General features: G+C 40.8%; 1 protein-coding gene across 1 annotated transcript; it reads right to left on the reverse strand.

Annotated features, from left to right (window-relative positions):
* Positions 1-10,930: 10,930 nt before the first annotated feature.
* LOC308243015 (protein EURL homolog) lies at positions 10,931-49,559 on the reverse strand. Its single transcript, XM_080658014.1, has 5 exons — positions 49,497-49,559; positions 48,431-48,564; positions 15,996-16,535; positions 14,904-14,966; positions 10,931-13,004 (listed from the first exon to the last, which is right to left on the reverse strand). Exons 2-5 carry the CDS (start codon positions 48,555-48,557, stop codon positions 12,847-12,849), a joined length of 888 nt encoding a protein of 295 aa, XP_080514140.1. The 5' UTR covers positions 48,558-48,564; positions 49,497-49,559; the 3' UTR covers positions 10,931-12,846.
* Positions 49,560-72,089: the final 22,530 nt, after the last annotated feature.

The raw sequence follows: 72,089 nt of genomic DNA on the forward strand, positions 1-72,089 counted from the left end.
ATTCCATCCATACGTGGATGAAAAGCAGTGCAGCCTGGGAGGAAGTAGATGTCTATTGGCCCATTGGCTTGTACTTTTTCACACAGGTAACGTGGCTTTGCAGGTCATTAGCTCAACTCCCCCTGCATGTTCTCCTCTGTTCAGTGGGGGATGCTCCCCCAATCTCTCGGCAGGGCAGCAGCATTGTGCAGGGTTCCGCATTTTCCTGGTGCTTTTGGGAGAAACAGTGTGGCAGCAACAGGAGAGAAACTTAGCAGGGGGCACAGATGCTGCCTTGTCTAGTCCCAGTTATTTACCCAGTAGTCATTGCAGGGTGGGGGGCCTCTCAAGCTCTTTCACCTCCCAGGACTGTGCAAATTTGTTTCAGGAATGTGTGCTTTGGGCATGTGGCGCTTGAGATTGAGTGGTATCTTCCTGTGATCAGAAATAACTCTCTGGAGACTTATTTGTGGGGTGGAGGTGGGAGAGAGCAAGGAGAACCAGAGAGGTACAAACCAAACACGCAATATTCTAACAACCTTCCATAATTTATCTAAAATTATTGGGTTTCGAATCTAATAGGGGTTCCGCATACTTTTTGTATAAAGCTCAGTCTTCAAATAATTTAAGACCTACGTCAGATTAAGAGAAAAAAAGGATAATTAGGTGACTGTCTTTGTCACACAATGGATTATTTTTAAAATATAATGGACAGGTGTTCTTTGTCCTCTTAGAACGTAGGGAAAAACTCAGAATAGTGTAAGAGCCTCCTGACGGCATGTCCTTCTCTGGAGATCATGAAGAGCTGAGCTGAGGGGCTTGGGGAGTGCAGCCTCGAGGCAGCTGTCTGGATAAGGCATCGCCAGATCCATGGCGTCCAGATGCACCCAGTTCATGGAGTATTAAAAGAAAATGAAAAGCCGAGATCAACTGTGCTGGTTAATTTTATGTGTCAGCTGGGCTAGGCTCTGGTGCTCCGTGGTTTGGTCAAACACCAGTCTAGGTGTTGCTGTGAAAGTATTTTTTTTTAGATGTAATTAACATTTCAATCAGTAAATTTTAATAAAACATATTACCGGCCATAACATGGGTGGGCCTCACCCAATCAGTTGAAGGCCTTAAGAGAAAAGACAAAGGCTCCCTGACGAGGAGGGGATTCTGCCTCCAGACTGCTTTTGGAATCAAGACTACAACATCAACTCCCGCCAGGATTTCCAGCCTGCAGCCTGCTCTGCACATGTGAGACTTGCCAGTCCCCACAATTGCGTGAGCCAATTTCCTAAAATAACAAACCAACCAATCTCTCTCTCTCTCTCTCTCTCTCTCTCCCCCCCCTCCCCCACACACACCCTATTGGTTTTGTTTCTTGGTTTCTCTGGAGAACCATGAGGCACCAACATAAATCATAACATTGTTCTAATTTTTACCAACTAAGGCCTCAAAACTGAACAAAAAAGGAAAGCTATCACCTACTGTAAAGGAGAATATATATATTCTGTGGGCGCACTGACCAAATAAATATAAATTATATATTTATCCAATATATAATCTTTATTGTTGAAAGCATTACATATGTCCCCCTTTTTCTACCATCGAGGGTCAGTTATATTGATTAAATAAATTATGTCCTGCTAAATAGCTTACCACACTGCCCTTCCATTTTCCATTTCCCATGCACAGTTGGAAATGTCTGACCAGTCTTGAGGAGTTGTGCTGTAGTTGACCCAACTTCTGATTATTGTTCCTAAGAGAACAGTCCCCCCCTCTTCCCCCCACCAAAAAAAAATATTGTCTCTTGCTATAAGAATGTGGGAGAGCAAAAAAGGACTATAAGCCTTGAATTGTCCTTGTTTTCCTTTCTGCAATCAGTACATAAAGAATTGCATCTCTGTTTATGAGCCAGGCTGATTCTTTTTTCTTTTGTCACCGATGATCATAGAAACAGCTTGCTGTAAAAGCACCTCACAGTTTCTTCTTAAATGAAACCACACTTCCTTTATGTCCTTTGCTCAGCTCAGCTGTTCATGCAGGGGCTGGGGAGATTTTTCCATCGCAGGTTTCTTAGAATTCATTATCCTTGTAGAGTGTTAGAGCTGGAATTCCCCTAAAGATCATCAAGTTCTATTCCACTTGTTACAAATGATAAAAGTGAGGCTGAGAGAGGTGAAACAGTGCTCAGTCGTGAAGGGGAGAGTTAGAACTCAACTTCCCAAATGTCAGTTTAGCAATCGCCTTGCTCATCATAACTTCCTCTTCTGCCCTCATCACTTGCAGTTCAGTTGCCACTTTCCCCTAGAAGAGCCCTTTTCATTTTACATCGCCCTTTCCTAGCTTTGAAGATTCATACCCAAACTCTGTGTAGCTATGCCTTTGCTTTCTTCCATATTCTATATATTGACTAGCCTCTCTTAACCTCCTTTTATCTAGGTTAGACACTTCCCCACATCGCTCTGCTAATCTGTAAGGGCTTGACCTTCAAAACAGTCTTAGTCCACTCGTGCCTGCGGAGCCTGAGAGGATGGATAAAAATACTTGCTTGAAATTATTGCCTATGTTAAAGGTACAGAATTCATTTTTCCCCATACAGTATTTTTTTTGAAGAGTCTTTGAATTTTTAATTTAATTAATTTTTTTTTTTTTAGAAAGAGAGAGAGAAGAAAGAGGGAGAAAGAGATAGAAACATCAATGAGCGAGAAACATCATCACATCATCCATCGGCTGCCTCCTGCACGCCCCCTACTGGAGATCGAGCCCGCAACCCAGGAATCACACCTGTGACCTCTTGGTGCATGGGTCGACGCTCAACCACTAGGACCCGTACAGTAGCGTTACATACTTCTCATTTTTCTGACACTTGACATTTCATCTTTTGGGTAAAAGGTGTGGCCAGTTTTCTTCTGGAGCCACAAATTTATCCAAGTTTCAGATTCTCATCTGTTTTCAGTTGTGCTCTCAGTTGAGTTTTCTCCAGTTGCTAAAATGGTCCTTCTCTGTATCTACTCACAGAAACAAAATCCAAACGCAAATTGAGAGCATCTCAACCAACAGTGAGTCATGGACCTCAGCTTCCACCTCTTCTCAACAGTCCAGCAACCCTTCCTGTTGTAGCCAAGACAACTCTCATTTCTCAGGAAGCAGCTCTTCACCGCTTCCCTTGTGCCTCTCACCCCGTCATCTTTTTCTTCTCACGCATACAAAATAGAAGCAGCCAGACAGGGACCTTCTCATGCTACTCTACAATGACTCTCCCTCAAGTATATTCATCTGCAGTTTTTTTAAAAATTTACTTTATTGTTTAAAGTGTTACAAATAGTAGTACATATGTCTCCTTTTTTCCATCTGCAATTTAACCTACCCTCAGATAGAGTCAAAGCCTGAGGTGATCCTAACCCCCTTGACAGATGCTATTCTGTGTGCTATTCTGTTCCATCTCTTCAGTACTTTACTCCTTTTATTATTGCTACATCTCCATCTTCAACCTTTCTACTAGATCAGTCCTCTCAGCATTTATTCACTTTCAAGTACTTCCCAATTTAGAAAAAAAAGAACAGTAACAACCTTCGACACATCCTGTCTTCAACTTCACTTTATGACCAAACTTCTTAGAGATCATGCCCCAAATCCACTATCTTACTTCCCCATCCACACTTTGCATCCACACTTTGAATCCATTGTGAACAGTTTTTGCTCCCAAAGGTCCATTAAAACTGTTCTCATTTAATTCCTGGTTGCTAAATCCAATGGACATTTTTCAATCCTTATTTATTTGATCTCTTGGCAGAATCCTTTTCAGTTGACCAACGGTCTTGAAGGCTTTTAACTCTGACCCAAAGCCTACAGGGCTTGTTAGAGTTCCTGGCACAAAACAAGTCTCAATATGATGAAATAATTAAAATGGAAAATAGGGAGGAGCCAAATGGTGAAGGCTTTTACCTCTGAGCGGTGAGGATTTTTACTCTCTAGGCAATAGTAATCTAGAAAAGTCTTTGCGAAGGGAGTAGCATTGCCACATCGTTGGGGAAGTAAACTCTGGGGCAATGAATGGTTTGGAGCAGTGGTATGGATGTGCGTTTTACATCACCAGGGAATTTGTGAGATGAAGATTCTTGGGTCCCACCCCTGACTATTAATTCTGAAACTCTGGAGGTGTGGCCCACTGATGTATGGTCCATAAAAGTCAAAATCAGAGAACCACTGGTTTGGAGGAGAAATGGAGACAGAACAAATGAAAGTTAGCAAAAGCCTGCAATGGTCGTGAAGGTGGGTGAATGGCATATGTGGAGACAATGTGTAGTTTTCAGTCACTGGATGAAGGCCTTAGGCATTTTATTGAGTAGCTACTGACTTTTGTTTAGAGGCAGTCCTGAGGTTGCCTCAGAATTCTCTCATTCTCGCAGCAGGTCCTTATTGGGCTGGGAGTCATTTAATACGAATGGGGAGAACACAGGCCAAGCCCAGAACCAAAGTTATGACCATCACTGTTTCTATTAGACCAGTGGTCGGCAAACTGTGGCTTGCAAGCCACATGCGGCTCTTTGGCCCCTTAAAGGTGGCTCTTCCACAAAATACCATGTGTGGGTACGCACGTACAGTGCGATTGAAACTTCGTGGCCCATGCGTAGAAGTTGGTTTTCGTCTCTCAAAAGAAATTTCAATCATTGTATTGTTGATATTTGGCTCTGTTGACTAATGAATTTGCCGACCACTGTATTAGACCACCTCTTCCAAGATCCTGGTAGATACACACTGTGAGCCCTTTTAGTAATTAGTGGTGGACAGTGGGAAGCTCTCCAAAGTCACCCCACCTGTGAACAATGAACACTTTTAACAGGAAAACTGACATTTGCATAACCAATAGGTTTACTCTTTCCAGGACCTTCCCTTCAGTTTCAGCGGGCCCAACAGGCAGTCCATGTGGTCCTGAGGGACAGTTTAGGTGTATGGTGGCTCTCAACAGTTCACTTTTAGAAACCAATTTTCTAAGATCTCAAAGTAGGAGGGCATTGGACATGGACATGGTCCAGTGGATGAAGTTAGGTGTGACGGAGTTTCAGTTGCAAGCTAGAGAAAACAACTAGTTGACTTAGGCTAAAAGGGAATTTATTTAATAGACAGAGCACCAAGGAGGCTTGGAACCTGGCAGGAACAAATGTGAATCAACTAGTTACTAGTAGGTTCATGGCCAGACTTACACAGAGCAATGGCTACTCAATACCAGGAGCCCGCACTGGACATAGGATACCAAGTGTTGCCTCTATTGATAGTCAGACACAGCTGCTCTTAACATGTCCTTTCCTACCCAGTTTCTTTGTGTCAATAGTCAAGGGAGGAGTACAGGGTACACCCCAAATTAAAGAGAGGTAGCGGTTGTAGTTTTTTGCTTCCAGAGGTGACAGTGGTCTGTGCCACTTGGGATGGGCCTCTGATGCAGAGAACCAAAAGCAAACAAGAAAACCCTACTGATATAATTGCAAGTCATGTGGAGTTTTCAAGATAAAGGGATCTAAGACATTATCTAGTTCAGATCCCCAAAGTCAAACCTTTGAAAAGCTCTTTATGAAGAGAGTGCAAATATATAAATTATAATAGGGGCCCAGTGCATGAATTCATGCACCTTCAAAGGAACTGGTGGGCTGCCAGGCTGCGGTAGGCACAGGGGCGGGTCCTCGGCACCCCTGCCTGGCCCCTCCCACCGCGGCTCCCTGTCTGCTGGCAGCCCCTGCTCCCCCTGCTGCTGCTCCCACGTGCTGATGGCTCAGAGCTATTGGGGCCGGCACCAGCAGTGGGTGCGAGCGGGGCCAGTGCCATCAGCGCGTGCGAGTGGCAGCTGCTGCCCTGATCGCCCCTCAGGAATAGGGGGAGGTTGAGAAGCCCTCAGGGGCAATTGGGGCTGGCGCCGGCAGCAGGTGCAAGTGCCAGGCGGGACCAAGGCATGCGGGAGCAAAGAATTTTCAGTAACCACCAGAGGCTCGCCCCGATGACAGCAACCGGCGTCCCGCCTTGGTCTGGCGCTCCTGCTCGCTTGCTCCACCATCCCACTGTGGCTGATGCCTCCATGTTCTGTGCTCTGCCGCCTGCTGCCGATGCCCACCATGTTCTGTACGTGCCCCCTGGTGGTCGGTGCACGTCATAGCAACCGATTGTTAGACTGTTCCGCTGTTCGGTCTATTTGCATAGTAGGGTTTTTTATATATAGACTAGAGGCCCGGTGCACGAAATTTGTGCATGGGGGTGGGTCCCCTCAGCCCAGCCTGCACCCTCTCCAATCTTGGACCCCTCAGGGGATGTCCGGCTGCCAGTTTAAGCCTGATCCTAGGATCTGGCCTAAACCGGCAGTCGGACATCCCTCTCACAATCCAGGACCACTGGCTCCTAACTGCTCACCTGCCTGCCTGCCTGATTGCCCCTGTCCCCCCTGCCAGCCTAGTTGCCCCCAACTGCCCCCCCCTCGCCAGCCTGGTCGCCCCTAACTGCCCCCCCACTGGCCTGGTCACCCCTTACTGCCTCCCCCCCCACCGCTGGCCTGGTTGCCCCAACTGTCCCCCTGCTGGCCTGGTTGCCCCTCACTGCCCCCCCCTCCGCCAGCCTGGTCACCCCATGCAGCCTGCTGCTCGGTTGTTTGGTCACCCCTCACTGACCCCCCCTGCTGGCCTGGTCGCCCCATGCAGCCTGTTTGGTTGTCTGTTCAGTTGTGACGGTCACTTAGGCTTTTATATAGATAGATAAAAGGGTGTCTGCCTGCAGCTCCTCCACCCTCACCCCAAACACACTCACAACTTTCAGTCTCTAAGATACCTGCAAAGGATTCAAGGCCTTACAATGACACTGAAAAGTGAGGGAGAGCAAATAATTTTAGAAATAGTTTGAGAATTCTCAAGAAGGCTTGGAAGCTGGGCAAGAACAAAGGCAAGAAAGTAGTTGGCAGGCTTATATTTTACCAATTGTTTGGTTGGTCTAGCTGAGTCAATTCAGGCTTAGAAAAGTGACAAATTTCACTTGAAAGTACTTAAAACTAAATAGAACAACTTCTTTTGTGGTTCCTTGTCTCCATTGTCTCTTCTGGAAAACAAAGCCGTGTGACTCAGACTGTTAAGCTTGTGAAGAGACTTCATCGACAGTGAAGATTCTCTCAGCACCTCATTAAGTGTTTCGGTTCTCAAACATCCCTTATTTTGTATTCTGCCTCTGATCTTTTGTACAATCTCTTTGTTTCCTAGTTTTAAATTTCAGTACTACAAAATTATTTACTTTAAAAGTTATTCCTGGAAAAACGATGATTTAATATTCAGATTCATAATGCTAATCATAAGGGACCTTCAATATTTGTTACATTTACAAATTCCTTTAAAAACCAATTAAATTCATAACAGCTTCATTCCTTTTAGCCCCAAAGTAGAAACAACTCAAATGTCCAGTAACAAATTATAATATATTCAGACAATAATTACTATTCAGCTAAAAAGGGGAATGCACTTCTGATTCTTGCATTAATATGAATTTAATACATCCTATTGAGTGAAAAAGCCAGATGCAAATAAGCACATACTGTATGATAGCATTTATGTAAAGTTCTAGAGCAGGCAGATGCAAATTACAGTGACAGAGATAAGAACAGTGGGTGGAAGGGATTGGGGAGTAAGGAGATGGAAAGGGATTGTCCTTTATAGCAAGGACCATCAGGTGACAGTTATGCAGTTGTAATGCATTTGTTAAAACTCAAGTACGCTTAAAATCTGTGTACTTATTGTTATGTAAAGCACAATCCAATTAAAAAAGTTACATAGACATCCACTAAGTGACAAGAATTTATTACCCGTGTTTGGACTCTTGGGACAGAGAGAATGTTCATTTAAGTCTCAAAAAGAGATTCTCATAAGAAATTAAGATAAGAAACTTAAGTGTAGAATTCTTAAGCCTGCAAAACACCTCCCTCCCCACATAGGCCAACCATTAAAAAAAAAATGTTCTCATAAAAATATTCACTGAAACAGATAACAAAATATTGGTTTTATTGTTTAAAATAAAAAATGGTAGACAAGCGTAAGTAGTTACAGTTCCAAAGTAGAGCAATAGAAAAATGTAAATTATTGCAGTTTTAAAAGAAAAGTGTAACAGCCAAGTATTGTCTAAACTTTTTTGAAACCAAGTTGGTTCTCATCATTGCAGTTGAATTTTCTTTTTCCAAATGTCTTAGCACAATTTTGTGAAATAAATGTCTAACACCACAGAGATTAAGTTCAATGACCATAGTGTAAGCTACTCAGACTTAAAGCAAGGTTAACACACACACCATATTGTCAAAGTAGGAATGGCTTTAAAACAGAAGTTGTTACTGAACATTTCCTAAACGGCCTCTTTTCACGGTAGTCGAATGGAAATAAGCATTCTACATGTTTGAAAGAAATAAGAAACATGTATTTACTAAAATTCCCTTTGCCTTGTGTGTAGGTGAGGGAAGTTCAACTAACACTTTCTGGGGGGTAAGAGGGTGGACAATACTCATTGCCATGATTTTGTTTCACTCCAGTATGGCTAACTGCAGTCATAATCTGGACTCTCATAAACGAAAAAGAATAGAAAAAGTATGTTACAAACTAGATGCTAAAAGAAATCTTAATGCTAGAGACTTGCTGTGACGTGGTTCACAGCAACATGACCAAATTGCTTAATACACTGGACCACTTTATAGCAAGGACAATTAGGAAAGGACAAAGGGAATGAAAATACTGAGACGCAAGACAAAACCTTGTTATTCCACACACAGTATTATATCCCTTGTCCAAGACACCTGTACTTGTGCCAGAGCCCGATTACCTCTGTATTCAGGTAAGTCAGCCCGCTCTCATCCCATCCCCAAAAGACTTAACTTGGCAAGAATAACCTGCTGAGTTCTGTCTCTTACTGCTTTTTGCCACAAATTTTATCAAATAACTATTCCCACCAACCTAACGTGAAAAATGCAATTAAACACTGAAATGAAATCAATTATCTTTGTTTTTCAGCCACATCTGAATATATTTAAGGAAATTTTTAAGAGTACTAAACTTCTTATTAAGTACTTGAAAATACTCAAATATCTTACCTTAGCATAATCCATACCATCTGTCAGTAAACTTACCGGCACAAATCAGAAAAATAACACTACAAAAACTTTACACTATACCCTTTAAAAATTTTCATGTCATGTAACCTAATTTTATGGTCACTAACCTAAACCTCCTATTAAGCTACACAAATTATTTATCCTTTAAAAGTTCCTAATTAACTTTAGAGCACATACATTTTGTATTTTACAATAATGCAAGAAAATTTAAAAAATCAAAATAAAACCCAAAATGGCAAACATACACAAATATATCCAAAAACAGACTTAAATGTAAACTCCAAAGTAAAAGATACATAAACAAAACAAGCAAGCACTTTAAACCATCTTCAGTGGTAAAGAATATAGTAAAATGAATGTCAAGATGCCAACAAAATAGAATATATTGACTGTATCTCTGAAACTACTTTCCAACATGAACTTATTTTAAAAATAATCCTCAAATATATATAAAAATGGGCACTTTGTGGTGAGTTGAGCATATAATTTGAAAAAATAAGAGCATTTCTTTGCTCCAACATTATACATAAGAAACTAAAAAATATTATTCTGCTGACTGCATCATCTATTACTGGGGTCTTAAGTGCGTGACTTTTTTTAAAAAAAATAAGACGAATTAGTATATTATATATACTAAGACCAAAGGATGACAAAAGGCTGAACAGATTTGAAAATTTTAATCAAGAGAACAATCTTGGATAGTCACAATCACTTTGACTTCAGACTGGTTTTTTAAAAACTCAATTAAACTTGTCTAATAATTGCCAGAGGCCCGGTGCACATTTCGTACACTGGGGGTGGCCTGCGCCCTCTCACAGTCAGACATCCCTGAGGGTCTGCCGTGGAGGGGAGAGAGGCTCCCGCCACCGATGCTGCTCACCAGCGAGAGCCCCGGCTGCTGGCTGAGTGGCTCTTCCCCTCCCGGTGGGAATGCACTGACCACCAGGAGGCAGCTTCTGCATTGAGTGTCTGGCCCCTGGTGGTTAGTGCGCGTCAGTGACCACTTGTTCTGCTGTTCACTCGATTTGCATACTAGCCTTTTATTATATAGGATAACATAAAAAAATCAGTCTTAATTCATTCCCCTTAACCATATAAGCTCTGAAATTAATAACAGATAACTTGCCTCTCTTTTGCCATTTTTGAAACTGAAAGTATAGGTAAGATTTTCTCCTAAACTCCCTCAGAAAGTACCACCAACTGTACAGAATAGCCAAGTATGGTAACCAATATTTGTGGTATTTCATAGTCTCTCAAGGTTAGTATCCCTTAGCCTTATTTTAAAATATACAGGAATTTCATATTCAACCAAGAAAACTAACATTAGAATATAAAATAAGTTTATCTAATATTTGGAAAAACTGCTGTGCAAAATAACATTTTTTACTAGAATATTTTTTCCATATAAAGTACTAGTGTGAGTACCAGCACCACAGACGTTTTTAAAGAGCACCTTTCCCTTGAAGACCTTAAGTAGAAATATCTAAGTGGAATAAATCAGAGTCCCTAACTAAGACCTTGGCACATGCATAATCCCATCTAATTGTCCTAACTCATTAGTAAACCTGCACATTTGCCAGAAATTCTTTAAGAAGCAAGCACATACTTTCTTTGGATAGCACTGTTGTGTTCAGGGCTGCACCATATGGCTCCCATTCCGGAAATATGCGACTACCATCAAATGCAACACATCCCAGACTTTCATGGCTGTCCCAAAGTGATCTAAATAGAAACACAAATATGTGCAAGCACACTGGCTGGTAACAACCATAATGAATTCTGCCAAAAGAGAGTCAAGTCTAATTTGAAAATGTGACCAAAACAACTCAGCACTGAGATACCTACTGGCATCATCCGGAAAAGGTTTTATTTAATTTGTAAATTTATGGATTTTGATATTGCACATATTCAATTTAAAGCTTATCAAACTCTAAGGCAACATGTCCCTACTCCTGGATTTTAAATTCATTTCGGATAACTCAAAGAATTGAGAGAAACTGAAAGCATCTTTCAAAACCTCCCTCCAAAAAAGCAGTTATGTCATACTTCAAAGAAAAAAAAACAAAAATGAATGAGATTGTCAAACAATACTCTTGGGCAAATTTAACACAGTCTAGCATCATAAAAAGTTGTTTCTACTAGTTTGAGGTGTTCCTTTGCTTTAGTCAAATAGCGTTTCTGTTCGACTAAAATCTGACCCAAGTCAGGGCAGGCTGCCAAATTTAAGGCAGAAGTCATTTATATCTTTGTATGCATGGCGCTACCAAATTATGGGCTTTCCTGAAGATTCTTTCAAGCAAAGGATCTTACCTTATAAACACATTCTAAACACCAGGTGAAAACGAACTTAGAGCCCATTTTAATTCTACGTTGGCTGAGGCATTTACTATAATAAATTAAAAACTTATCTAGCTGTTTGAGACAAGCCATTAGGTTCAGAGCTCTTTGGAAATGTAGGCAACATATAAAATCCTTTTAAAAATGAACTTCTTAGCCCTGGCCGGGTATCTCAGTGGTTAGAGCATCATCCCAATATGCCAAGGTTGTGGGTTTGATCCCCAAGAATCAACCAATGAATGCATAAATAAGTGGAAAAACAAACTGATGTTTGTTTCTCTGAAATGAAAAAAAAAATGGGCTTCTTTTTTTTGAATTAGAGTTTTGTTTTTCTGGGTCAAGCAATCTTCTCTTTTCCTTTAGATTCCAAAGTTTAGAAAAATGCCCTAGAATGCTTTCTTTGGGCACTAATTTCAGTGATACAGAATTTGGACAGTTCAAGGATTCTTGAACTTTGATCCCAAGTGGCACACAAAATAATTTTAATTTTTTTCAAAGATAGGGCAATAATTTAATAGTACATTCAATATTAAGATAATCTATTTGACTTACAAGTGAGGCTTGACTTACTCTGTCCAAATTCTAATACATCAAAGTCAGTAGAATGAAAATAATAATGAAACAGAAGAGGCTCTAACTTCTATGTGGACTTATTGACATACAAAAGCTAGATTAGCATTTTCTTCCTGAACAAACTCAGAACTGCTTTTGTTAGAAAAAATTATATATTTTATTTTCTTGAATATTTGCTTTAAAAAGGTATTAATTCCTCTTTATAAGAGTTATTGGAAGTCAAACAATTCAACTAGATTTCTACTCTAAAATACATTTATCTTTGGAAAACAAGGTAACAGTTGTAAAAGCAGTGTATTAAGAGAATAAAATGCAGTAAGATCTGAAACATGGGTAAGATATTCACACATGAAAGTGTAAATATAATACACAGAGCCATTCAAATACACATTTATAAAGAGAATGGAAAGGTACCTAAAATAGCATTTTTATATATAAAATTTTCATATTAAAATATTGTTCATAATAAATAAGAGGTGATATTATGAATTTAACTTCCCTCTTAAAATTTTTCTTTAGTAGTTCAGTCTAATCTAAGGTGTTTGTTAACCTTCTATTGTTTTGAGAGGTGAATTACATTAAACTATGTTTCATAAAATCACACTGTAACAGTATATTTAAATAGTCACATGTGGTATAAGTTAGGGAGGGCCACTTAGTAATTATGGGGGAAAAAATTCCCCAAATAAACCGAAATGATTAACCCTAGAAGACTAGAGTGTGACGATCCGCTTTATCTAACAAAGATGTTCAATACTGCCTTTAAGTTCTGCAAACTTAATGACCACATTGCAAGCCTGCCAGACCAGGAAGTGGTAGGGCATAGGAAGTGAGTGTAAGTTTAGTTTCGTTGCTTATGTCAGGTGGGACTTCATTCCCGTTCGCCCCACTTGCAGACATGGTAACTTGGAATAGTTCTTGAGAAGCTGTTCGATGGCGACGTGGCGGACATGGAGTTCTGAGGCCAGAGAATCTTTTTCTTGCACTTGGCGTGTTAACTCTTCAAAAACTTCTGTAAGGATTTAAAAAGAAGTTCCATTTTAGTACACAGAAAGCTAATCCTATGATTTATACTTCAAGTACTTTAACACGCATTGGGTGAATGTTTGCAATCAAAGTGATTTGATACCACCCTGGCCGGGTGGCTCAGTTGATTGGAACATCATTCTGTACACCAAGGGTTGTGGGTTCAAGTCCCAGTCAGGGCACATATCTAGGTGTTCAATCCCTGTTGGGGCGCATATGGGAGGCAATTGATCGATGTTTCTCTCTCTCTTCCCCTCTTCCTTTCTCTCTAAAAATCAACAGACATACCCTTGGGCGAGGATAAAGGAAGGGAAAAAAAGTGAATTGACAGGATGGAAACAGTTTGATCATTCTAGGGTGTTGCATACTTTGCATAGTCAGCTGGAATAGGGTATTCCTCCTCTCCATCAAGTGAAACCTAAGCGTCATAGCAATGACTATATAGATGCGTAACAGGAATGGTAGTCACCATTATCTGAGACACTTTTCTCAATTTGAAAGAGAAACAGGTTCAGTCAGTACCTAACATGACTTAAGGGAAATAAGTGCACATTAATGCCTAGGTCTGGAAACCCCTCTAAGAGGCTTTGGGATCAGACTGCCTGGGATATTTAATCCTTGTTCCTACTCTCAAAAGTCTCAGGCAACTAACTTGTAAGCTATGTTTTCATTTTCCCTTATGTATCAACTCGATGAGAGTAGGACCTTCATAGGGTTACTGTGAGGATTCAATAGGTCATACTTGGAAAGCACTTACCACAGAATAAGTATTTGACAAATGTAAGTTGCTATTACTATTATTATTTTATTATTTTACTAGAGGCCCAATGCAGAAAAATTCATGCCAAGAGTAGGCCTTCCTTCCCCCGGCTGCCGGCACCAGCTTCACGCTGGCATCTGGGCCCCGGGCTGGCTTCCCTCCGGCTCCGGCTTCATCAGGAAGGACGCCCAGAATGATGTCTGGTCTAATTAGCATATTACCCTTTTATTATTATAGATTATTCTGAGAGGATGTGCGGTCAAGAAGTACCACTTAGCTTTGGGGTTATAAAGACAGGAGTTAGAATCTGATACTGAATGAATGCATGATTTCTGTAAGCAACTCAACTGTCTCTGAAATGTAGTTTACTCACCAAAATGGGAATAAATTGCAAAAACAAGAAAAGAGACAATTGGGGACTCTGAACACTAACTATTAAACCATTTGTGTTAGCATCGTATTTCATGATGTTAAAGAATCACTAGCTGCGCTAGCTGGTTTGGCTCAGTGGATAGGTCATCGGCCCGCAGACTGAACGGTCCCAGGCTCAATTCTGGTCCAGGGCATGCACCTCAATTGCAGGCTTGATCCCCTGGGCTGCTGTGGGAGGCAACCAAATGACATGTCTCTCTCACATCGATGTTTCTGTCTTCCCCCATCCCTTCCACTCTCTCTAAAAATCAATAGAAAAATATCCTCGGGTGAGGAGTAACAACAACAACAACAAATATATATATTTGAAAAAAAAAATAATCCATGCTGGGGGTGGGATAAGGGGAATGGGTGAAAGTAGAGAGGAAGGAAAATTTAGCTATGCTTTTTGTAATAGTTGAAGCTGATGAAGATGGGTCAAGGGGTTCACTAGGCTATTCTTAATATTTTTGTGTTTGCAATTGTTCAAAGCCAGGGCTAATACCTTAAAGACCTGTTACGGAGTTCACTTGCATAGTAAAGTATTAGTAAGAAGGTAGAGATTAAAGTTGTAGTCTCCATTTTCACTTCCACTCTAACAGGTTCTAATCCATTTTCAAATTTAATTGCAGATGAAGCTAATGTACCCTGTTGTAGGGGATTTTCTGTATCAAAATTTTCACAGGCAAAAAAACACTGACATTGATTCTTTACCCTGTATTCGCTGTTGGAGCTTTGCATTCAGTTGCTTTACCTCACCAGAAGTCATCGAATTCACTGAAACATGAAAATATATTCATCATTATTACAACAATTTGGGAAATTAAGCTGCCTACATCACTAACACAATATCCTATTTTTTAAAAATTTGTAGTTTAAAAAAAAATAAAAATTTGTACTTATCTGCCAACATAATGTTCAGCAGTATCCTAGGATTCATTCATTAACCCCTGCAGTGAGGAGTTTTTGAATCCTAACCTCAACCCACAGGAAGAAACACCTTTTATATCATTCCCAGTACATCCCCCCTGCAACAAAAGTTTCACTGAAAAGCACTTAGGTCCACTGGATTCTGATATATCCCATTTTGTTTCAATTTTCACAAAGTGCCAGTCACTAACCATCAAGTCAATTTTGCTAAAACACTACATAGTTCATGATCCCCAGTTAGAAACTTTGGAAACAGTCTGAAAGATGAAGTTATCTATCTAGTTATGTAATCTTAGATATGTAGAGTCAAGAAGTTTTATAAAAATATACTCATGGTCCCTTCTTGCTCTAAAATAATTTGATTTTAAGTCAACTAAAATTATCTCAGCTTCTGTGAGTTTCTGTAGATGCAGGCTGAATGAGTCACTTTTCCCCTTTAAACTAACACATTACCTTTGGCCTTCAGTAAAATGTCATATTTTTGCTTTTGAAATGCCACTCCCAGTCCATTAGTCTTTACAGGGATTAGCAATGTGACAATGTGTGTGAGCCAATTGTTGAGGCTTTATTTCTAAACTATAGGAAGCCTGAACTTTCTAATTCAGTTTGTTGACTCCATTTATTTAATCATTTAAATGGCAAAACAAATCATGGTACTGCAGAGTTCCAATGCATAGGACATACCAAGGAGTATTCCAGAGAGCTGATGGAGAGTTTTAACTCACCTCATTTTTTTATGGGGTGAACTTATTATCATTTAAATACTTTACCAAATCTATGAGTCTACAGCAACATTCCTGAAACATCCCATGTGTAAATATGTAAAAAAACCACCCAATGAAACGCCAACCCCCACCTTTCTCCCACTTTACTTACATTCCTCCCTGCTGTAATGTGGATGCTGGGTCTGGACACCAGCCTCTGGGTTAGAGATGGTCTCTTCTTTCTTCTGTGCCTGGCTGTGACCAGAAGGCCACAATACACTATTGTGGCACAAAGTGGCACCTGACCCTTGTAACACAGCAAGCCCAAAGTCTGGGTTTTCCCTCTGCTGCAGTATTCTTTGTGTACAGTCTGAGAGGCCACCCGTACTTCCATCTAGCCATTTTGCAGAATACTTTGGTACTTGGGAGTCAAACTGGGGGAGTAGCTTTTTATCTGGCTTATGCCTGAAATTAAACAAGTGATGCTGGGGAGGTTTAGAACATTCCGAATCCGAATCCACATCCTTATTTTGTGCGTACTGTACAATCCAGTTTATCTTCTTACTCAAAATGGCTTTAACGTCTTCATAATAAGTATTTTTTGAAAGCTTAGATCGAGGACAATCCTGGTTTGCAATCAAATGGTATTTTTCAAAGCAGTCTTTATGGCCCCTTAATGATGTGGTGTGCAAGAGATTAGATTTTGGTATTCCTATAAAAAAAACAAGATGAGAAAATTTCATTTTCTAAATTGCATTACAAATTTTAGTAAAATACTGAGTCACTGATAGTTTATAAATGAGGAAAAATTCCAGAGACGATTGGTATTAATAACATGAAATATGGTCTAATAATTCTGCTTCAATTTAACTATATATTTAGTAATGTTAAATTCCTATGAATAGCAAAGCCTTTTTAAAAACTTGAAAGATTCAATTTTAACGTTAGTCTAGAGCAGTGATCGGCAAACTGCGGCTCTCGAGCCACATGCGACTCGCGAGCTGCGGTTTGCTGCTCTGTTGACCAATGAGTTTGCCAACTACTGGTCTAGAGGTATGTTATTGTATACAATATAAAAAAAAATAATAAGGAACCAGCAATTTACATTTACACTCTTGGCCTTTACATTACAGGTAGCTCTATTCTGCTACTTGATTCTAATCCTTACAACTCAGGATACACAGCGGGTAGATAGAGAGAACTTGAAACCGCCTACTTTTCTATCTTCAGAAAATTTCTTAAAGAGCTTCCTCAAGCTCTATAAACTCTGTTAGGTGTTGTTGCCAAAAGATGACTGGCCAGTCCCCTGCCCAAACAGTAAATGGTCTCATTCTCATTCCATTGCCACAACTCTAATCCATGTAGCAATGATTTAGTTGGATCTAAACAGTAAATGACAAAAGTCTCCTTCAAGTCAATATAAGAAGAAATTCTTTAGCATATAAAAAGGGTTCTAGGTTCTAAATTAGGCTACACAAAGTAATTTTGCTGTTAAATTTTAAAAATTTATCTAGAAACTTCAGAAATAGTATTAAAAATTATATAAAACAATAAATTTCCCAATGTACCCCAGAGCTTTAACAACAGGTCAATGTAACAGGTGTGTACTAAAAAAAAAAGAAAAAAAAGAAAAAGAAAATAAAAAATAATATGGGCTTTTAAAAGTTAAGGCTTTTTTTTTTATTCCAGATTATTTCTTAGTAAATCATGTAATATAACTTTCTTTCTCCATAAATAATTTTTTTTCTCCATAAATAATTTTTCTTTTAACTTTTGCTTAAATCCCTAAGTGAATGCTAGGAACCCAGCTAACTACATAATAATGTGCACATAAGTAATCTGTTGAGATGAACAGCAAATCAGAGAACCAACTTATTCAATTTACTGTGAAAATATATACTAGTATATGTGACTAATAGTTCAGATTCTTTCAGAAATTCAGGAGAAAAAGCCCCTAAAAAAGACATGGGAAAAAAAGTGTCATGGCAAGAGTTCTGATACAGTGTCCACTTCCACTTAGATGTCCTGTGATCTTCTCAAACTCACCCTGCTTAATAAACTCTTCCTTCCTTCTCACTGCCCAATCCCCAAACCCGGATCCTCTTCCTGAGCCTGGTATCACCAGCCACTGAAGGAAGAAACCTGGCATCCTCCTTGGCAGCTCCTCACCTCTTCCCCTACCTTCTGAGATGGTGTGCTGCCCATCTTAATAGACTTTGCCCCATAAAATCCAGCAATACAACAATTCAAATCCTGCTTCACTCCATTACCACTCCCAGTACACTGTCTGGATCATCTCCTGTCTAGTTCTCATTGCCTCTAAGAAACCCTTTCTGACCAATACATCAGTTTAATACTAGATTCTCCAATTGCCTCTTCACCTGCCTTTAGTTCCTGTAATACGTTCTGTGAGAAAGGGTCACTATCTATTTTACATGCATCCTCAATATCACAGTGCCTGGCACACAGTGAGTACTCCAGAAAAAGTAGTTAAATGAATAAAGGAAAATTAAAATCATATAAAAAAACAAACAACCTAAAACTTATTGCCCATTATCATTCAAGGTCTACTGCAATGATATTTTTTGCCCATCCTAGCCAGGGAACCAGGAGGGCAGTGCTGCCAGGCTGCTCAGAGGTTAACAGAGACATCTTCCAGTGAACTTGCTCCTACGTTTAGTCTAATGGGCCATTAGTCTGAAGAACCGATGAGTTGCACTGATACAGAGATGCCATTCCTGTGGCATCATTCAACCTGCCAAGCAAAATCAGGAACTTCTACTCAATTACGTACTTCCAACAGAAATTTATATATACCGAGTATTTTAAAAGGTTGCTTTATGTAAACTGCAGCTTGTTCATCCAGATCTGTACCTCTTCTTTTAACTCACTAAAAATTTAAAACTTGACTGAGTTTTGAAGTTCATTTTGAAAATATCTGCTATATAAACATAGTTTAAAACATCCCATGCAGTAGCAAAGGACACAAAAAGTTAAAAAAATATAATGCATTGACTACTTCAGATACTTGAACAAATTACTTTTTAATCTAGAAAATGGAAGTAGCCCACTTAATTTGTATCCAATATACATGCCATTTTATAAACTCTTGAAGTGATTTTGTGTTTTTTTCCACCTCATCAGTTTGAATTAATATAAGAGAAAAAACAATTGCTTTTTTCAGAGATTCTAGAAGTTCCTAACTGACTCTACAATTTCAATTGCATTTACAAATATAAACAGCTCTGAGCACTAGTTTCCTCAGCAGCTTTTGATAGGGAACGAATCTAAACACAATGGACTGAGTTGATTGATACTTTTGAGGAGCTGAGTTATAAGGAACTTCTAAACCAGTTCAACAAAAACGGCACTACAACTTGCTTACTAATAAAAATTTTGAAGGCCAATGTAATAGACATCCTAACTATTATAACTTCTTTAAAAAACACTTCAATGATGTCCATGTGACTTTGTTTTTCTCATAAGGTCATTATTTTTAGAGAACCAAGACCTTAATTAGCAATCATAATTGCTAATTTTTAAAAAGTACTAGTTTTAGATAGAGGCTTTTAGAAATTTACATAGGCAGTGTATTTCCATATGAACAGTGGCATTTTAGAAAAGTTAATCTGTCTCTATTCAATAGTCCTCCCTCCCTCCCTCCCACCTTCCCTCCCTCCCTCCCTCCCTCCCTCCCTCCCTTCCTTCCTTCCTTCATTCCTTCCTTCCGATTTTGTTATTCTACTCTCACATCCTTTGAGAACCCTCCCACTAACCCATCTGGCATGCTATCACCATTTCTATTCTTTAAGTTCCCCTTGAAGATGAATTCACTTTAAGAAAACTTGGTTAAACCCACAGAAGAGCAAAAGCCACTCAAATGTTTTCCTACTACTGTTATCCTTTTAAAAGGACATTTCCATGCTTATATTTAATCTATCATAGTGACATAATAAGATAATACTCCAAATGGCACTACAAAATAGCCCCCAGAACACTTACGTTCTATCACACGTCCCATTATCCTCGTCTTTTCCACCTAGCATCTTGGAGACCCTTACTTATGATTTGGTTGCAATGAGCAAAGCTAAGCAATCTTTTCTTTTTTAAAAAAATATTTTTATTTTTATTATTTCAGAGAGGAAGGTAGAGGGAGAGATGTAGAAACATCAATGATGAGAGAGAATCATTGATCGGCTGCCTCCTGCATGCCCCCTACTGGGGATCAAGCCCACAACCCAGGCATGTGTCCTTGACCAGAATCGAACCCAGGACTCTTCAGTCCGCAGGCCGACGCTCCATCCACTGAGCCAAACCAGCCGGGGCTAAGCATGCAATCCTTCCTTGATGGTTCCCCAGCTGATCTGTTACACAGCACCGTCTCCCAGCTGACCACACTCATACTCCATGGCTCTGCAGTTCACACTCTTGAATGGTATCATCTGACTCTCAGACTTCACTTTGAACTTGATCACTACATTCATTTCCCAGTCAAAGGCATGGCTTAACGTAATGTGGTATTCCACAGGTAGACCAAATAGAATACAACCAGCAGTTGGAGGTAAAGCTGTAATACATGGTAGCAAGCACTTCAACTGCAACTTCAGACTTAAAACAGAATTAGAAAATTGGCAGTATTGGTTTTCCAAATGGTGGTTTTTGTGTTCTTCCTTAATATTTAAATGAGACAAGAAAATTTAGTTACGATTTAAGTTCTAGGTTGTTAACATGCTGTGAAGAAATTTTAGACATATTGCCTTCAAACATGACCAACAATTTGTGTGGTGCTGCTTCAAAATCTTTTTTTTTATGAAGGCTCACATTCTGCCCAGCTTAAAGAATTTTCCAAAAGTAAGGTGTTTTTCTTTTTACGATGACCCTATTTTGGTTGCTGAGAGAACAAGCACCTGCGTGCTGATGTGCTACCCATATCAAGAATCCAGAGCTTCTTTAAGTAAGTGCTAATTGCAAAAATGGGGAGATAGCCCTAGCTGGTTTGGCTCAGTGGATAGAGCGTCGGCCTGCGGACTGAAGGGTCCCGGGTTTGGTTCCTGGTCAAGGGCACATGCTCAGGTTGCAGGCTCGGTCCCCAGTGTGGGGTGTGTGCGAGGCAGCCGATCCATGATTCTCTCTCATCAGTGATGTTTCTCTCCCACTCCCTTCCTCTTAAATCAATTAAAAAGTATATTAAAAATTTTTAAAAATGTGGAGGTAAGTGCATTTTGTTGTACTGAGATGTTACGTATTTGTTTTTGGGATAAGATTCCCATCCTATATAATAAAACCCTAATATGCAAATTGACCTAATAGCAGAATGACTGGTCGCTATGACGCACACTGACCACCACGGGGCAGACGCTCAAAGCAAGAGGGAAGCAACTGGTGGCAGTGATGAGGGTGGTGGGGGCACCCTGCCAGGCCGCCAGCCAAGGCAGGTGCCAGCGGGCCCCCCGGCCTCCCAATCACTCTGCCTGCTGGTCGTCCTACAGATGGCCCTGATCGCTGGCCAGGCCTAGGGACCCTACCATATATATTGGGAATAGTCTCTTAGATTTAAAAATTAAAACCTGGCAAGGCTACTCTAACACTGAAAAAACTGGATGATGCAGCGATGACATGCATGGACTCTGGCTTGCACATTTTGTGGTCAGCCCTGATTCTGACACTTATAACTGTGTGACAAAGCCAATTACTTAACTTCTCTCTGCTTCAGTTTTTCCACCCATAAGATGGGGAAAATGGTACTACTGTCTCAGAAGGATCATGTTATGTACTACTTTTCATAATCAGGGCAGAAAAATGTAGCTGCCCATACAACAGCAAGATGCCTTTCACCTGTATGAAAAGTATGGTCACTGGTGCATGCAGCGTCCCAGATTGTGAGAGGGATGTCCGACTGCCAGTTTAGGCCTGACATCACCCGAGGGGTCCCGGATTGTGAGAGGGTGTAGGCCGGGCTGAGGGCACCCCCCAACCGTGCATGAATTTTGTGCATCAGGCCTCTAGTTTCTGATAAAAGGAATAGAGAGCCCCGCTGGTGTGCTCAGTGGTTGAGTGTTGACCCATGAACTAGGTCACGGTTTGATTCCAGGTCAGGGCACATGCCCGGGTTGTGGGCTTGATAATAGGGGTGAGCAGGAGGCAGCACATCAATGATTCTCTCTCATTATTGATGTTTCTATCTCTCTCTCCCTCGCCTGTTCTCTCTCTGAAATGAATTAAAAAAAACATTAAAAAAAGGAATAGAGGAAAAGCTGTGTAAGTAGAGGTGGCACACCCACACAGCCTGAAGTCTGGATCCATATTGAAGTTTTGTTTAGACTATGAGTGTTTTAAAAGAAAAAAAATAGATCCACATCCAATTTTCAGTTTCTTGGTTTCTCTTAAAAACAAACAAACAAAAACCAAAAAACCAAGGAAGATCTGGCAGCAATTGGTTAGTAATGAGCAGTAGCTACTGGCTGAAATAGGGCAAGTGCTCTTCAATTCAAAACAGTTATCATGTCCCTCAGATGAGTCTGCAGGTACCTGTGACCTAGCACAGTGGTCGGCAAACCGTGGCTCGTGAGCCGCGGTTTGCAGCTCTGTTGACTAATGAGTTTGCCGACCACTGGACTAGACTAAATGTTACTGTGTAGTTGGAAGCTGTGAGGATTAGGCAATTGTGGCATATAGTGTGCAAAGAGGTAAAGGGTAGTATATGACAGTGGTCGGCAAACTCATTAGTCAACAGAGCGGCAAACCGCGGCTCGCGAGCCGCAATTTGCCGACCACTAACCTAGCAAGCTCTGCAGCCATGTTGGTTGGTGATACATGTACTATTCTAAGGCTGTGCAGTGACATGGGTCTGGGTGGCTTCCGTGTAATACTGCTAGTTCCAATGATGCTTTGACACCCAATTCACTCAGGCAATTCTGCATTTGATGAGCAAGCAGCAGCAACCAAGTCATGATTCAAGAAGCATTATTCATTATATCTATTTCCAATCCCAGCCACGCAGTGGGAAGATGCTCAGATTGTCTATCCTGCCATGGGACTAAAGGTAGATTAGACCAAAGGTGAGAAGGCAAGGATGAATAGTCAGAGCACTGACTTCCTTTCTAAACCCACAACAGGTTGCCTTATGTGCCATAGTGGATACTGTGATAAAGAGTGCCTCACTTCTCCCCTCCCCCCGAGGCCTTTAGCTAACTCAGGAGTCACTGAAGAGTCAGCTATGTACAAGTGTCCAACATACTGTTTAAAAGTAATAGGTAATGGCTTATTTTTGCATTGCTAACAGATGGAATTACTGGCAACTATAGCAAGCCAATATACAGATGGGCTTAGCAACTTGTTTTTCCATATTTTGAGAATCACTGCCCTAAAGAAAGATATACCAACAGGTGGTCTTTAGACAGCAGATTTCAGCTTAGAGATGTTTAATTACTTTTTAAAGATTTAGTGTGTGCTAAGAGAAGGATTAAGCAGTTTAATTCAGTAAGTGCAAATTTCAGTGAGGCAGGAATGCAGAGATATAATCCTACATAATAAAAGCCTAATATGGAAATTGTCCCCTCGGGTAGTCGTTTGACCAGGAGTTCCACCGGGAATATGACTGCTCACTATGACATGCGCTGACCACCAGGGGGCGGCGTGGAACATGGCGGGTGTCGGCAACACACTGTGACCTCTCACTGGCTACCTGGGGGCCGGGGTGATGGGGATGGAGGTGCAGTGAGAATGCAGGGTGTCTGCCGAGCTTGCTCTTACCCCCCCTGCTACCCTCCCCCAGGATGCCAGGGCTCGCGTGCTGGGGAACCCCCGTGCTCAGGTGCCAGGTGCCCGTAAGGAGCCTGCCCCGCACTTGCCACGGCATCTTCTGGGTGAGCTGGGCTGCAGCCGCCGGGACCGCAGGAGCCGGTTGGGCTCCCTGTGGGTTCGCGCAGGAGCCGATCTGTGAGGCCGGCCGGGAGAGAGTGCGCTGCCTGCCCGGCTTCCGTGTGGCACCGCTGGGCGGCCCAGAGGCCCACGCTGCTCCCGGCCATGCTAGCTGCATCTCTGCGTGGGGACTCGGGCACTGTGACTCAGGTGGAAGGGGGCGCATGGGGGCCCGGGGGCTGCCCAGGGCCCAGAGGTCAGCTGAGACCTGCCTTTCCATGCCAGATGCTTGCGCTTCGATTGATGGCCTAGGGACTGCACCTGTGCATGATTTTCGTGCACCAGGCCTCTAGCGTTAAAAGATAAACTTAACCTCAAATAACCAAGGAAGCCAGGGTAGGTCTGAGTTCTTGTGCTGATAGGAGATGCAAAAATTGCAAATGACTTGTCAAAAAGAAAAACGTCTCTCAGTGAATTTTACTTTTTCATTAGAACAGTTGGGAAGCTGGGGAAACACACCTACATAACAACTGTTTATTATAATAGGGTATGAAAATAACAACCCATACTCAATTCTACCCCCTAATGTAGCTACCCGTTTTTTAACCAGCAGTGTCCGACAGAACTTTCTGTGATAATGGACGTGTTCTATATCTGTGCTATCCAATACGCTGAAATGCAGCCAGTATGACCGAGGAACTAAACTTTTAATTTACTTAAGTTTGAATAATCACATTATGGCTAGGCTCCCAAATTGGATAGAACAGTTTGTCCACAGGTAATTTATTATGCAAAAGGGTAATTGTAATGAGAACATGATGGAAGCTATCCACGTTCTTCCATGTTCTTACTGAAAGTCTAGTATGAAATTCTTAGTGCATAGCAGCATAGAATATATAGAGCTAAATCTGTTCTTCTAATACTTAAAAGATATCAAATTAGACCACTACTTCAACTGACACAAGTAATCCTCTACTTGTTCAAATTTCCCCCCTAATTAGCTCTAATTGAATGTACTGACATTTATTCTAAAATTTTGTGTATGAAGATGTCATAACAGGCTCCTAAAAAGCTACTGAAATGAACTATAATACGACTGAGTTGTCAGTTTTAAATATCCACTTATATGTGGCATATGGAGACACTAATTTGCAGGAAAAAAACTTTCCTAAAGATAAAAAAGGTTAAAAGACACTGAAAATAAAATGCCTTCATAGTAACACCAGATGAATGGGGGAACAAAGTAAATTCAGGTTAGAAAGCAAGAAATGTGATAGTCACATGAACTCTTTGTCTTTCATCTCCTGGAATGCTGTCTGCCCAAAGTTGTGCATGATTTACTTTCTTACAAATAAAAAAAAACAAAATGAAAAACTGTCCTGCAGCTATTTAAAAACCTGTTTTGCATCTCAACTTCTTTGCATATATCTGAATCATTGTTCTTGAAATTCTAGTTGACTATACCTTAAATAAATGCTTTATAGCAGCATCTAATAGAGATATATTATCTAGTGAATTTGAAGGCATTTATAATTCAATCACTGCTATAGGTAATGATAAAAATTAAGGCTGATGGGAAACAATCACTACAACCCAACAAACATTGGCTAAGAAAAACTAAAGCTAAAAAAGCAATAATAATTGATGAATCATACTGCAAAATGCTAAAATATAAATATTTTGACCATGTGTTATAATTGCATCATAGCAATTTAGAGTAAAAAGAACTTTGATCTAAACAAAGAAGTTAAAAAACTGGCACACTAAAATTTTTCATTATAAAACAAATAAGGTGTTTTTTTTGAATGCTGATTACATGGTGTTAGTTCAGTAGTAATGGAAGACCTAACAAATGACAGGACTGCAACTCAGGACACACCTTTGACTCAAAAGTTTTCCTCTGGGAATTTAAGCTACAATGAAATGGAAAAGAGATGTACATATAAGAATATTTTAGTGCAAGTAAACTGGGAGCAAGCTAAACATTCATCAAAGGAACTCTGGTTAATTAAATTATGGTACAATGGGATGCAATTTTAAAAAAATCAATATGACAGAATTTTATCTACAAACATCAAAAAGGTGTTCCTAACCTTAATGAAAAGGCTGGTTATGAAATAATATCTGTAACCGAATTTCTTAAACCCGACTTATCAAACATGGGAGTGTGTATGCACATATACACACACTCTACTGCAGAAAATAGTTTAGGAGAACCAAAAATATTAAAAGATTATTGGTGGCAAAAAAAAAAGGAAGATGGCTGCCAACCGGAAGACAGACTGCAAGATTACTGTGTGAGTGAGAAAACAAAGGGAGAGTGTGTGGTGGCACGGGGAGTGTTTGTTGGTGAGTTGAGGGACAGCTATACTCCAGGAGACTGTGGGGGACTGCTGGACTGGGCTCCTCTGCCCAGGCAGCCCCCACTGCTGCTGGGTTCCCTCCCAGAGTGACCAGATCGGACGCGGAGACCGCACCATATTGAAGGGGAAAGTGGATTTTGTCGGGAACCTGAAAAGCCTGGGAAATCTACAACTACGGCACCCACCGAACACTTGCAAACCTGAGAACACTGGTCCCCAACTGGCGCAAACACACGGATTCAGAGGAACTCTACATTCCACCACGGAAAGGTCAGATTTCGCCTGAGATAAGGTGAGGTCTGTGGTCCCGGCAGGAGAGAGAAACGCGCACGTGGGATCTGGAGGACCGGGGGAAGTCTGCACCTAAAAAAATCCGTGGCTCTTGGGGCTGGCGTGATCCGTGAATGTGGAAGGGGGTCCTCAGAGCTGCTAACAGAAGGGAACTCTAAAAAGCAACTCATTTTGATCTGACGTGCAGGGACAGCCTAAGAATTTTAAAAGTGTGCGGGCTGCTTAGACACAAGGGGTAAAAAAGACTGCACAGACTTGCGCGCAGCCCCGGAGTTCGCACACTTATGCTGGCTCTTTTTGTTTGTTTGTTTTTTTCTTTTTCCTTTAAATCCTTGCTTCTAATTACTAAGCCCAATACATAGGATCACCCAAATGGGGACACCCTAAGAGACTGCAGGGGAAAGTTGTTTTCCTTGAACCTGGGGATCAGAGTGGGGAATAACCATCAGAGAACCAGCTCTGGGGCAACTCACTCCCACAAACCAGTACTGAATGCCACAGGGAAAGCAGGATCTAAGCACTGGCTAGAGAGGACCTCTATTATTATTTTTTTTTAATATATATATTTTATTGATTATTGATTATATATTTGCTTGATTATTGATTATATTGATTTTTTTTGCTTGTTTGTGAGATTGTTTTGCTTATTCTTTTTTTGTTTGTTTTTTGCTTCTGTTTTCCCTCGCCTCGCTTGATATTAGTTGTTGTTTGTAGTTTGTATTCATCTCCAGGTACTTGTTGCTGGCATTTGTTGGGATTAGTGGCTGTTCTATTGGAGTTTTCTCCCCATATATATAGTGTGTTCCTCTCTTCTTTCTTATTCTCTTTCTTTTCTCTCTTACTTTTTTTTTCCTTTCCCCAATTTCATTTTTGCACTCCTTTCTTTCTTTTTCCTCTTCTTCTTTCTCTCCTATCCTCTAATTTGCCCTCCTCTGGTGGTCACCTTTATTTGGGGTTATTTATATCGTGAATACATTGCTGTTCAGTGCCATGTGCATTGTACCTGGTTGTGTTGTATTTTGTGCCTTTAAATCAATGCAGAAGAGAGAGAACTACATAACCAGACACCCAGAGAAGAGAGACCATGGGGAGACAAAGAAACAGCCCACATATGAAAGAAAAGCAGGCAGTCACCAGAAAAGGAAGTAAACGAAATGGAGGCAAGCAACCTGCCACAGAAGGAATTCAGAGAAATAGTCATAAGGTGGCTGAAAACAATGGAAGACAATTTCGACAATATGAGTAAGAACCAACAGGAAATGAAGAAGAACCAAGAAGAAATGAAAAATGACATCGCTGCTGTAAAGAACTCAATAGAAAGCATCAACAGTAGACTAGAAGAAGCAGAGGACCGCATCAGTGAGCTAGAAGACAAGGTAGGAAAAAATACCCAAGTAGAGCAGCTTCTAGGAAAAAAAAAGCAGGAGGAGAGCCTAAGGGAACTTTGGGACAACAAGAAACAAAACAACATCCGCATAATAGGGGTTCCAGAAGGAGAGGAAACTGAGCAAGAAATAGAAAACCTGTTTGAAGAAATAATGACAGAAAACTTCCCTGATATAGGGAAGAAAAAACCCACACAAATCTAAGAAGCTTACAGAGTCCCAAGCAAAATGAACCCCAAAAGACTGACGCCAAGGCACATTATAATTAAATTGGCAAACACCAACAACAAAGTAAGAATCTTAAAAGCGGCTAGAGAGAGACAGAAAGTTACCTACAAAGGAACCCCCATCAGACTGGCGACTGATTTCTCAACAGAAACTCATCAGGCCAGAAGGGAATGGAATGAAATATTCAAAGTGATGCAAAGGAAGGGTCTCAATCCAAGAATACTGTACCCAGCAAGGCTATCAATCAAAATTGAAGGTGAAATCAGGAGCTTCATAGACAAAAAAGGACTAAGGGAATTTATTACCACCATACCAGCAATGAAAGAAATGCTAAAGGGTCTGTTGTAAAAAAAAAGAAATAGGAAGCGAAGAAGGAACACAGGGGTAAACAATAAAAATGGTGACAAATAAGTACCTATCAATAATAACTTTAAATGTAAACTGATTAAATGCCCCAATCAAAAGACATAGGGTAACGGATTGGATAGGAAAACAAGACCCATATATCTGCTGTCTACAAGAAACCCACCTCAGAAAAAAAAAAAAAGATGCACACAGAGTGGAAAAAGGTTTTCCAGGCGAATGGAAATGAAAAAAAAAGCTGGGGTAGCAATACTTATATCTGACAAATTAGATCTCAAAGTGAAGGACATAATAAGAGATAAGGAAGGCCACTTCATAATACTAAAGGGAGCAATCCAACAAGAAGAAATAACTCTGGTAAACAAATACACACCCAATACAGGAACACTCAAATACATAAAAAACTCCTGGAGGATATCAAGGGAGAGATTGACAGCAATACAATCATGGTAGGAAACTTTAATATCCCACTATCACCATTGGACAAATCCTCTAAACAAAAAATCAGCAAAGAAACATCAATCCTAAATGACTCACTAGACCAGATGGAATTAATTGACATCCTCAGAACATTTCACCCCAAAGCCACAGAATATACATTCTTCTCAAGTACACATGGGTCATTTTCAAAGATAGACCATATGTTGGGTCATAGGCAAAGTCTCTTCAAATTCAAGAAGATACAAATCATATCAAGCATCTTCTCAGATCACAGTGGCATAAAACTGGAAATCAACTACAATAAAAACAATCCAAAAATATCAAACACATGGAGACTAAATAGCATGCTATTAAACAATGACTGGGTTACCAGAGAGATCAAAGAAGAAATAAAAAACATCATGGCAACAAACGACAATGAAAACACAACAATCCAAAATCTATGGGACACAGCGAAAGCAGTCTTGAGAGGGAAGTTCATAGCTCTACAAGCCTACTTCAAAATAGAAGAAACAATGGTAATAAATTACCTAACCCTACAACTCAAAGAGTTAGAAAGAGAGGCACAAGAAAAGCCCAGTGTAAGCATAAGGAAGGAAATAATAAAGATAAGAGCAGAGATAAACGACATAGAGACCAAAGAAACAATACAAAAGATCAACAAAACCAAGAGCTGGTTCTTTGAAAGGATAAACAAGATTGATGAACCTCTAGCCAGGCTCACCAAGAAGCAAAGAGAGAGGACCCAAATAAACAAAATCAGAAATGAAAGAGGTGAAATAACAACAGATCCCGCCGAAATACAAAGGATTGTTAAAAAATAGTATGAACAACTCTATTCCAACAAATGGACAACCTGGAGGAAATGGAAATATTCCTAGAAAAATATAACCTTCCAAAACTCAATCAGAAAGATTCTAAACATCTCAATAGGCCAATAACTAAGGATGAAATGGAAGCAGTCATCAAAACGCTTCCAGCAAACAAAAGCCTGGGGCCAGATGGCTTCACAGGGAGTTTTACCAAATATTTAAGGAAGAACTAAAACCTATCCTCCTCAGACTATTCCAGAAAATTCAAGAGGAAGGAACACTTCCAAGCTCATTCTATGAAGCCAGCATCACCCTAATACCAAAACCAGATAGACAACACAATGAAAGAGAATTACACGCCAATATCCCTCATGAACATAGATGCCAAAATCCTCAACAAAATTCTAGCAAATCGGATCCAGCAGTACATCAGAAAGATCATACACCATGACCAAGTAGGATTTATCCCAGGGATGCAAGGATGGTACAATATCTGCAAATCAATAAACGTGATACATCACATAAACAAATTGAGAGATAAAAATCACAGTCATATCAATTGATGCAGAAAAAGCATTTGTCAAAATCCAACACCCTTTCTTGATAAAAACTCTCAACAAGGTGGGAATAGAAGGATCATACCTCAACATAATAAAAGCCATATATCAGGGGTCCTCAAACATTTTAAACAGGGGGCCAGTTCACTGTCCCTCAGACCGTTGGAGGGCCGGAATATAGTTTAAAAAAAAAAAAACTATGAACAAATTCCTATGTGCACTGCGGGCCCGGGACGAATCGGCTGCTAAGCAAGACAGGCAGCGGCACTCGGCGGGCTGGATAAATATCCTCGGTGGGCCACATGTGGCCCGTGGGCTGTAGTTTGAGGACGCCTGCCATATATGATAAACCCACAGCTAACACCATACTCAATAGGCAAAACTAAAACGATTTCCCGTAAGAACAGGAACAAGACAGGGATGCCTACTCTCACCACACCTTTTCAACGTAGTACTAGAAGTATTAGCCATTGCAATTAGACAAGAAGAAGAAATAAAAGACATCCAAATTGGAAAAGAAGAAGTAAAGCTGTCCTTATTTGCAGATGACATGATATTGTACATAAAAAACCTGAAAGACTCCATCAAAAAACTAACAGACTTAATAAATGAATTCGGCAATGTAGCAAGATACAAAATTTTTTTTTTTCTTTTTTTTTTTTCAAATTTTTATTAAGGTATTATATGTGTACATATCTTACCATTGCCCCCCACCCCCACCCCACTCCCATACATGCCCTCACCCCCCAATGTTTTGCATCCGTTGGTTACTCTTATATACATGCATATAAGTCCTTCAGTTGATCTCTTATTTCCCCCACCTCTCCCTAACCTTACCACTGTAATTTGACAGTCTGTTTGATGCTTTACTGCCTCTGTAACTATCTTTTTGTTCATCAGTTTATAATGTTTTTCATTATCCCCAAATGAGTGGGATCATGTGGTATTTTTCTTTCATTGACTGGCTTATTTCACTTAGCATAATGTTCTCTAATTCCATCCAAGTGCCTACAAATGGTAGTAATTCCTTCTTTTTTACGGCAGCATAGTATTCCATTGTGTAGATGTACCATAGTTTTCTGATCCAGTCATCTGCTGATGGGCACCTAGGCTGTTTCCAAATCTTAGCTATTGTAAATTGTGCTGCTATGAACATAGGGGTGCATATATCCTTTCTGATTGGTGTTTCTGGTTTCTTAGGATATATTCCTAGGAGTGGGATTACTGGGTCAAATGGGAGTTCCATTTTCAGTTTTTTGAGGAAACTCCATACTGTTCTCCACAGTGGCTGCACCAGTCTGCATTCCCACCAGCAGTGCACGAGGGTTCCTTTTTCTCCGCATCCTCGCCAACACTTGTCGTTTGTTGATTTGTTGATGATAGCCATTCTGACAGGTGTGAGATGGTATCGCATTGTTGTTTTGATTTGCATCTCTCGGATAATTAGTGACTTTGAGCATGTTTTCATGTGTCTCTTGGCCTTCCTTCTGTCTTCTTTCGAAAAGCTTCTATTTAGGTCCGTTGCCCATTTTTTTATTGGATCATTTATCTTCCTTTTATTAAGTTGTATAAGCTGCCTGTAGATGTTGGAAATTAAACCTTTATCAGTGATACCATTTGCAAATATGTTCTCCCATACAGTGGGGTTTCTTGTTGTTTTGTTGATGGTTTCTTTTGCTGTGCAAAAGCTTTTTATTTTGATGTAGTCCCATTTGTTTATTTTCTGTTTGGCTTCCATTGCCCTAGGGGCAGTATCACTGAAAAAGTTCTTTTGGCAAATGTCTGAGATTTTGCTGCCTGTGCATTCCTCTAGTATTTTTATGGTTTCCCGTCTTATATTTAAGTCCTGTACCCATTTTGAGTTTATTTTTGTGTATGGTGTAAGTTGGTGATCTAGTTTCATTTTTTTGCATGTATCTGTCCAATTTTCCCAACACCATTTATTAAAGAGACTGTCTTGACTCCATTGTATGCTCATGCCTCCTTTGTCAAATATTAAGTGCGCATATTGGTTTGGGTCGATATCTGGATTCTCTATTCTGTTCCATTGATCTATATGTCTGTTCTTGTGCCAGTACCAGGCTGTTTTGATGACAGTGGCTTTGTAATACAGCTTGAAATCTGGTATTGAGATCCCTCCTACTTTATTCTTCTTTCTCAGGATTGCTGTGGCTATTCGGGGTCTTTTTTTATTCCAGATGAATTTTTGGAGAGTTCTTTCTAGGTCTGTGAAATACGCCGTTGGTATTTTAATGGGGAGTGCATTGAATCTATAGATTGCTTTGGGTAGTATGGACATTTTAATGATGTTGATTCTACCAATCCATGAACATGGTATGTTCTTCCATCTGTTTACATCTTCCTCTATCTCTTTTTTCAGTGTCCTGTAGTTTTCCGCATATAGGTCTTTTACCTCCTTGGTTAGGTTTATTCCTAAGTATCTTAATTTTTTTGGTGCGATGGAAAATGGGATTGCTTTTTTAGTCTCTCTTTCTGTAAGTTCATTGTTGGTGTATAGAAATGCCATAGATTTCTTGGTGTTAATTTTGTATCCTGCTACATTGCCGAATTCATTTATTAAGTCTGTTAGTTTTTTGATGGAGTCTTTCGGGTTTTTTATGTACAATATCATGTCATCTGCAAATAAGGACAGCTTTACTTCTTCTTTTCCAATTTGGATGCCTTTTATTTCTTCTTCTTGTCTAATTGCAGTGGCTAATACTTCCAGTACTATGTCAAACAGGAGTGGTGAGAGTGGGCATCCCTGTCTTGTTCCTGTTCTTAGGGGAAATGGTTTTAGTTTTTGCCCATTGAGTATGATGTTAGCTGTGGGTTTATCATATATAGCTTTTATGATGTTGAGGTATGATCCTTCCATTCCCACCTTGTTGAGAGTTTTTAATCAAGAAAGGGTGTTGGATTTTGTCAAATGCTTTTTCTGCATCAATTGATATGACTATGTGATTTTTATCTCTCAATTTGTTTATGTGATGTATCACATTTATTGATTTGCGGATATTGAACCATCCTTGCATTCCTGGGATAAACCCTACTTGGTCATGGTGTATGATCTTTCTGATGTACTGCTGGATCCTATTTGCTAGAATTTTGTTGAGGATTTTGGCATCTACATTCATGAGGGATATTGGCCTGTAATTCTCTTTCATTGTGTTATCTTTATCTGGTTTTGGTATTAGGGTGATGCTGGCTTCATAGAAGGAGCTTGGAAGTGTTCCTTCCTCTTGAATTTTTTGGAATAGTCTGAGGAGGATAGGTTTTAGTTCTTCCTTGAATGTTTGGTAGAACTCTCCTGTGAAGCCATCTGGCCCCGGGCTTTTGTTTGCCGGAAGCTCTTTGATGACTGCTTCAATTTCTTCCATAGTTACTGGCATGTTGAGCTGTTTAGATTCTTCCTGATTGAGTTTTGGAAGGTTATATTTTTCTAGGAATATGTCCATTTCCTCCAGGTTGTCCAGTTTGTTGGAATAGAGTTGTTCGTAGTATTTTTTAACAATCCTTTGTATTTCGGCGGGATCTGTTGTTATTTCACCTCTTTCATTTCTGATCTTGTTTATTTGGGTCCTCTCCTTTTGCTTCTTGGTGAGCCTGGCTAGAGGTTCATCAATCTTGTTTATCCTTTCAAAGAACCAGCTCTTGGTTTTGTTGATCTTTTGTATTGTTTCTTTGGTCTCTATGTCGTTTATCTGTGCTCTGATCTTTATTATTTCCTTCCTTCTGCTTACACTGGGCTTTTCTTGTTGCTCTTTTTCTAACTCTTTGAGTTGTTGGGTTAGGTAATTTATTACCCCTGTTTCTTGTTTTTTGCAGTAGGCTTGTAGAGCTATGAACTTCCCTCTCAAGACTGCTTTCGCTGTGTCCCATAGATTTTGGATTGTAGTGTTTTCATTGTCATTTGTTGTCATGATGTTTTTTATTTCTTCTTTGATCTCTCTGGTAACCCAGTCATGGTTTAATAGCATGCTGTTTAGTCTCCATGTGTTTGATTTCTTTGGGTTGTTTTTATTGTAGTTGATTTCCAGTTTTATGCCACTGTGGTCTGAGAAGATGCTTGATATGATTTCTATCTTCTTGAATTTGAAGAGACTTTGCCTATGTCCCAACATATGGTCTATCTTTGAAAATGACCCATGTGCGCTTGAGAAGAATGTATATTCTGTGGCTTTGGGGTGAAATGTTCTGAAGATGTCAATTAATTCCATCTGGTCTAGTGAGTCATTTAGGATTGATGTTTCTTTGCTGATGTTTTGTTTAGAGGATTTGTCCAATGGTGATAGTGGGGTATTAAAGTCTCCTACTATGATTGTATTGCTGTCAATGTCTCCCTTGATATCCTCCAGGAGTTTTTTTATGTATTTGGGTGCTCCTGTATTGGGTGCATATATGTTTACCAGAGTTATTTCTTCTTGTTGGATTGCTCCCTTTAGTATTATGAAATGGCCTTCCTTATCTGTTGTTATGTCCTTCAGTTTGAGATCTAATTTGTCAGAAATAAGTATTGCTACCCCAGCTTTTTTTTCAGTTCCATTTGCCTGGAAAACCTTTTTCCATCCCTTCACCCTCAGTCTGTGTGCGTCTTTTTTTCTGAGGTGGGTTTCTTGTAGACAGCAGATATATGGGTCGTGTTTTCTTATCCAATCTGTTACCCTATGTCTTTTGATTGGGGCATTTAATCCATTTACATTTAAAGTTATTATTGATAGGTACTTATTTGTCGCCATTCCTATTCTTTACCCCTGTGTTACTTCTTCGCTTCCTGTTTCTTTCTTTCTTTCTTTCTTTTTTTTTTTTTTTTTTTTACAGTAGACCCTTTAGCATTTCTTGCATTGCTGGTTTGGTGGTAATAAATTCCCTTAGTCCTTTTTTGTCTGTGAAGCTCCTGATTTCACCTTCAATTTTGATTGAGAGCCTTGCTGGGTACAGTATTCTTGGATTCAGCCCCTTCCTTTGCATGACTTTGTATATTTCATTCCATTCCCTTCTGGCCTGATGAGTTTCTGTTGAGAAATCAGTTGCTAGTCTGATGGGGGTTCCTTTGTATGTAACTTTCTGTCTCTCTCTTGCTGCTTTTAAGATTCTTACTTTGTCGTTGGTGTTTGCCAATTTAATTATAATGTGCCTTGGCGTCGGTCTTTTGGGGTTCATTTTGCTTGGGACTCTGTGAGCTTCTTGGATTTGTGTGGGTTTTTTCTTCCCTATATCTGGGAAATTTTCTGTCATTATTTCTTCAAAGAGGTTTTCTATTCCTTGCTCAGCTTCCTTTCCTTCTGGAACCCCTATTATGCGGATGTTGTTTTGTTTCGTGTTGTCCCAAAGTTCCCTTAGACTCTCCTCCTGCCTTTTAATTTTTTTTTCTAGAAGTTGCTTTTCTTGGGTATTTTTTTCCATCTTGTCTTCTAGCTCACTGATGCGGTCCTCTGCTTCTTCTAGTCTACTGTTGATGCTTTCTATTGAGTTCTTTACAGCAGCGATGTCATTTTTCATTTCTTCTTGGTTCTTCTTCATTTCCTCTTGGTTCTTGCTCATATTGTCGAATTTGTCTTCCATTCTTTTCAGCCACCTTATGACCATTTCTCTGAATTCTTTTTCTGGAAGGTTGCTTGCCTCCATTTCGTTTACTTCCTTTTCTGGTGATGCCTGCTTTTCTTTCATATGCGGGCTGCTTCTTTGTCTCCCCATGGGCTCTCTTCTCTGGGTGTCTGGTTATGTAGTTCTCTCTCTCCTGGGTTGATTTAAAGGCACAAAATACAGCACTACCAGGTACAACTCACAAGGCACTGAACAGGAATGTATTCACGATATTAATAACCTCCAATAAAGGTGACCACCAGAGAAAGGCAAATTAGGTGATAGGAGAGAAAGAAGAAGAGGAAAAAAGAAAGAAAGAAAGAAAAAAAGAAAAAAGGAGTGTGAGAATGAAATTGGGAAAAGGGAAAGTAAAGAGAAAAAAAAAAAGTAAGAGACAAGAAATTGACTAAGAGAGAAAGGGGAACAGACTATATATATTGGGGATAAAACTCCAATAGAACAATCACTAATCCCAGCAAATGCCAGCAACAAGTGCCTGGGGATTAGTACAAACTACAACACCAACTAATATGGAGTGAGGCAAGGTTAAGCTGAAGCACAAAACAAACAAAAGAATAAACAAAAGAAGAATAAGCAAAACAATCTCACAAAAAAAGCATAAAAATTGGATATAATCTACATTCAAGCAAACAACAACAAAAGGACAGAGATAAGGACAAGTTTATGGATAACTCAGACAGCGAAGGGAGAGGTGTATGTGGACTTGGAGCAGGGGATTGGAGATTAGATATGTAAGTAGGGTGAAATTTTAACAAGGGGTAAACAGAAAGAATAGGGAAAATCTAAAGCAGTAAAAGGGTAAGACAAACAGGACACTGAAAAGGGGGAGGTTAGGAAGAGAGTGATGGCCTAAAGGTAGAGTTGAGATAGAGTAAAACGATGCTAAAGGAAAGATAAAAAATAGAATGTAGAACCCTAATCCCAAAATAAAATGAAGAGAAAATAAAATGACACTTTAAAAAAAAAAAAAAAAAAGATAAAATAGCAGTAGTAATAATACGGATTGAAAATAAAAATGTAATCATTAAAAAGGCAAAATCAAGTGATGAAAAAAGAAAAAAAAGTTTCTTGATTAAAAGATGCAAAAAATGAAAATTAAAAAAAAAAAAAAATAAAAAAAATAAAAGGTAAAAATAAAATGTGGAGTAGTGAAGGTCATTCACTTCCTCTGTTTTTCTGTTTGGCACGCCTGTTTCTCAGTCCAGACAGTATTGCAGTTCCCTGCGATCCACTGCTCTTCGGTGTTGTAAGCCAGTCCTGATTTTAAGCAGGCGGTGTGTCTTAATTTCTCGTATTCCTTTATTTTTGATTACACAAGAGTCAATTTGTGATTCAGCCCCTGGGTGGCAGTGTTTCTGGATTGACTTCCAGGTCTATCTATGGCCTCTCTAGGGAGTGTTAGAGCCTTCTTTCCCTGTGGCACTCGGGCCTGTGGGAGTGGTCTGCCTCAGAGCTGACTCTCTGATGGTCACTCCCCGCTCCGATCCCCAGGTTCCAGAAAAACAACCTTCCCCTGCAGTCTCCCAGGGTGTCCCCAACTGGGTGATCCTATGTATTGGGCTTAGTAATCAGAAGCAAGGATTTGAAGAGGAAAAAGCCCAAGTGTGCGAACTCCGGGACTGCGAGTAAGCCCAGGCACCCAGGGAGCGCACGGGCTGCGCGTAAGTCTGGACTGCCTGAAATTCTTAGGGTGTCCCTGCACTTCAGATCAAAATGGGTTGCTTTTTAGAGTGCCCTTCTCTTAGCAGCTCTGAGGACCCCTTTCCACAGTCACAGATCACGCCAGCCCCTACAGCCACGGATTTTTCTAGGCACAGACTTCCCTGGTCCTCCAGCTCCCGCAAAACGCGCGTTCCTCTCTCCCGCCGGGACCAGAGACCTCACCTTATCCCAGGCGAAATCTGACCTTTCCGTGGTGGAGTGTAGAGCTTCTCTGAACCCGTGTGCTTGCGCCAGTTGGGGAGCGTTGTTCTGGGGCTCGCAGCTGTTCCTGGGGTGCCGCAGTTGTGGATTCTCAGGCTTCAGATAAGCTCCACTTTCCGGATCAAGATGGCGCAGACTCCGCGTCCCAGCCCGCAGCTCCGGGAGGGGACCCAGCCGCAGTTCTTGCTGCCAGGTCAGGGGAACCCCGTTCAGCAGTCCCCCACCTCCTTCTGGAATTCAGCTGTCTCCCAACCAGCCAACAAACACTCCTTGCGCGACCCTCAGCTGTTCTTTCTTTCTGCTCCGGGACAAGGCTCGGAACACGTCTGTCTATTCCGCCGCCATTATTCTCCTTTCTCAAGATACAAAATTAACGCCAAGAAATCTATGGCATTTCTATATACCAATAGTGAACTTACAGAAAGAGAGACTAAAAAAGCAATCCCATTTACCATCGCACCAAAAGTTAAGATACCTAGGAATAAACTTAACTAAGGAGGTAAAAGACCTATATGCGGAAAACTACAGGACACTGAAAAAAGATAGAGGAAGACGTAAACAGATGGAAGAACACACCGTGTTCATGGATTGGTAGAATCAACATCATTAAAATAGCAACGGCAGACCTAGAAAGAACTCTCCAAAAATGCATCTGGAATAAAAAAAGACCCCGAATAGCCACAGCAATCCTGAGAAAGAAGAACAAAGTAGGTGGGATCTCAATACCAGATTTCAAGCTGTATTACAAAGCCACTGTTCTCAAAACAGCCTGGTACTGGCACAAGAACAGACATATAGACCAATGGAATAGAATAGAGAATCCAGATATCGACCCAAACCACTATGCTCAATTAATATTTGACAAAGGATGCATGAACATACAATGGAGTCAAGACAGTCTCTTCAATAAATGGTGTTGGGAAAATTGGACAGATACATGCAAAAAAATGAAACTAGACCACCAACTTAAACCATACACAAAAATAAACTCAAAATGGATTCAGTACTTAAACGTAAGACGGGAAACCATAAAAATACTAAAGAAATCCACAGGTAGAGCAATCTCAGACATATGCTGAAGCAATTTCTTCAACGATACCGCTCCTAGGGCAATGGCAACTAAAGAGAAAATAAACAAATGGGACTACATCAAAGTAAAAAGCTTTTGTACAGCAAAAGAAACCATCAACAAAACAACAAGAAAGTCATTAATTATCAGAGATGCAAATCAAAACAACAATGCAGTACCATCTCACACCTGTCAGAATGGCAATCATCAACAAATCAACAAACGACAAGTGCTGGTGAGGATGCGGGAAAAAAAGGAACCCTCATGCACTGCTGGTGGGAATGCAGACTGGTGCAGTTACTGTGGAGAACAGTATGGAGTTTCCTCAAAACACTAAGAATGGAACTCCCATTTGACCCAGTAATCCCACTTCTAGGAATATATCCCAAGAAACTAGAAACACCAATCAGAAAGGATATATGCACCCCTATGTTCATAGCAGCACAATTCACCATAACTAAGATTTGGAAACAGCCCAAATGCCCATCAGCAGGTGAGTGGATAGAAAACTATGATATATCTACACAATGGAATACTACACTGCGGTAAAAAAGAAGGAATTCTTACCATTTGCAGCAGCATGGATGGACCTGGAGAGCATTATGTTAAGTGAAATATGCCAGGCAATGAAAGAAAAATACCACATGATCTCACTCATTTATGGAAAATAAAGAACATTATAACCTGATGAATAAAAAGATAGATACCGAGGCAGTAAAGCACCGAACAGACTGTCAAATTACAGTATGAAAGCAGGGAAGTGTTGGGGAGGGGGGGGAAAGAGATCAACTAAAGGACTTGTATGCATGTTTATAAGCACAGCAAGTGGACACAAGACACTGGGGGGGGGGTGGTGGGATGAGGGCATGCAACAGGGGTAGGGGAGGCTGGGGGAAGGTCAATGGGGGAAAAAAAGGAGTTATATGTATTAATATATGTAATACTTTAAACAATAAAAAAATATAAAAAAAGATTATTGGTGAATATGTGGGATTATGATTCTTAAAATTGTTTTTGCTTCTTATATTTTAATTTTCCGTAACAAGCAAACTGTTTTATTTTTCAGTGAAAAATGCTTAAAAATTCCCACAAAGAAATACATTTTGGGTTGGGAAAGAACAGTGTTATTTAGTCCAAGACAATTTAGTCTTTATGTACCGCACTGTATATTCCAATGAACTAAGTGACACAAAAAAGTAAAATGGTAAAAGACACATATACTTACCTAAAATTCTGAACTTCTTTTAAGGTTGTGAGAAATTATTTTAGGCTAAAAATGTATCTAGCAAAGAAAAGTATTTAACCTTCAAGTGAAAGCAGTCTTCCTCCCAAGTAAAATCATAACCACATTATAGTTTTATCTGGCAATCCTTGTTAGCGATCCAAAGACCCAAAGAGAGTGAGGGAAAAAAGACTAAACACGAATCACCAATCACATTGTCCATAAAAAACAAAGAAACTGGGGTGAAGGGATGTGCCGAGCAGCTACTATGAACGAAATTATGGCAGCTGGAACAGAAAAACCTACTGAAACCTCTTATCAAAATCCTAAAGATTTGGTGTGCCAAATTGGATTAGAATAATTTATTTTTTAAAAAAATATTTTTATTGATTTCAGAGAGGAAGGAAGAGGGAGAGAGAGATAGAAACATCCATGATGAGAGAGAATTATTGATCGGCTGCTTCCTGCAAGTCCCCCACTGGGGATCGAGCCCACAACCCGGGCATGTGCCCTTGACCGGAATCGAACCTGGGACCCCTCAGTTCACAGGCCAATGCTCTATCCACTGAGCCAAACTGGCCAGGGTGGGTTAGAATAATTTAAATCCATTCTACCTAGAACTTTGCTGATAACTTTGATAATTCTACAGTGGTAGCCACTTTGATTTCAATCACTCAGTATTACCTTATTTGAAATTCACACTTAATGTTAATTTCCTATATAATATGAAGATTAAATTTAAGGTGCTGTAGAAGTACCTTTCAACCTCTCAAGTCCTATGCGAATATAATGATATCTTTATATTACATCTATATATACAAATCCCTAAGTGACATCGCAACCGTCACAACCAAACGGACGACCAAACAGGCTGTGTGGGGCGACCAGGCCAGCAGGTGGGTTAGTGAGGGACAACCAAACAACCGAGCAAAGGCTGCATGGGGCAACCAGGCCAACAGGGGGACAGTTGGGGATGACCAAACCACTGAGCAGCAGGCTGCATGGGGAGACCAGGCAGGCAGGGGGGTGAGTGAGGGACAACCAAATGACTGAACAGCAGGCTGTGTGGGACAACCAGGCAGGCAGGGGGGACAGTTGGGGATGACCAAACCACTGAGCAGCAGGCTGCATGGGGCGACCAGGCAGGCAGGGGGGTTAGTGAGGGATGACCAAACGACTGAACAGAGGGCTGTGTGGGGCAACCAAACGACCGAACAGCAGGCTGTGTGGGGCGAGCAGGCCGGCTGGGGGGACAATTGGGGATGACCAGGCCAGGGGGGGGGGGACAGTAAGGGGCAACCAGGTCAGTAGAGAGTGGGGCAGTTAGGGGCAACCAGGTCGGCAGGGGGGGCAGTTGGGGGTTACCAGGCCAGCAAGGGGGGAGCAGTTAGGGGCTATCAGGCAGGCAGGCAGGCGAGCAGTTAGGAGCCAGAGGTCCTGGATTGTGAGAGGGATGTCCGACTGCAGGTTTAGGCCCGATCCTAGGATCGGGCCTAAACCTGCAGTCGGACATCCACCAAGGGGTCCTGGATTGGAGAGGGCGCAGGCTGGGCTGAGGGGAACCCCCCCCCCACACACACACACACATTTCGTGCACTGGGCCTCTAGTTTAAAAATAAACACTGAAAGATTTTCTTAAGTTTTATTAGAATGTCAACAGAGGGACACTTTCTAAATATGTTCTAAATATTTCTAAAATGTTCTATTAATGTTAGTAAAGTTTAATGCTCATTATCTTCTAAACTCACATTAGGCTTTATATTTTAAAATGCTTGTTTAGTTAATAACATTGCATTATTTGCCTTTATGGGAAAAGAAGAGAAAGAAGCTAATACCAGATGGAGTTATCAATACCAGGGGTGGGCAAACTTTTTGACTCGAGGGCCACAATGAGTTCTTAAACTGGACCGGAGGGCCTGAACAAAAGCCCTCCGGATGGAGTGTTTGTGTGAACTAATATAAATTCAAAGTAAAGGAGCGGAGGGGAGAGCAAGAGAACCCTCCGCTCTTTCGGCTCCGCAGGCCGGATAGAACAGCCGAACGGGCCGGATCCGGCCCGCGGGCCGTAGTTTGCCCACGGCTGATCTATACTGTATATGGTTTCCCTATCAAAAAACGGTGGCCCCCTTTATTTAAGTGGAAAGATGCTATCAAGGATTTAATACTGAGATTCAAATTGCTCCTGGACTATGACCATATGAACAGCATTTCAGTCAGATATAGATAATCAAGAATGAGAGTAAACATAAGCATTGGGTTCACCAGTGCCTTAACCAAGAGAAAACCTATAGATTTTTCATTTGGGAAAGATTACTAAGGATCTGAATTTGGGCAGGCTTCTATAAAAGTTCAATAAATTAGGGGAGAATCAAAACTGAGATGGACTATAAAGTCTGAGCTGGACTAGTAAGACTTGGGAATGCACACTAATCAACTAGCAAGATCAACTGGAAACTTTGCTTAGGAATTGACCCAATCTTATTTTTTAAGATTTTTTTTAAAATTGATTTTCAGGAAGAGGGGAAGAGAGGGAGGGGGGGAAGGGAGAGGGAAAAGAGAGAGGAACATAGATGTGAGAGGGGAACACTGATCAGCTGCTTCCTGCATGCACCCCCACCAGGGATCAAGCTTGAAACCTTGGCATATGCCCTGACCGGAACCCAACCAGCAACCCTTCCTTGCACGGGATGAAGCCCAACCAACTGAGCCACACTGGCCAGTGCTAACCCAATCTTATATTTTTTAAACTTTTTGTTTATCTCTATAGAAAAGGAAGAAAGCAAATTATTAGAGAAAGGTAGAAACACTAATTATTTGCCCAGCATTTTGGCACAAAATGAAAACAGAGAGCATGAAGTAACAGATTGGAGCTCTGAATCTTTTCCGTCTCTGGTCTCATTTCTGCCTCTGTGAGATTACAGTTGAGTTTTATTACTGGCTCCTGACCACCCTGGGCTATACCTTCCTCCCAGCCTCAACAGCTTAGGGATGATAATCATTTGGTCATTAAACAACTTTAGAAATTTTAGCACAATGAATTATGATGCATTTTAGTGTATTTAATCATATACACATAAAAAACTTTATGGCGTCTTAAGGCCAAGGACAGGCTACAAATATAAGAAGTTTATGCATCTGTCTCCTAATCCTAGACATGTACAAGTTATTTTATTTTAATGGTGAATTATAGGTAACAAAAAAAGGAATCTTGTGAACATTTAAGTCTTCAAAGTATAATTTTTAGGTCCTCTATATATCACCCATGTCTTTTAAGTATTTAAAATGTAGATATACCCATTTCCTTTTAATTACCACAAAGCCACAGAAAAAAGGCAACCTAGAGCCATACTCAGAATATGGAATCTCTCATGCAAGATTAGGCTGTCTTTTGTGATTTCTCTTTCGTCTTCATTTTATAAATATATGCAGGCATACAGCTTTTAAACCAGAGGCCATTTGATTAGACCAGTTTTGATTTGACGTAAGCAATAATCCAAAAGGTGTAAAACATTTTTGTTTACTACAAGTATGTGGACTCTAAACTAGCTTAATTCTGGATGCAAAACCTAACCTTGGGCCAAATATATGGTGACAGAAGATGGTCTCTCTTTGGGTGGTGAGAGCACAATGCAGTATACAGATCATTCGTCATAGAAATGCACACTTAAAATCCATACAATCTTATTAACCAATGTTACCCCAATAAATTACAAAAAACAAGAAAAAACAAAAGTAGTCTAAAAATTCCTTAAGGGAATTTTTAATTAGCCTCTTAGCTGAAAAAACAAACAAAAAACCAAATAGAATGTTTTTGAGTGAATTTAGTAATTAGTATGCTAAGAAACCAGGCAATAGCAACATTATCATATTATGAAATACTTATACCAAACTAATAAAGTTAAATATCATATTTTTTAAAATCCCTTTTACATTCTAACATTTATTAGCTGGCACTGTGCTGAGAACACAGTAGAGGAAAAGAAACTGCAAAAACATTTAAAAATGTTTACTGACATAGACAAAGAATATACCTTATTTTTAGGTATGGAATTATCTTATTACCACTTTTTTTGTTAGTTTCTAAAAACCTGTACACTGATATAAAAACAAAAATGTTGTGGGATTCAGTTTTACTTCAACTAGTTCCTCACTTTTTTCCCCCTAATATTCCTAAGATTTCAAAAATAATCTTAGGATACTAAAATGATTATAATGTTCCAGCTCATCACTGTGGTTGATATGAAAACGTATTATATTTGCAAGAACTGAGAATCGACTTCAGATAAAGTGAGAAGAAAATTTAATTTTAAATTAATTTTCTCACAAAGGTTTAACTGGCATTAAGAACATAAAACCGGGAGAAACCAAGATGGCGGCATAGGTAAACACCTAAACTGCTGCCTCGCACAACAATTTCAAAACTACAACTAAAAGACAGAACGGACACCATCCAGAACCACAGGAAAGCAGGCTGAGTGAAAATTCTACAACTAGAAGGAAGGAGAAAAGCTCACAGAGAATTGGAGGTACGGCAAAGGGGCTTTGTGCGCGCAGAGAGGAAGGGCGGCTGAGAGCCTGGCTGACTTTCTCTGGCAGAAGGGGGAAGGAAGCCTCCGACCGCACTGAATCCCAGTTAGGTCTGAAGGCGTGCGCGGGCCAGTGCGCACAAAGGCTGCGGAAGTTGCCACAGGCTTTCCCTAGTGGAAGGGAGTCAGAGGATTCTGACTGCAGTGAACCCCAGTTCCAGGCGAGCCCCTGGGGACCCACGCTCTTGTGGGGGGAGTCTGGACTCTCAGGCGGAGACTCGAGCTGGGGAAGGCGGAGGACTGAAAGCGCACATGCGCGCAAGGGCAAGGCTGACAGGAAGCCAAGACTGAGACTCCACCCCATCCAAGCTGAGCACAGAGGCTATTGCAATTTGGCAAGTCTAATCCTATAAGGCTGTCTCCAGCACCGAACTTCTCCCAGCATAGACACAGCTGATCCTTACAGCCAACTGGCCCGGAGGTCAATTCTTCCCAGTGATACCAACAACAATCAAGACTTAATTACAACAAGGCTGTACACACAGTCCACAAAGGGGTGCACCAAGAGTGTCCACCTCAGGTTAACTGGGGAAGCAGACCCACTGGGCCATATTGGAAACCTAGCACAAATATCTACCTTACCAACTCAGGGAATCAATGAAAATGCGGGGTCAAAGAATCAGATCACAAACGAAAGAAATGGAGGAAAACAAACGACTGGATATAGAATTCAAAACCACGGTTATAAGACTTTTTAAGAATATCCTAGAAAAGGCTGATAAATATAACGAGACCCTCGAAGATATGAAAAAGGACCAACTAGAAATTAAACATACACTGACTGAAATAAAAAATATTATACAGAGACCCAGAAACAGAATAGAGGAACACAAGAATCAAGTCAAAGAATTGAAATACAAAGAAGCAAAAAACACTCAACCGAAAAAGCAAAAAGCAAAAAAAAAAAAAATCCAAAAAGTTGAAGATAATGTAAGAAGACTCTGGGACAACTTCAAGCGTACCAACATCAGAATTATGGGGGTGCCAGAAGAAGAGAGAGAGCAAGATACTGAAAACCTATTTGAAGAAATAATGACCGAAAACTTCCCCCACCTGGTGAAAGAAATAGACTTACAAGTCCAGGAAGCCCACAGAACCCCAAACAAAAGGAATCCAAAGAGGACCACACCAAGACACATCATAATTAAAATGCCAAGAGCAAAAGACAAAGAGAGAATATTAAAAGCAGCAAGAGAAAAACAGTTAATTACCTACAAGGGAGCGCCCATACGACTGTCAGCTGACTTCTCAACAGAAACTATGCAGGCCAGACGGGAGTGGCAAGAAATTTTCAATGTGATGAATAGCAAGAACCTACAACCAAGATTACTCTACCCAGCAAAGCTATCATTCAGAATTGAAGGGCAGATAAAGAGCTTCACAGATAAGAAAAAGCTGAAGGAGTTCATCACCACCAAACCAGTATTATATGAAATGCTGAAAGGTATTCTTAAAGAAGAGGAAGAAGAAAAAAGTAAAGAGAAAAATTATGAACAACAAATACATATCTATCAAAAAGCGAACCTAAAAATCAAGTGAATTAAAAACCTGAGGAACAGAATAATCTGGAGAATATAATAGAATCAGGGGCATAGAAAGGGAGTGGACTGATAATTCTCAGGGGGAAAGGGGTATGGGGGGTTCATGAAGAGAATGGACAAAAATCATACACCTATGGATGAGGACAGTGGGGGGGGAGGTAAGGGCAGAAGGTGGGGTGGGAAATGGGTGGAGGGGAGCTATGGGGGGAAAAAGGAGAAATAATTGTAATAATCTGAATAAAGATTTATTTAAAAAAAAAAAAAAAAGAACATAAAACCTTGAGTGTAGATAGAATATAAAAATACTCCTAACTCAAATTGAGATAGTTGTTTATTATAAGGATGGTACCTGAGAAATATTTGTATATTCTTTATATAATGATTGAGTTAAAATACATATTAAAAAAAAGGCTAGAAAAGCAATTGTGAAAGTTTAGATTTCTGCAGAAAAATTCTATCACAGCATGAATACCATTAATGATTTTGCAGGAAGCACTAGTTAGAAAAAGTTAGGATTCAGCAAAACACGTTTCTAATATTAGCCCTATCAGTTGAAATAACTATTGACAGCAGATCAATGAAATTAAGGTCACATACACTAGACCTAGATGATCAGGCTTCAAAGTCCAGGACGGTCAATTACTGCTCTGTGACTTCAAAGTGTATTTCTTGGGTCTCAAAGGTTAGGTTCCATCACCTCTAAAATGGATAAAAGGAGCTATCCCAGAGCTATTTTGAGCTAAGATAATCCACGTAAGGTGCTTATTTAGTACAGTGCCTGGCACAGAATTGCTCACAGTAAATGCCTGGGACTTAACAACAGCTTGCCATCACCATTGGTGCAACCTTCAACAGTCTGGCTGTTTCCTTCAGTGTCAAATATAGGTTTGAGCTAGATCATTTCTAATGCTTTTGCCCATCTAAAATGAAAATCTACAAGTAAAATAATATATAGGGCCAACTCTATTCCCAAAGAACATACATTTATAATCTTTCATGCTAGCACGATAAAGGGCACAGTAATTTAAATGATACAGAAGAATCATATTTGATAAGTCATCCCTTTGAAATCAGTTATATTTGCTACACTTATTAAAGCCAAAGTTATATGTGTGAAACCTACAGGAAATCCATGAGCTTGTCAATTATCATGTTCAGCAACTAGAATTCTTCCAGAGAGTATCATAGCAAAACTGTCATAACCAATTTGTTCTTAAATAAAAGATGACTGTCACATAAACAACTCTACATGTTTTTAGCAGTCTACTTATGGTTATAATTTTGACTTTTACTATAGAATATCTACATATATTAATTTGGTGCCTACAACAATTTCTGAAAAGTCCAAATAGGAATCTCAAGGTATATCATCCTAATGTGTATTTTTTTTCTTTCTCTTTCTTTTTCCTTATTATAGGAACATTTCATATTTCCTACTTAATTAATAGAAAAAGATAATGAAAAGTATCAAAAAGAATGAAATACTGCTTTGAAACCACCCAAAATCTACAGGTCTAAAAAAAATTTCTCTGCTGATGTTACAATTCAAAAGACTTAAGGTAAACTTTTTTATTATCAAAATGTTAAGATTCTTTTTAGCCTGACTCAAGTATTTTTTAAAATCACAGTTTTATCATGATAACATCAAGATTAAAGAAACATCTCCCACATGTTTCTTAGGAGCAAATTATTGCCATCTATAGACACATTAACTGTGCACTAATCCAAATAAATAGTCTCAATAACAGAGATTTTTAAAAAAGTATTTGGAGAACTCTTAGAAATACTATTAAGACATTTTAAAAGCCTTTTTAATTTAAAGAAATTATTAAATGTGTGAGTGACCACTAAAAGTTAAAACATTTTTTTTTCCCTAGATAGTAAGATAGCACTGGGGAAACCAGCATGGAATACAATTACATTTGTCCATCAAAATAAATGTTTGGTTGCCTTAGTTCTCAATTAAATCAAAACAAACACCACACACACACACACACACACACACACACACACACACGCACACACGCACACACGCGCCCACACACAAATGCCTGTTAAAATCTCACAATTCCATAAGCTCTCAAAGCAGAAGACACATTTACCAGTTAATACTCCTCATTTTTATAGTAGCAAAAACGGGGTTAGCACTGTGGGGGCTTTAAAGAAGATTTTTATAAATTCTTGGCTCTGCCAACTTTAGCTTTGTTTCCACAAACTCTTATCTTGAACAGATCTCCACACTTCATACTTGACACAATTTGCAACCATTTAAGAAATTGCTGTTTTACCTCATAACTAGTACCCACAAAGCAGTTGTATAAAGTTCATGCCATAAAATGAACCTCTGCTCCGTACGTACCCTCAATATTCAGCTCAAAACAAACGTGGCAGAAGGAGAGGGTTTCTCTGTCTGTTCCCAGTTTACAAACACTGCAAATGTTGTCATCATTCAAATCAATGTTTACAAACTGCTCCTCTTCGTTCATAGTGCCCCTATTAAGAAACGGAAAAGGAAAGTTACGCAATGTCAAGGGCTTGTCCTTAGGGCACTCCTGGAAACTTCTAGGAAGGGAAGGATGCTGTGCAGTTTGTCTAATGCCATAGTCCCATCCGACAAGCATCGGCATTCCCGGCGCTTCAATACCATACTTCCACTGTGCAACGACACAAACCTGGTAACACTGGAAGCCTCGCCTAGCTGACACTATGCCTTATTCTGGTCCCGTATTTCATTGGGTCGAGGGGGGTGGGGGGCATCTGAAGGAAAGCGGTTTGCGGGAATTCCAGTCCGCCCCTCCATCTCCCGAACACGCACAGAAAGAACTTAGCCGCGCAGCCCTTTCCGCTGCCGGGGGCTGGAAACCTACTTAACGCCGTTAAACGCAGGAAAAGCGACCTGTTTCGGACGCTGCTTGCTAACTTCATTGTGGGAATCTTAGATGCCTTTTCGCTAACTCGGCGTAGCAGGGCTTCCTGTCGGAGATCGGCGGCAGGAAAATGCACGTGCAAACGCAAACACCGGGGGTGGGGCGTCCCCCCTCGGCCAAAGCACCCGCAGCGTCCAAAAGCGGGCAGCGGCTCCCCCGCGCGGGTCGGGTACTGCGGGCGGCGGGGTGACCCAGTCGCGCCGGGAGGAGCCGTGAGTTCCCCTCGCCCTGGGTTCCCGCCCATCCAGAGAAGGCGCCCGAGGACCAAGGCCACCGGACTCAGCGCCCAGGGGAGTCAGTCGGGCCCCCCGCCGTCTCCGGCGTTGGGGAGGCGGGTCCACCCCGCGGGGTACCGCGGTCCCCAGTCTATCTTTCCGTCCGTCCGTCTGGGCGCCCCGAGCGGAGCAGCGCGAGAGGCCGCGGACACCGAGCGCGAAGTCGGCGGGATCGTGGGATCGCGACCCAGGCGGGTCGGGGACCGGGGCGCGGGGTCTTTACCGTCCAACTCCGCGCGCCGCCGCCGCCGATCCGCGCGGCTCGGGCTCCTGCACTATTGTTTCCGGCCGCGGCGAAGGCGGCCCGCGCACCCGTCCCGCCCTCTCCCGCACGTGCCACCCTCGGGAGGCTCCGGGGGTGGTGGAGCGCGGGGTCGAAGGTGCGCGCTCGCCCTGTGGTTGCGGGCCCCGCGTCTCCCCTCCTGCCCCGATGCCGCGTCCTCTGCTCGGATGCTGTCGGGATCCCGCGTCGCTTCGCCCAGGTTTCTCACGGTTCTCCGGAGCGCGGCGCCTCGTGCGCCCCCGCCTCCCGCGAGGAGGTGGTGGAGTCCATCGCCACCTCCCCCTTCGTAGTGGAAACTCCTGGCCCGGGGCGGGGGGCCGCGGGGGGCCGGGGCAGTACCGTGCCGAGTGGGTGCGAGAAAGGGACCCAGATGCGTGGGGAAGACTCTGTGTGAACTCAGCAGATCGAAGTGAAAGAGTGTCATTGAACTGTGGTGCCAGTGGAAGTATTTAACGAGGGAAAAGTTCCAGTTTCAAGTTTCGTAATGGAAGGGTACTGTTAAAAAAGCAGAATCTTACACTTTACAGCTTTTTTTGAAAGGGGCGCCCCTCTCTTACAATATGGCACATTCCTAGCCCGCCCAAGGGGATTCTCCCCGAGCCCCACCTCTTATTTTAGGTCCCGCTCCTTTTAAAAAGTGTGGTAAGTGAAACCTTGTTCTGCTGACGTTGCTTGACGTTTTAAGTCATTATTTTTTCTTTTTAGGGTTTAGTTCCTGCAACTGCTTGCGCTTACATTTTCCACTGTGATCCTCACGGCAGCCTAGAGAGGGGAAACCGGACCAGTTCTCTCATTTTGCAGCCTAGAGGTGGTAACCCAGATTATCAGTTGGCTTGAACCCAAGGCTGCTGGTGTCAAATCACTGCATTTTCCAGAGCATCATGTGCACCTGAACTGGTTACATTCACAAATAGAAAATGGGCTGAGTTGTCAAGCTACATGGAACTAATTGGAGGAATGGATTCCATACATTTTGGGAATTTATAGACCAAATTGTCACTTGATATAAATCATCAATGTGTGTTCTTGCTGCTTAAAGTGTAGCAGATGTACCAGCAGCATCCACATCACCTTGCATCTTGTTAGAAATGTAGATTATCCAGTCTCATCTGAGGCTGAATCAGAACCTGTATTTTAACAAGACCTCCCCCACCAATGTTTGAGAAGCACTCATTGAAATAGAAAAGTCCATGTGTTTTCCATTTGAATTTCTCATTCTAGGTAAATAAGACTAAGATGTCTTGGTTCTTGGATTCTACCCATCTTTTCAATACTAGTAAAGGTGTTTTCTAAAATCCCTAAAAATTTCCTTATAGCAAAACAAGTTCTTTTCAATTCTCAGAGTTATCTTTTTTTCCTGTGGCATTTAACCCTGCTAACTATCCTTAAAACTCTGTTCCCTTGTTTTTATTTTAAAGGCAACATATTGAGGTATAATTTATAGAAATAAAATTTTCCCAATTTAAAAGTACACTGGTTGTGTTTTGAGAAATATACTGTGTTATCTCTGCTCAAAAAAAGATATAGACCATTTCCACAACCCCCAAATTCCCCATGTCTCCTAGGAGGATAATCCTCAACCTCTGATCTAATGTATATTACTAAAGGCAAGTTTTACCTGTTCTAGAACTTCATAAACATGGAATTAAACTGGATGTGTTTTTTTTTTTTTTTGTGATTGGTTACTCTCATTCAGCATGTTTTTGAGATTCACAGTGATGTTTTGTAGCAGTAGTTCCTTTTCATTGCTGAATAATATTCCACAATTTGTTTATCCATTCATATATTGATGAACATTTGAGTGGTTTCTAGTTGGGGGATTATCCAAAAGCTGTTGTGAATATTCATGTAAAAGTATTTTTGTGTACTTACATTTTCTTTCTTGTAGGTAAATACCTAGGAGTGGAATTGCTCAGTCATACTTTTAAAAGAAATTCTCAACCGCTGTCCCAAGTGGTTTGCAGTTAGAGCTGTTATGTCTTCTTGATGTACAAGTTCTTTTTATCGCTGGTAATATTTTTTCTCCTGAAATCTACTTTCTCTGATACGAATATAGCCACTCCTGCTTTCTTATGATGTTTCCATATGTATCTTTTCCCCTCTTTTTACTTTTACCTGCTCTGGCTTCATATGAACAGTGTTTGTTTGTTGTTGTTGTTTTTTTGTAGGCAACATCGTTGTCTTGCTTTTTTGATTTATTCTGTCAATTTGCATCTTTTAATTGGTGTTTAATTAACTTACATTTAATGTAATTATTGATATAGCTGGGATTGAGTCTACCATCTTCCAAGTTATTTTCTATTTGTCTTATATGTTCTTTGTTCCTTTTTCCTCTTTTCATGCCTTCTTTAGATTAGTTGATTTTTTTTTAATCTTTATTGTTGACATTATTACAGATGTCCCCTCTTTTTTCCACCCAGTTCCCACCCTGCCCAGGCCTTCGCTACCCTATTGTCTGTGTCCATAGGTAATTTATATATTCATATATAAGATCTTTGCTTAATCTCTTCCTGCCCCCCCCTTCCCTCTGAGAATCATCAGTCTGTTCCATTTCCATGCCTCTGATTCTATTTTATTCACCAGTTTATTTTGATTTTTAGATTCAATTGTTGACAGGTATGTATTTGTTGCCATTTTGTTGTTCATATTTTTTATCTTTTTCTTTTTCTTCTTCTTCCTCTTCTTAAAGAATACCCTTCAGCATTTCATATAATACTGGTTGTGTGATGGTGAACGCCTTCAGCTTTTTCTTGTCGGTGAAGCTCTTTATCTGACCTTCAATTCTAAATGATAGCTTTGCTGGGTAGAGTATTCTTAGTTGTAGGTTCTTGCTGTTCATCACTTTGACTATTTCTTGCCACTCCCTTATGGCCTGCATAGTTTCTGTTGAGAAATCAGCTGCCAGTCATATGGGCATTCCCTTGTAGGGACCTAACTGTTTTTTTCTTGCTGCTTTCAAGATTGTCTTTGTCTTTAGCCCCTGGCATTTTAATTATGATGTGTCTTGGTGTGGTCATCTTTGGGTTCCTCTTATTTGAGACTCTCTATGCTTCCTGGACTTGTAAGTCTATTTCTTTCACCAGATAGGGCAAGTTTTCTGTCATTATTTCTTCAAATAGGTTTTCAATATCTTGCTTTCTCTCTCTTCTTCTGACATCCCCATAATGCAAATATTGGTACGCTTGAAGTTGTTCCAGAGACTTCTTATACTATTTTCATATTTTTGGATTCTTATTTCTTTTTGCTCTTCTGGTTGGGTGTTTTTGCTTCCTCATATTTCAAATCGTTGATTTGATCTCAGAATCCTCTAGTCCAGTGGTCGGCAAACTGCAGCTCGCGAGCCACATGCGGCTCTTTGGCCCCTTGAGTGTGGCTCTTCCACAAATACCATGGCCTGGGCGAGTCTATTTTGAAGAAGTGGCGTTAGAAGAAGTTTAAGTTTAGAAAATTTGGCTCTCAAAAGAAATTTCAGTCTTTGTACTGTTGATATTTGGCTCTGTTGACTAATGAGTTTGCCAACCACTGCTCTAGTCTACTGTTGAATCCCTGTATGCTATTCTCTATTTCAGTCAGTGTATGCTTAATTTCTGACTAGTCCTTTTCCATGTATTTGGCATTCTCACTAACATTCTTGAAAGGCTCACTAAATCTCTTGAAGGTTTCTAGAAGATTTTTGAGTAACCTTATAACTGTGGTTTTGAACTCTAAATCCAGTAGTTTGCTTTCTTCCATTTTTTTCATTTGTGACATGTTTCTTTGTCTCCGCATTTTGTCTGCTTCCCTGTGTTTGTTTCTATGTATTGGGTGGAGCTGCTATGTCTCTTTGAGTTGATAGAGTGGCCTTGTATAGTAGGTGTGCTATAGGGCCCAGAGGCTCAGCCTCCCCAGTCACCTGAGGTGGACACTCTAGGTGCACCCCTTTGTGGGCTGTGAGCACAGTCTTGTAGTTGAGACTTGATTGCTGTTTGTGTCACTGGGAGGAATTGACCTCCAGGCCAATTGGCTGTGAGGACTAGCTGGGACTACAGTGGGGCTTTGATGCTCACTGAGTCTGCCCCCTTGAGTGTGTCTCTTATGGATGTGAAGAGTTGTAAGCTGGTACGGTCTCACATTGACCACTGGGTACATTGGCTCTTGGGTCTCCAGGGAGGTGCAAAGTCAGCCACTGCCTGGGGCCATCCAGCAGGAGCTACAGAGAGATTTGCAGATTCCTCCTCTTTGTATCAGGTTTGGAAGTGCCCAGATGAGGCCCAGTTATGAAGCAAGGCAGGCTGGTGCTGGTGCTAGGTCTTGGGCCTTTTATTGATAGGTTTGGGGCTCCCTGACCAAGCTTCAGCTGGTTTGACAGATTTTACCCTGATCAAGGAAAGGCCATTCATATGCAAAAGCTGCTGCCCTTAGCTTGGGTGGGGTTGTAAGCTGGATGAGGCGAGGTCTCAGGGAATCACCAGGGTGGAGCAAACAGAAATGGCTGCCAGTCAGCCCTGCGATGGGCAGGTCCCAATATAGGAACAGTGACCCCTGTGAGTACCTCCCTTCCGGTACAGTGGTCTCAAACTCATTAGTCAACAGCGGCAAACCGCGGCTTGCGAGCCGCATGTGGCTCGCGAGCCGCGGTTTGTGGAACACTGGTCTGGGAGAAAGCCGCCCCCAAGTTCCTGCCTGGATGACAGACAATCCAGTTCCTCCTCACATGTATCTGTGTATCCCAGAGCCTCGCCCTCGTGCCAGAGCTCAGAGGAAGCAGGATCTTGTAAGTTCAGTTGTGGTGCTGGCTTTTTAAGAGGAGCAGCTGGGTCTCCAGCAGCCTCTGTGTCACTGGGCCCCAATCCACACTGGTTTTTACAGCCCGTAGTTCTTACTGCCCGTAGGGACTTCTTTTCCCAGCTCTGGAACCCTGGCTGGGGGTCTGGTGTGGGGCTGGGACCCCTTGCTCCCCTGGGCAGCCTCTGCAGAGATGATCTCCATCCCGATTAAAAAGGCGGCCCACGTGGGTGCCGGCCCAGCCTGTTCTGTGCCTCTGCCCCTCCTACCAGTCTCAGTGTGCTTTCTTTACTTCTCTAGTTAGGGCTTCCATTCAGCCAGCTTTCAGATGGCTCTGGATGATGGTGGTTCTGTATTTTAGTTGTAATTTTGATGTAGTTGTGGGAGGCAGCGAGTACAGGCGTTTGCCTATGCCACCGTCTTGGTTCCCTTTTTTAGTTGAGTTTTTTTTGTTTAATATGTTTTCTCCTCATTTTAATATTCTGTATTAGCTACATTTTACATATGTATGTATGTTTTGATGGATATATTTATGTATTTGGGGGCTGCAAAACTTTAGGGTTTTTGAAATAATACTATGCTATTCTGAAATAATATTTATGCCATATTATGTAAAATATAAGAAGGTTACAATAATACAGGAGTGGGCAAAAGTATATTAATAATAAATAATATAATGACTAATAAATAAATAATAATATAGGAATAAACTCTGTTTCCTGTACTGAGAAATGTAAACTTAATTTTGCCCACGCCTGTATATTTCTCCACTCTGATTATTGTCATATATTTACTTCACACGTGTCATAGACTCCAAATATATTGTTATTTTTTTTCTTAGTCATTATATCAATCTGTATCTCCAGATTCCATCTGGGATCATTTTCCTTCACCTGAAGAACTTCCTTTATGATTTTTTGTAGTGCTGCTCTGTTGATAACAATTTCTTTCCGGTAGTGTTTGTCAAAAGTGTCTATCATTTTGTAGATATAGGATTCTAGAATGATAAATTATTTTTCCTTTCCGGTTTTTCAAGATGTTGTTCTTTGGGATTGCATTATTTCTGATAAGAAATCAGCAACACAGTTAACCCTTGAACAATGCAGAGGTTAGAGGAACTGACTCCCTGCACAGTTGAAAATCTACTTGTAATCTTTGCCTTGGCTGGGTGGATTAGTTGGTTGGAACATCATCCCATATACCAAAACGTTGGGAGTTCAATTCCTGGTGAAGACGCACACCTAGGTTGCAAGTTCAATCCTGGTCAGGACATACACAGGAGGCAACGGACCAATGTTTCTTTCTCATGTCAATGTTTCTCTCTATCTTTCTTGCTCCCCCTTCCTCTCTCTCTAAAATCAATAAAAACAAAAGAAAAATAAAATAAAATAACATCAGTAAAAACATATCCTCCGGTGAGGATTAAAAAAAAAAGAAAAAAGAAAAAAAATCCACTTATAACTTTTGACTCTCCAAAAATTTAATTGTACTAATTCTTGGGATACTAACCCTTGGAATCCACAGAGGATTGGTTCCAGGGACCCCGTTCTTATGCTTGTTCAGTGAAAATTTTGTTTCAGAGAATGTATTATTAACAAAAATATTCCATTTAGTTCTCTTAGATAGTTCCCATTTATTTCCTTAATGTCTTCAAGTTTTTTCTTGAAACATTTGATATATTTATAATAGCCATTTAAAAATTCATATCTGTTAATTTATCATCTCTGTCATTGCTGCCTGTTTTTATTTTTTTGTTATTTAATTTTGTTAATTTATTTATTTAAAAAAATACATTTGTATACTAGGTGTACGGTTAATAATGTGGATTTTGTAATCAAAGAAAACACGATAATTTCAAGAGAAACATCAAAAGTGCTTTATTTAAAGTAATGTCCATCGCTAGCTACACATTTCCCCCATCTTTCAGGTAATTTGTGGATACCATCCCAATAGAACTTTTCTTGTGTTTTTGTTTTGTTTTGTTTTGTTTTTTTACAGGGAGGAAGGGAGAGGGATAGAGAGTTAGAAACATTGATGAGAGAGAAACATCGATCAGCTGCCTCCTGCACACTCCCCACTGGGTATGTGCCTGCAACCAAGGTACATGCCCTTGACCAGAATCGAACCTGGGACCCTTGAGTCTGCAGGCTGATGCTCTATCCACTGAGCCAAACCGGTTAGGGCAGAACTTCTCTTGTTTTGAGGCAAACCATTCAGAGACCCAATTTTCCACTTCTTCGTATGTTTTGCAGTGCTGCTCAGAAAGTGTGTCTGCCTTCTGGTGGTCAATGCGCATCATACCTACGGGCCAGTCGGATTGTCGGATGGTGGGACAGTTGCTTAGCCTTTTATATATATAGGTTATTTGCAAAGAACTTTCTCCATCTGAAGTCAGAGAAATGCACCAAAAGGGGAAGTCAAGGTGGTTGGAAGCATGAGAAGGCTTTGAGCCACCATTGCTCTAGGAGCAAAGATAGACCCTGGCTGACAGCAAGGAAATGGGGACTTCAGTCCTTACACCGCCAGGAACTGCATTCAGGGCACGAACTAAATGGGCTTGGAAGTTCATTCCAATATCCTGTCAGCCCCTTGTGAGATTCTAAACCAGGGGTGGGCAAACTTTTTGACTCAAGGTCCACAATGGGTTCTTAAACTGGACCGGAGGGCCAGAACAAAAGCATGGATGGAGTGTTCGTGTGAACTAATATAAATTCAAAGTAAAGGAGCGGAGGGGAGAGCAAGAGAACCCTCCGCTCTTTCGGCTCTGCGGGCCGGATAGAACAGCTGAACGGGCCGGATCCGGCCCGCGGGCCGTAGTTTGCCCATGGCTGTTCTAAACAGAAGATTCAACTGAACCACTCTGTACCTGGACTTCTTACCTATAGAACTGTGAGATAGTAAATGGGTATTGTTTTAAGCCATTAAATTTGAGTTGATTTGTTATGGCAGCATTGTAAAACTAAGATAATGAACGGTTTTTAAAATATTCTTGGGCTTCGTTTTAGGAGGCTGTTAATTCTAGTAGCTGATCAGCTTGATTCTTTTGAGGTTCCTTTGTAAACTTTGTGAGGGTGTAGATTATCTTTTGCTATAAGGATTTTCTAGGCCTCTTCTTAAGAAGTGGCCTCGGCTTTCTACTGTATGTCACAGATCTTCAATAAAGTTTCTACCAGTATACTCTAGTTGGATAAAACTCAAATGACTCACCTGGCTGATATGGCTCAGTGATTGAGCGTCGGGCTATGAACCAAGAGGTCACGATTTGATTCCCCTTCAGGACATATGCCCGGTTGCAGGTTCGGTCCCCAGTAGGGGGCGTGCAGGAGGCAGCCATCAATAATTCTTTCTTCTCATTGATGTTTCTCTCTCTCTCTCTCTGAAATGAATAAAAATATATTGAAAAAAAACACACACACAAACGCTCCCCAAACTCAAATGACTCCTTTCCTTGTGAATTCCAGCAATTAGTTGTTCAGATTCTACTTCACCAGTAATTCGTTTTTTTCCTGGTAGTTAATTTTTGCCTACCCTCTCGGAGCTTCATCCTACATATCCACTTCTTAGTATTCAGGAAAAGACTTAAGGAGTATTCTGAAATTCTATGTATAGTTCTTTCTTTCTAGCACTTGTTACAAATTCCAGATATCCCATAATCCTCCAGTTCAGTCTTTGTCTTCTCAGCCCAGCTTTGTTTGGATCTTCCTCTGTGGACCATGGTCTGAAAGTACCTCCAGCCATAAAATCAGGACAATTGTAGGGCTCACCTCATTTGTTTCTTTTCTATTTGGGATCACATTTTTGCTCTGCCTGTGTCCCAGTGTCTGAAAATAGATATTTCATATATTTTGCCCTATTTTCTAATTTTTAAACACATATTCTGGTACTCCTTACTCCATGCTGGCTCGAATTCCTTGCTACTTTTGTCAGTGGAGTCTTCATTCATTAAACAAGAGCTTCATTGCAGGTTTCTCTGCTTCCAATCTAGTTTTTTCAGTCCATCATTCAAAGTCTATTCTTAAATAAATAGAGATGAAATCCCTTCCTCAAAAACTTGTCATGGCTTCTCGCTTTTCTCATAACAGTAACACATAAATGTATTTAGCATTTAGATAGGTACAGTGGGCTTTCCAGTTTACTGTGTCATTGAATAAAACTTATTTGCATAGTCAAGGATTTTATATTTAACTAACTGCAATCCTTTTTAATATAAGTCATTCAGTAAAATGGGCAAAAATGTGTTATAAACTGTTAAATGATATGCAAAGATTAGGAACAAAATTGGTTGTTGACTTAAAATACACATTACCTTGACTTTTAGGCTTAAATCAGCTAGGAATCCTTACAGATGCAAGTAACAGAAAACCTGATAACTGTCTCTGAGTCAAATAAGGTGTTATTGGTTTCACAGAACAGGTCAGAGGAGACAACTTTCTACAGTGGTTCGCTGACTTATTGCCACTGGCTCATTGTTGTCAAGACTACCTACCCTAGCCTGGCCGGTGTGGCTTAGTGGTTGAGCACTGACCTATGAACCAGGAGGTCACGGTTAGATTCCTGGGCAGGGCACATGCCCGGGTTTCAGGCTCCATCTCCAGTGTGGGGCGTGCACAAGGCAGCCAATTGATGATTCTCATCATTGATGTTTTTATCTCTCTCCCCCTCTCCCTCCCTCTCTGAAATCAATAAAAATATATTAAAAAAATAAAAAAAGACTACCTACCCTCTCTGCAGCTATTCTGGCTTTCCTCTCAAAGTGCAGAATGGCTGCTCTACAATTAGGCAATAGGTTTTCTTCCAGGCAAGAATATAGAGATGGAAGAGAGAGGGAGAAGTGGGAGAGAAAGCTGTCTCTCTCCCTTTTTTTGATATTTTTTTATTGATTTCAGAGAGGAAGGGAGAGGTAGAGAGAGAGAGAGAGAAACACCAACGATGATAGAGAATCATTGATCGGCTGCCTCCTGCATGCCCCACATTGGGGATTAAGCCTGCAACCCGGCATGTGCCTTGACTGGAATCGAACCTGGGACCCTTCAGTCCGCAGGCCGATGCTCTATCCACTGAGCCAAAGCAGCTAGCGTGGAAGCTGTCTCTTTGATCTTTCCAAGGAAGGAACGCTTTCCTGAGGGACCCTAGCAGATTTCTGCTTATATCTGATCACCAAAATTTATATGGCAACAATGGATTCTAGGAAAGTGAGCACGTAGTTTTTTAAGCCTCTGTGACAAGAAGGCAAGGAAGAGATTGGGTTAGTTAGCTAGCAATGACTGCCAGAGAGTTTACATAATTTTCTTTTCTGAAAATCACATTCATATCTGCTATGGTGAAAATAACCTTTACTCATTCCAATGAATGTCAGCTACAAAAATTTCTCTAATCTTACTTTTCTGAATCTTTGCAACTCCTGTTTATGCCACTGCTATTTTTGGTCATTTTTCTGGCAGGGTCCCATTTTAAAGTAAAGGTTTACTCTGCTTAGTGTATCTATCTATTCATCCCTCCCCCTGCTAACTTTACTTCTCTTCCTGTGTTATCTCAGTCTTTGCTGTTAGAGATGGGCTTCATCCATTTAGCCTGGAAGGTTAGCACATACAGCCCCGGGCATAGAGCCTCCTAGTACTATGACCTTAAAGGTACCAGAAATTCAAGATGTGTGCATAGCCAGTTGCATTCTTCCACTTCTTCATACCCTCCGTCATGTGGCCTTATAGTTCACTGCAGTGGGCAGCATCTATTTCCCCACCCCAATGAAATATTAATGAACATGACTCAAGCTGACCTTCAATGTGTTTGTGTGGTTTAGCGTGGCTTCTTGCGCCTCTGTCATATACCACGAGTACTTTACCCAGAAAGTTGCTGGTCTGAGGGGGATGAGAGACAGGTGGAGCAGACCTGGGCCCAGTCTGCAGCCTAAGGCTGGGTAGGCCCACTAGACCTATAGACCCATGATAGATATTTGCTGTCAGCACTGAGTTGTGGGTGGTTTTGTTATGCATCCTGTAGTGATACCTGCTAATACAGCTGGATTCTAAATGGCCATGTTTAATACATATCCTCACTTCTGAATGAGCTACAATGGCTAGTACTTTGTACCTGTACTAGCTAGGCCTGCATTCCATTTCACCCACCTTCTCCAAATAACTGAAGATGGCTCAGGAGTTGGGTGGGGCTACAGGGATTCAAATGTGATCTCGTGATATGAGAGAAGAGTTTCTCCAAAGGAAAGAGGTGGTTGTTACCAGAAGAAGGGAAGTGATTTGAAAGCATAACCAAGCAAAAACGGTCATAATCCACTCTGGCGCTCTTTTTTTTTTTTTTTTTTTCTATATATTTTATTGATTTTTTTACAGAGAGGAAGGGAGAGGGATAGAGAGCTAGAAACATCGATGAGAGAGAAACATTGATCAGCTGCCTCCTGCACACCCCCCACTGGGGACATGCCCGCAACCAAGGTACATGCCCTTGACCGGAATCGAACCCGGGACCCCTCAGTCCGCAGGCCGACGCTCTACCACTGAGCCAAACCGGTTTCGGCAACTCTGGCGCTCTTTATACTTCAGTATTCATTGCTAAGTTTTACCCTGGTTGTGTGCAGGCACTCTGCCTTACTTTTCTTTCCTTTTTTTTTTTTTAAAAAAAAATATATTTTTATTGATTTCAGAGAGAGTAAGCGAGAGAGTAAGGGTAAGGGAGAGAGAGAGATAGAAACATCAATGATGAGAGAGAATCATTGATTGGCTGCCTCTTGCATGCCCCCACTGGAGATGGAGCCTGCAACCCAGGCATTTGCCCTTGACCAGATTGAACCTGGGACCCTTCAGTCCGCAGGCGGACGCTCTATCCACTGAGCCAAATCAGTCAGAGCTGCCTTAATTCATCTTGTATTTATTTTAACATATCAGACCTTACAAATTGTGCTCATGTCAGTTAAGGTTAGAATTCACCACAAGTAATATAAAACCCGCAAATAACAGTGACCCTGAAAAGTGGGACTTATTTTTTTCCTCTTGCATTCAAATCTAGAGGTGGGCCGTCTAGGGTGGGTGTGGTGGCTCAGATCCACAGAGTCCTCAGGCACACAAGCTGCTTCTAGCTTCTGCTTTGTCATCCCCAGGATGTGGGTCTTATCTTTATGTGCAAGAAATAGGCCTTTTCTTTTCTTTTTAAAATCTTTATTGTTGCCCTGGCCAGTTTGGCTCAGTGGATAGAGCGTCGGCCTGCAGACTCAAGGGTCCCGGGTTCGATTCTGGTCAGGGCCATGTACCTTGGTTGCGGGCATATCCCTAGTGCGGGGTGTGCAGGAGGCAGCTGATTGATGTTTCTCTCTCATCGATGTTCCTAGCTCTCTGTCCCTCTCCCTTCCTCTCTGTAAAAAATCAATAAAATATATTTAAAAAAAAATCTTTATTGTTGAAAGTATTACTTAGGTACTCCTTTCCCCCCCATTCTCCCATTTACCTCTTCCAGCCAGCTCCGCCCCTCCACCCCAGGCCCTGACCACCCCATTGTCTGTGTCCAAAGGTTATGCATATATGCATACAAGTTCTTGGTTGATCTCTTCCCACCCCCACCCCTTCCCTAGGACCACATTCTGAACAGCAGGGTGGGGGAGGGTGAGAAGACTGGGTGAAGAATATAGACCAGCTGCTTTTTAAGAATACTTCTCGGGAGCTGCCACGTAACACTGCCAGTTACCCCCGCTGTCGTGGGGGCAAGGGCCTCGCAGAAAGGGAAACTTGGAGTCGGGTCTTGATTCCAGCAGCCAGGTGTCCAGCTGAAAGTCAGCTTCTCAAAGTGGGAGTGTGGATATTGGGACAGGCGCAAGCAATCTCTGCACCGTGGTCAATAAATCCTTGCAGGAATGTGTGAGTAAATCGCATATTAAAACTTAAAATTAGTGAATGAACACTGAAGACTAAATTTCCAGTCTGAGATTTAATGCTGGCTTTAAAGAACATATTTAAGGTTAAAATACCCATTAAAACGGTTTCGCATTTGTAGTATGCAAGAAAGCAAACATTAACTATTGGTTTTAGAATTCTTTTTAAATTGAACAGTGTAGCAGGCTTACTTCAGTTTTGTGGGTCCATTTTCTAAAAGTAATCCCTACATGAGTCTAAACAGTCTTGTGCTGCTCTGTTGAAATCCTTCACTCTAAAGAAAATGTCTTTGTTAAAATTATGGCTCCTTTTAAGCTTAGACAAGCATCCCTTTGAAAGTTTGGGATACAATATTTGCACTAAAGGGATTTACCACCTATGGTTTCAGTATAATGCTGACATTATAGGTAAGCTGTCTGCTGATCCATTGTCCTGTTGTAAAAGCAGAACAAACCAAGCCCTTTTCCAGTCTGTGTTTAAATTCACTGTTGGCATTGCTGGGAGGAGATTGGGAGTTAACTACAAAGCTATTGATTTTGTTTTCACTGTGGGCCAAATCCAGTCTTTAGTAATGTGCACAATTCCCACTGTTCAATTCAAGGAGGTAAAAGGAAAGTTTAGGATTGATGTCTGAAGTTAGAAAATAGTTGGTTTCATAATATCTTACCAGCGTTTTCTTTTTGAATGTTATTGTATAAATATTAGATGTATAGGTATGGAATACTCAAACTAGAAATGGAAATCTAGACGTATTTCTGAGTTAGATATTGGTGTACCCATTGAGTTAGAAGTAAAATTTAAAGATTCAGCATTTTAAATTGTAAATTTTCAGAATTTTCTGTAATTCAGAAAGGTTTGTTGATGGGAAATGATAGCATTAAGGGTAAGTGAAAAAAAAAATACAATATTTTTTGAATTTCTATTAAACTTTACTTTTCCACAAAAGTTAAAACTAATTTAAAAAATTAAATACTTTTTTCATTCGTTTATTCAGCATATTTTTATTAAATGCTTATTATATGTGAGACACTGTGCCAGGTATTATACAATAGTGAGCAACACAGAGTCCATACTCTTGAGAAATTTACCACCTAGTACAAGAGACATTAAGTAATTGGTTTTGGAATGGAGCTTTTAATGGCATTGATATATATTTGCATTTTAATCACTGTTGCACTATAAAGATATCTAAATACCACATAGGCAAATAATATTTTTCTGTCCTGTTTTTTCCATTATTTTATTAAATCTTAAATGTTAAGTAGAGTAATGATTTATTAATTTATACTCTGTAGGAAATGAGGGGTTCCATCATAGTCTTTTCCCCCTAAATACTTGGAAAATGACAGTTTCAAAACTTTAAAAAAATTTAGCTATTTTGAAAGGAACTTACATAGACTGAATGTTGATGCCCCCCCACCCCCCAATTCATATGTTGAAATCCTACCCCTCAATGTGGGGCCTTTGGGAGGTGATTATGTCATGAGAGAGGAACCCTCATGAGTGGGCTTAGTGCCCTTGTAAAAGCAACTCTGAGAGCTCCCTTCACTTCTGCCTCATGAGGACACAGCAAAAAGATGACTGTCTTGAACCAGGAAGTGGGTTCTCATGGGACGCTGAATCTGCCAGCATCTTAATCTTGGACTTGTAGCCTCTGGGTCTCTGTGCAATAAATTTGTGGTGCTTATAAGCCACCCAGTCTATGGTATTCTGTAATAGTAATCCAAATGAAGACAAAAGCTTTCTAAAATGTATTTTATTCTTTTTTTTTTTTTTTAGTCCTCACCCAAGGATATTTTCCCATTCATTTTTAGAGAGAGTAGAAGAGAGAGGGAAAGACAGAAATATTGATGTGAAAGAAACACATAGATTGGTTGCCTTCTGCACGAGCCCTGACCAGGATTCGGGCCGGGAGGAACCTGCCCTTGACTGAAATTGAACCTGGGATCCTTTGGTTCGCAGACCAATGTTCTATCCACTGAGCCAAACCGGCTCGGGCTATTTTATTCTTTTTTTTTTTTTGCCATCTTAAAATATATAGAAGATAATTTTTGCATTAGCCAGGGAGTTAAAAGTTTTGTGTTAGACTAAGTTATTGTAAAAATAGACTTCGACCAACCGCTGACTTAATGACCAAGGTTATTTCTCCCTCATGTATTTGTTGAGGGTGCTCCAGGTTGGTAGCAGCTCTCTTCCACATGGTGATTCAGGGACCGGATTCTTCCATCTTGTGACTCTTGCCATGAGGTGCACATTCAAGGCTTATTCACCGCATCTAGATTTCAGCCACTGGAAAGGAGAACAGTGTAGAGGAGGTATGCCCCTCTTAAGGCCTGAAGAAGCAGGTACATATCACATCTACTCATGTATCATTGATGGGCGTTTAGTCACATGGTTACATCAGTCTGCAAGGGAATCTGGGAAATGTAACCTAATTATGTGCTCAGGAATAAGGGTGGATGAAGGGGACTCTTTCCTCCTCCCCACGTGGGAGTCTGTGCTGTGAGATTCTTTCCCTTTCCCCATGTGGGAGTCTGTACTTGTTCTTCAATAAATCTCCATCTTTGCTATACCATCAAAAAAAAAAAAAAAGGGTTGGAGAATATTGGGGGCTGTTACTTGTCTCACTCACAGCCTGCAATTCTGGTGGCTTGCAATTCTAGTTTCTGTGTGTATCCTTCTCACACGCATCCTTTCTCCAAGCAAGACACAGAACACACTCGCCTCTTTTTACCCAGGGGAGACAGCTCAAAAGTAACATCCAGTTGCTGTATCCAGCTCAAATTCCACAATTCGTGGATGATGTTCATTCAGTTCTCTCACTCAGGTCACAATGTGGCTCAGGTGGATCAGGGTGGATCAGATAATTATTACTCTTATTCAGAAAAGAGAAGAATGGGAAACACAGTAGTCACGGAGCCATAACACTGATGGAAACCAGCTGAGTAGGGTCCCAAAGACCTCCGCTCTCCTGTGGGGGAAGTTTCTGGGTTGGACTCTGTTTCTGCTCTCTGGGATGGACTTGTTGTCCATTGTTCTCTGTGGCCCCCTGCTCTGCTCTATGGAAGGACCTTTTTGTCTATTCTTCTTCTTGGCCACGTCTAAAATGGGTTTTGAAAATATATTCTATCAATTTTGTAGCTCTTTGTTGGTTTATAGGTTGTTTTAAGGCTCAAAATATATGACTCTTCAGTTGTTAGCTTCATAGATTTTTTTTTAAACAGGATTTGCTTAATCTTAGTAAGCTCCTAGTGTATTTGCTTCTAATGTGTCTGTACGCACAACCAAAAATTTTCTGGATGTATTTAATACAGTACTTCAGTTTTTGTTTCCTTGCTCTTCTGACGTGTTCTTTCATTTTAATGGCAGCTATTTTGAGGCCATCTGAACAATGAGGCAGGACAAAAGGCAACAGTCTGACCTTCTGCCATTTGGTATTCAGAATGTCAGTTTTTCAGGCTGGGAGGCTTAACCTTAGGCTTTTTCACCTTCAAATCATTGTCACTTTTTCAGGTGGTCTTCTCTGATCATCCTATTTAAATCTTTCACCAAGTCCCACCTTTCCATCTTATTTATTTATTTATTTTAAACAGGGAACAATGGACAGCAGCAGTTCCTCCCGGGCTAACCGGACCCTGTCACCAAGGCCCCCTTTTTAATATATTTTTATTGATTTCAGAGAGAAGGGAGAGGGAGAGAGATAGAAATATCAATGATGAGAGAGAATCATTGATTGGCTGCCTTCTGCACGCCCCCTACTGGGGATCAAGCCCACATCCCCGGGCACGTGCCCTGGACCGGAATCAAACCCAGGACCCTTCAGTCCACAGGCTGATGCTCTATCCACTGAGCAACACCGGCTAGGGCACCAACTGATCTTTAAAAAACAACCCCCCCACTTATTTTCATGTATACATGAAAAATACACATATGATATATATCTTTATTATTTATCGTAAATATTGTTTATTGTCTGTCTTCCTCATCTAGAATGTAAATTCCTATGTTTTGTTCTCTGATGTATCCCAGGGAGGGAGAATACTGCCTGCCACATAGTTGTTGTTCAACAAGTATTCGTTGAATGATTTGAGAGCATGCTGACTTTTCAGGATCTGCTGTAAACATGTTGTTAGTGAGCTGGGCAAGTAACTGCAAGTTATAGTCATTTCTTCCTCTTCCATATAAACAGAATCCTCATTTTGTTCATTTGGTCAAGTAGGGCTGGAAGAATCTATCTCTATTCTCCAGCCACAGAGAACTGTTCTGTGCCAGTTATGCAAAGTCTGTTTTTCTTTGTCTAGTCTAATAATGGACAAGTGACCCAGTCTTGGCCAGTGAGAGGTAAGCAGAGGTGTGGTAGAATGGAGAACCTGTTGGAAATAATTTTTTCTGCTTACTCTGCTTTGGCTATCCTTTATTTTTGTGATGATGTGATGCTGAAGCATTAGCAGCCACCTAGTGATCCTAAAGGTAGACATTGCTAACATACTGAGGTTGGAAGTGTGGAAAGATAGAGGAACTTGGATCAATATGACATAATGACATAATTGAATCACTGTACTTACCTTGGAATCACTTCCTTTTAAAATCAGAAAATAAATGTGTACTGTAATCAATATTTGGCCTACTATTCTGGTACTTGTTGATTGCAGCTGAAAACATTCTGATAGAGTGGCAGTGTCTTTAGTAGCTGCTGAGACTAATTGGCCACCATTCTGCTGCTCATTCAGCCATTTGTCTACGCATTCATTTCCTAAGTTTACTATATATCAGGCTATATGCAAAACTTAGAGTGAAAAGATTAATTACATACAGTTCATGCATATCCTTGAGGATTTGACCATAGGGGTATAAACAAATAATCACAGAGTTATCTATCTAGCACACTGCTATCGCAGAGCAAGTGTTTATCAGCGTTCATGTTCTGTATAACCAGTAGAACTGGTTAGTCTTCCAGGCAGATCAAGATGGACAGAGGGAGTCTGTCTTATCATCTTTGCAATGGGACCACAATGATTCTATTCTCAGTCATATTTTTGAGGGAGGCTTTTTTGTGTTGCCATAGGAAGAGTGGCACTAATGTAGGCAATTTTGGCCATATTAATAATTTCCTCTCTAGTCAGATATGAACTCATTAGTGGAGAGGATTATAGGGTTCATGAATCAGGTAGGATAGTTCACCTCTTTCTCCTCCCTGTCTACTTAGAGGTCCTTAAATACCTGGAAAGATGAAACAGACTCTGGTTAGAATGTGTTGATCAACTGTGGCTTCTTAAGTATGCTGCTACAGGCTATTGGTAAAATTTGCATGTAGGTTTAGGACATAAGTTAGAATTGCAGATTGTTAAGTATTTCAGTTTAATTCATCTGGAAAACTATAGTGTGTGTGTGTGTGTGTGTGTGTGTGTGTGTGTGTGTGTGTGTGTATGTATGTATTTTTCTCTTAAAAAACATAAGCAAAAAAGCTCCACAGCTTTATCATCCAAAACTAGGTATCTAGTCATTATTATATTGAACCATTTTTATCTCTGAAAAGCTGTTCAATATGTGCAAATGGTAATGCTAGCTGCCAAATGAGGGTGTGAGCTTTATTCCTGGAACTCAGTAAGGCAAGTTGATTGTGTCCAGTCTTTTTCATGACTAGAGTTCAAATTACAAATGCACGTATGCTCAGGATGAGTCTTAATCTCCCTTAAAGTGTGTCATATAATATTAGGTTCACTTTTTATGTTAGGCTCATTAAAAGTTTATATTGGAAAAAAAGTTTATATAGCTAACTCAGGAAAAAGGTAGTGACTTAGGGTAGAACACTGATTTCTGACAGGTCTAACAGGTAGATTAATTTATATGCCCATGGAAACTGTTCAGGAGCTATTCTTAGTTTGCTTTATCTCTTTAAAGCTCAAGTCAAGTACCTTTAAGTTTATACTTATTTTTTTTTTTTTACTCTCTGCTTTAAGATATTTTGGGATTTTCATTCTTTGTTCCTGTCTACTCTGGTCACCAACTTCTCTAATGGTATTTGTTCCCTTTGTCCTTTTTGGTTTGTGATATAAAATGGTCAGGTACAGTTTACCAGATATAGAAGAGAGATTGTAATTTTCATTTTTGGTACATGTACACTTATTACTTTAAAAAGAGGTATGGCCCTATCTGGTTTGGCTCAGTGGATAGAGTGTCATCCTGCAGACTGAAGTGGGGGGGGGGGGGCGGTCCCAGGTTCAATTCCGGTCAAGGGCACATGCCCAAGTTTTGGGCTCAACTCCTAGTAGGGGGTGTGCAGGAGGCAGCCAATCAATGATTCTCTCTCATCATTGATCTTTATATCTCTCTCTCCCTTCCTTTCTGAAATAAATAAAAATATATTAAAAAAATGAATGACTTATGTGTATGTTTGTGAGGAAAACATAAAAATAGATGATCGAAAATGTCAGAGGAAGTAAAGCTAGCAGCTATGCCTATACCAAAGCATACTTTGATTCTTTCAAGGAGCTCCAAGTAATTCCTGTATTACTTTCTGTTCATGATATTCCTGCTATTGTACAGGAGCACATGCCATCTCCGCTCTATAGTGTGGCATTGAAGAGTGATGTATCCGTGGGACAGAGATGAGGATGACTCCCAGAGCCGTGGATTTCCCATCAATCACGAAAGACATATTCATTCACTGCCATTCCGTATACGGTGTTCTGCATTGTGTTCTGAGTTACTGCAATGCCCACCAGACTGTCTCTCAACCTTCTGACTCACAGACTTCCTTGGGGCCCACTTAGCATCAGATTCAATGAGAGGAATATAGGGCAAGAAATGCAACTTGCTGGAAGGGCAGCATTGGGCATCCCTCTTCAGTAAGACTTCTTGCATCAGTCCTCACAGCAACGAAGGGGCTAATCCAGCCGTGGGCAAACTATGGCCCGTGGGCCGGATCCGGCTCGTTCGGCTGTTCCATCCAGCCCGCGGAGCCGAAAGAGCGGAGGGTTCTCTTGCTCTCCCCTCCGCTCCTTTACTTTGAATTTATATTAGTTCACACAAACACTCCATCCATGCTTTTGTTCTGGCCCTCCGGTCCAGTTTAAGAACCCATTGTGTCCCTCGAGTCAAAAAGTTTGCCCACCCCTGCTCTGGCTTCCAAGATGACAGTTCAGGTGCAAGGAGATGAGACATGTACATGTGGATCATCATGGCTTGAAAGCCTCATGTCTCAAATAGGAACCAGTATCTCTTATGACAGTGTTTGAGGCAGAAATTCCTGAGTCCCTGCCGAGGGCCTGCCAAGCTTTTAGAGACTCAGGGAGCCTTAAGCTAGCATTTCCCACCAGGTATTTATAACTCATACGTAGTTTCTCTCCTGCCAGATGCGGTTTGTCATTTTTTATCATAAGAAATATTGCTTAGTAACACCACTTCCATTCTGCCTTTTTCAGGTTTCCAGGGAAACGGTGCTTTAAAGTTTGTTCATAAAGGACCAAAGGTTTTGTTAATGTTTTACCCACAGTTATACAGCCTCTTTTATACTATTAAGACGAGGTTGGGCCTGGCCGATGTGGCTCAGTGATTGAGCATTGGTTGACCTATGAACCAGGAGCTTATGGTTTGATTCCCGGTCAGGGCACACACCTGGGTTGTGGGCTTGATCTCCCGTGTGGGGTGTGCAGGAGGCAGCCTGTCAAGGATTCTATGTCATCATTGATGTTTCTGTCTTTCTCTCCCTCTCTGAAATATATATATATGACTAGGTTGGAGACTTAGCAGATCTCGGTCATTGATCAAGTGATACACTTTCACTGGCCCTTTAGAAGAGGGAGTGGGTTGCATTTAGTTTTGAAATGAACAGAAATATTTTCCAACCTTGTTATTTTATCAGTAAAATTCTGTTATATTTTGTCTTTACAACTATAGGTAGAGAGAATTACTCTTAGCACTTGTCCCACAGTACAGATCAAATGTAGTGGAGAACACAGCCCCACTGTTGGGAATTCCCACTGCGATAAAATGTTGTAATGCGCAGTAAACAACCTCCAGCACATTATTTGACTCTCTACTTACATCTAAAAGGGCAGAGACAAGGACAGATCTTTTCAGGCATACAGAAAATACAGGCACCTCCAACAGAATTTCTCCTAGGTTAATATTTTTCCAGTAGAATGCCTGTGCCTTTATATACTCAAATATCATAAAGTATACATATCTCTCAGCTGTGTACATTCAGGACAGATGTATACTTATACATCTAAACAGTAATATTATGAATATTTTTGAGGTATAATTTATATGTGGTGAAATGCTCAATTTTTAAGTGTACAATTCAATAATGAATAAATACGCCCATGTAATTCACACCATTGAGAGATACAAAGCATTTCCATCCCTTTAGAAAATGCCCTTGTGTCCCTTCCTGGTCAATGCCCTTTCTTTCCCTCTACCTCAAGGCAACCGCTATTCTCATTTCTATCATTGGCAATTAGTTTTACCTGTTTTGAACTCTATATCAATGGCATCATAAAGGATGTGCTCTTTTGTGTCTGGCTTATTTTGCTCATCATATTTTTCTAATTCATCTATATTATTGTATGCAGCAATAGTTCATTCACCATCGAGTGACTATACTACAGTTTGCTTATCTGCTCCCTGTCATTGGGCAATTGTGTGGGTGTGAGTGTTAAGCTATTGAATATGGCTGCTCTAAGTATTTCTTCATAAGCTTTCAGTGGACATGTGTTCACTTTTCTTGGGAAAATAACCTAGAGTGGAATTGCTGGGTCACAGAGCAGGTATATGTTTAAAATCTTAAGATCCTACAAGGAGTTTTCCAAAATGTTTGTACCATTTTTTACCCCCAGCAGCAACTTCTGAGAGATCTAATTGCTCCACATTCTTGCTTGTGTTAGTTCTTGTCAACCTCTATTTTTAGCCATTCTAGTGTGTGTAAAGCTTCTGGAAGAAACACCAGACTACCATTATGGCTTTGAGGTAGGTAAATTTTTCTTAAACAGGATATAGGAATCACTTGAGTAATTGGATTAATCAACATTAAAAGCTTCTGGGGGGCTCAGTGAAAAAACTCCAAAAACCTCATACAAAGACAATGGTATAGTGATTACCAGAGGGAAAGAGGGGTGAGGAGTGGTAAGAGAGGATAAAAGGGAGATAGTGATTGAAGGAGACTTGACTTAGGGTGGTGAATGCACAATGCAATATACAGATGATGTATTATGGAATTGTATTCCTGAAACCTATATAATTTTATTAACCAACTAGAGGCCCAGTGCACGAAATTTGTGCATGGGTAGGGTCCCTAGGCCTGGCCGGTGATCAGGGCCGATCTGTGGGAGAGGGAATTACTCTTAGCACTTGCCCCACAAGTACAGTGACTGGCAGGGTGATTGGGGGCCCCCAGCTGGCACCTGCCTTGGCTGGCCTGGGGCCTGCGGGCTGGGGGCAGCTCCTGCATTGAATGTTTGCCCCCTGGTGCTCAGTGCACATCATAGTGACCAGTCGTTCCACCGTCATTCTGCAGTTCAGTCTATTTGCATATTAGGCTTTTATTATATAGGATGTCACCTTAATAAATTCAATAAAAAAGAAAAACAAAAAAGTATTTTGAAAGCTGCTCTTTGAAAGACATAATTAATAATTGAAATAACTAAAATATTTGAACAGACAACAAAGGAAGATACACAAATACACAATCTATATATTATAAAAGGCCAGTGGCCGTAACACTGTAACGACCAAATGACTGGTCACCAGGAGGTGCATTGATGGGTCTCACGGCACGGCAGGAGTCTGGGTCCTGCTGGTGAGGCGGGAGTCATTCTGGGTCCCACCGCGCCGGCGGGACCCAGACTCCCTCACGCTGGCGTGGTGGGTCTGGGTCTTGCGTGATTTTGTG

This window comes from Plecotus auritus (genome assembly GCF_963455305.1).
Source record: "Plecotus auritus genome assembly, chromosome: 2".
NCBI lineage: Eukaryota > Metazoa > Chordata > Mammalia > Chiroptera > Vespertilionidae > Plecotus > Plecotus auritus.

What these genes read in the sequence shown, in the direction of transcription:
- LOC308243015 (XM_080658014.1), bottom strand. Translation starts at nt 48,557, where the DNA reads ATGAACGAAGAGGAGCAGTTTGTAAACATTGATTTGAATGATGACAAC. An exon ending in ACATTACAGCAGGGAGGAAT is followed by an intron (nt 14,967 to 15,995) that starts GTAAGTAAAGTG and finishes TTCATGTTTCAG; the next exon opens with TGAATTCGATGACTTCTGGT. An exon ending in GCTCCAACAGCGAATACAGG is followed by an intron (nt 13,005 to 14,903) that starts GTAAAGAATCAA and finishes AAATCCTTACAG; the next exon opens with AAGTTTTTGAAGAGTTAACA.